Source organism: Diabrotica virgifera, chromosome 7 (genome assembly GCF_917563875.1).
Source record: "Diabrotica virgifera virgifera chromosome 7, PGI_DIABVI_V3a".
Taxonomy (NCBI): Eukaryota; Metazoa; Arthropoda; class Insecta; order Coleoptera; family Chrysomelidae; genus Diabrotica; species Diabrotica virgifera.
The window spans coordinates 47,901,729-47,973,817 of record NC_065449.1 but is presented as its reverse complement, the minus strand read 5'-3'; the positions used below and the strand labels follow the sequence as shown (position 1 = coordinate 47,973,817).

General features: G+C 32.4%; 1 protein-coding gene across 1 annotated transcript; it reads left to right on the top strand.

The window, feature by feature from the left end:
- Positions 1-31,123: 31,123 nt before the first annotated feature.
- LOC126888801 (uncharacterized) lies at positions 31,124-41,180 on the top strand. The gene is made up of 3 exons (XM_050657178.1): positions 31,124-31,205; positions 31,336-32,334; positions 35,912-41,180. Exon 3 carries the CDS (start codon positions 36,135-36,137, stop codon positions 40,008-40,010), a length of 3,876 nt encoding a protein of 1,291 aa, XP_050513135.1. The 5' UTR covers positions 31,124-31,205; positions 31,336-32,334; positions 35,912-36,134; the 3' UTR covers positions 40,011-41,180.
- The last annotated feature ends 30,909 nt before the right edge of the window (positions 41,181-72,089 follow it).

Here is a 72,089-nt window from a genome sequence, read left to right as displayed (position 1 = left end):
AACTGTACAAACAATAAATATTTAGAGAATTAGCGAAATGCATTTTGGAGAATATTTTAGTGTCAATCTGAAGTTAACAAATCTCGGAAAAAAGTTAAATCGGAAATAGGTGGGATTGATGAAAAATACCATTTACTTATTTTTATTGTTTGTAGATACGCTGGAAAATCATTACCGATAATTTCAAAAGGTGGACATGATCTGGCAAAATTAACCAAATGCCTGATGGGACGTGTTCTGAACCGTATATTAAATAATCGAAAATTGGGGTAAATTATACCTACATATATATTCTCTTCTTGAGGTAGCCTGACTCCAGTTCTTGACTGGAAAACTAAAGTTTAGGTTTTTATGAAGCCCATAACCAAATGGCATGTAACAATTTCAAAAACTCCAAATGGTTTTGCAGTTGGGCGTGAGAGTTTCTATTAAAACAATCTCGGTACTAATAAAGCTTTGCTTAGAGGGGTCAGAAATTGCACATGCGATCTGCAGCGGGGAAACTGGAATCTTTGACGAGAATCCTTCACCATCTATGTCAAAAGAAGGTACATGGATGCCAAGCATCACAAGATGCGTTAAGGGAAGAGAAAGCAGACAACTAAACTGAAAAATTCTGTTTGAAAGAACACTTACATTTCGATATTGAAATGTTTTGTATTTTTTTTCATATTTTAGGTAAGAGTATATCCATAACACATGTATTTTTGTTTAATAGAATGAATTAAAAAATATATCGAACATTAAAAGTTTTCCGATTCCTAAGAAATAATTTGTGATAAAACCTAAAACCGAACATGCAACACCCCAGATGTCAAAATTTAAATTTCAATAAAAAAACTCAGATGCAGTAGATGTATGGAAACCAATTAGGTGTAGAAATAGCAAAACAAAAATATTTTTCTCATTTACTTATAATTTGTTTTAATGGACCTGTCAGATTTTGAATATAGACGACTAAAATATGAACTGTGGGATAATTAATGTCAAGAAATCAATACTTACATTGGTGAAAAAATAGAGAAGCTTGTGAAAATTAGTGAATATTTTGTACATTGTATTTAATAGCGTGATACCCCTGTAGTTAGTGCATTTCGTCTTGTCGTCTTTTTTAGGGATTGGTGTAATCAGACCGCAATTCCAATCGTTCAGCCTGCGTTTTTCTTCCCATATTCGTTCTATTAGCTTATGGATTCTGTGGGCTAGTTCTTCTCCCCCTTTCTTGAAGAACTCCTTTATAATGTCGTCTGGTCCTGCTGCTTTCTTTGTCTTTAATCTGTTTATGGTCGCCAATACTTTGTTTTATGAAGATGGCTCCGATTGTTCTTCATTCCTATTTTCTGTTTGTTCTTCATTTTCTGCATTTTCAGCATCGTTTTTCTTTTTGAACAATTCTCTATAGTGTGTTTTCCATTCCTTTTTTCCAATATGTGCCGGTGTATTTTTCTTATTCTGTGCTTTTACGTTGTTATAAAGTCTGCAACACTTTTTGGTTCTGCAACATTTGTCTGACTCTTTCTTCTTATTTTTATAGTGTAGAAGATCTTCTTGTTTTGCTGTGGCCAACCATATGTGTCTTGCTTTGTCCTTATCTTTACTAGATTGCTCGCATTCTTCATCGTACCAATCTTTTCTTTCATTGTTTTCCATTAGTCCTATCGTCGCCTCTGCTGTTGTTAAGATACTATATTTTATGTCTTCCCATGTTTCATCTATATCCGATGATTTTAGGACTAGTAGTTTTTCTTCCAACTTAGGGCAGAATTTTCTGTTTGCATTATCTGTATTTAGTTTTGACCGATTTCACCTCTTTCTTTTCTTTCTGTCATTTTTGTCTTTAAGTATCTTTAATTTCATGTCGCCTATCACCAAAATGTGATCCGAATCAGCATTGGCTCCCCTGTGGGACCTTACATTCTGTAGAATTGTTCTCCATTTTTTTTAGATTAGAATGTGGTCTATTTGATTTCAGTCTGTTGTTCCAGGTATTAGCCACGTTACTTTGTGCTCTTTTTTGTGCTTGAATTGGGTGCTGATAATAAAAGTATTAGTTGCTGCTGCTAGATTACATATTACATATTCTTCTGCCATTGTTATTGGTATTTTGATGGATCGTTTCTTTTCCTACGATTTCTCTGTTCATGTCTTCTTTCCCTATCTTTGCGTTGAAGTCTCCTAACAGGATTAGTATGTCGTTCTTTGGTATTTCTTCGTAATATTCTCCAAGTTTCTCATAGAGTTCATTATTTTCTTCTTCGGGAGCATTCTCTGTAGAATTATATGAATAAATGTTAAATTTGCTTGTTTATTTTTCATTCTTATATATAATATTCTTCCATCAACCGCTGTAAAGTTATCAATCTTGTCTCTGACGTTATTACTAACTAGAAAGGCGGCTCCATTGCGACCCTGTTTTCTTTCTCCTGCGTAGTACATTGTGTAGTTTCTCCTAGCGATCATGTCTTCTCCTGTCCACCTTATTTCTTGTAGCGCTAGTATTCCCATCCTGTATTTTGTTATTTCTTTTGCCAACTCTTCCATTTTGCCTGGTCTTAGAAGTGTTTTGATATTCCACGTTCCTATTACTATTTTTCTGTTTTTGTTTTTTATTTTAATTTTTTTTTGTTTTGTTTTTGCGTCTTTTCGTACAAAACATTTTCATGTCAGTATTCATTGCCAACTCCTTTATACTGTCGCCGTCTTTTGTTATATTTTCTGTTTTTTGACGCAATTTTTATCAATTTTCCTCGTGGATCTATATTATCAGATAGGGGAGATCTGTCGTTTGTTGTCCTAGCGTTAGCCTTGTTCTCTTCAGGTATTTTCCAGTCATTTATATCCATGCCTTCTAGTTGCTCCGGTGAGAACATTTCACCATTTATCCATAATTTGTTGTATTTTAATGCGGCTGTGTGTCCTTCATGGCGTACCGTTTACATGTGCTGGAGAAGATGCTTCCGTTCTTGTATTATTTTTTTCGGGAAGTCCTCATTGATATATATTTTAGTTCCTCTTAGGTTTTTATCAACCTTCAGAATTTCCATTCTTGTAGCTTCCTTTTTCATCTCTAATATGATGGGTCTAGGTACATTTTGGGCATCACCTTGTCTGCCTATTCTTCTCATCTCTACCAATTCTTCATCTAGGTTTGTTTGTACGCCGATTTTTTCCATTATCCCCTTTATCTTATTTATCATCTCTTGTTCGCTTTCTTTTTGGTTTTATTCGACCCCCTGTATTATTATGTTTTTTCTTCTAGCTTGTCTTTCCAGTATTTCGATTCTAACTTCTTGTTCCGTGATTTTAGTTGTCATTGCTTTGTTATCTGCTTTCAACTGCTGCTATAAAAGACAGAAACATACAGGGTAAAATAGCCATATCCATGATGAACAGAATTTTGTGGGACTAAACAATATCTACCTAGTCTGCAAAGATTAGTCCACAGATTTAACATAAGAGAAAAAGAATTCAATATGACAATTTCATCTCAAAAAACTAAAACTTTAGTAATCAGTAAAGAACCAATCAGATGCAAAATAGAAATTGATGGTATCAGTATTGAACAAGTAATGGAAGTAAAATACCTTGGAATTACATTGTCAAGTTACGGAGACCTAGACAAAGAAGTGAGAAATCAAGTACAAAAGGCAAATAGATTGGCAGGATGCCTTAATAACACTATATGGCGAAACCGACATATTAACACTGAGATGAAGTCAAGAATTTATAAAGCCAGTGTAAGACCAATAATGACATATGCATCAGAAACAAGACCCGATACAGCCACAACACAAAGACTACTGGAAACGGCAGAGATGAGAGTACTGAGAAGAATTACAGGAAATACACTGAGAGATCGAAAGAGGAACGAAGATATTAGAAGACAATGTAACGTACAGTGTATAAACGAATGGACACTAAATAGAAAAAAGAATGGAACAACCATATAACCAGAATGGGGGAGACACGTGTGGTCAAAATAGCACGAGATAAATCACCAATCGGCAGAAGAAGTATCGGCCGACCGCGCAAAAGATGGAGCGACAACCTTCCATAGAGGTATCAATTCGCCAATGAACAAGCAGAATTGCTTATAAAGAGGAAGAAGAAGAAGAAGAAACAATATCTAAAGTGAACAAACAGCTCATATAAAATACCATAGTTAAAAGTATACTCACATCTGGCAGTAAGGTTTGGCCACTGAAACAAAGAACAGAGAAAATGTTACTAGTAACAGAAATAGACCTCTGGAGAAGAGCAGCAGACAAATCAAGAAGAGATCGGATACCAAATGAGAGAATACGGGAAATGATGGGAGTCACACGTACAATAAGTGATGACATAAAAACAAAACAACTTATAGGGTACCTCCATGTAGAGAGAATGCCATGACAGGATCCCTAAACAGATTTTGGCGTGGACACCACAAGGGAGAAGGAAAAGAGGAAGGCCGAGAAGAAGCTGGAGGGAGGGAATTGAAAAATAACCAGAAGAAAAAAATCCCTTCAGGTCTATGGCTAAAGAGAGAGGAATGGCGGTTAGGAGTCGGAAGGCGTCGTAGAATGCTGTAAACCGATAGTAGTAGTAGTAAAATTAGAGTTTGTTATTAATATTCCGAGCTTACTAAATGTAAGACTAAATATTTACCATGTTGAGACAGTATCAGGAGTTTTTTTGTGTTTTTTTCTCGTGATTTACTATAGAATCACTAACACGAGAATTTGATTCCCATAATTGCATGTGGCTGTCTGTTTAAAAACAAATCACATGTTGTTTTGATTTTGTTGACGGCCATTTATAAGTCAACATTATTTAGTTTTGCAATAAATTAATAAAAATTTCGGTTCTTTTATTCAAATCATAACATTAAACAATGATTCCATTTTGTTAGAATAAGTCGTCCTTTTTCAGGGGAGTATTTGTTTTCTATGTAAATTTTTGTGGGTGCGCATCTCGCCTAAAAAGGATAAATAAAATATAACAATTTTAGCTGTTATTGGTTAAACGAAACTTGTAATGTTAAATTAAAGCACAATATCTTTTAGGTCGCTGTAATAAAATTACTTAACGGCTGTACGGCCAAAGCACTTTTCCATTTTTATTAAAATGCCTTTCTCTCTGCTTGGCTATGAGATATAACCGCATAGAATTCCAAGTATGCAAGAATGAAGGAGCTGCTGACTTGCTATTCGGTTCAATCAGAAGCACTCCTTAACATAAATTTAATCAATATTACTCCCTTTATGGGTTAACTGGAATGAAAAATCGACATTCTGATTGATCCAAATAAACACAGTTGTTAAATATTACGAAATACTTTAATTTTATTATTTTATTTAGTGTATAATAACAATGTGTATAACGGAAATGTTCTACTTTTTGTTCCAGTACAGGATCCTTGAGGGATTAAAAAACGTTTCACAGTATATTCAGTTTTAATATTATAAAATAAGTTAAATCTTATACAGGGTGTTTCATTGGGAAATTAACATACGTTACTGTAGAAAGAGGACACTTAGGCGGTCTCAAAAATACCATACTTATTGGGTCATACTTCATTAATAATACAGAAACTGGGTGTTTTATCATCAAATATTTTGCCATTTTTTTATTTGGTTTATAAATTTTTAATCACACTGTATATTTATTTTATATTTAGCACGTAAATATTCTTTAAGGTGTACAATCAATTAATGTATTAACAATTGTAAAAAATCCAGGTCCGGATTAAAAAATATTGGAAAAATATTCCGACACAAAAACATCACCCTGTACATTAAATTTTTTTAAAATAGATTTTGCATTTGAAAAAGGATGAAAAACTAAATTTAGTGGTATACTTTGAAATGTTGGCAAAAGGATTTTTCTGGTAAAATTTTGAATTTGAATTCTGAAATTATGCGAGTTGCGAGAGTTTGAAGAAAAAATTAAAATGTGACTTAGCTTTAATAAATACCAATATTTAATTTGAATTTATAAAATGTTAACGTTTCACTATTTTTTTATTATGGAGACAAATAATTCATAACAAATATTTACCTTTAATTAATGAATAAATAATAAAGAGTCCACAAAAATACATAATTTTAATCAACGAACTATCTTAAAAATAAAAAAAAAAACAGAAAAATTTGTCCAAAACATAACTTATCACAACTGTAGTAATTGTTCAAAATGACCACCACCTTGTTGAAGCCAAAGTCTTGCCCTTTTTGTTATTTGTCTGAGTGACTTCCTAATCTCGACAGGGTTATTCTTCATTTCTTGGAAGGCATCTCGAATCCGGTCAAGAAGTTCGAAGTTATAAACTTATATTACTTATCTAAAATTTTAATTTAAGATTAAAGATTTTATTGGAAAAACCCGCATTTTCCGGGGAAAATTTTCGTCGAAGTAAATCGGGAAAAACTCATCTCTATGCATAATTTAATTATTGTGAATTTTTATTTGGGTGTTTTTAGTGTAAAGTTAAAATCTTTGGAGTTATAGAGCAAAAATTGAAAAAAACACGATTTTCGGGCGCCATTTTGTTATTATAAAAAAAGGAGCACACTATCTGCGAACTTGGCATACCTATATAATTAATATTAGGGGAGTGTATATAGATTTTCACTTCGGAAAAAATCAAACAAGATAGAACTTTTTGCAGTTTTATTAAGAAATGTATAATAAACAACATATTAAAAAGTTCTACTCGAGAAGTGGGTGCTTCATTTTTTATTAAACAAATGCGAAACTGCGAAATTAGATGTTTTTGTAAATACCTAACTCAGAAAATATAAATTGTAGAAAAAAACTGACTTGACTGTTGAAAAATTCAGAAAATTTTACAAAAAAATCCTCTATAAAGATTTTTCTAAAATTAAATCTGTAGCTTCTATAATTTTTTATTTATAACTCTTAAGTCACCCTTCTCACAAACATTGACGCACTGTAAACTAGCGTACGGCGAAGTGCACGGTTGAGTTATTTTAATGTAATTCTTTAACTAATGGATCAAATGAAATTATATAAATTGATAATGAAAGAAGAATAATTTAGCTATGTTACGGTTGTAATAAAAAGAAATAAAATGTATAAGCATAAGTATGCATATGGTGTTGGCGGAAAGTGAGACTTACATGAATTTGGTTTAAAAATTATTTAAAAATGTGTAACTAATATAATTTTTCTTATAAAACTCTTAATTTTACACAGCTTGCCTTTCAGACATCTTACTAAACGATATTTCTCTCAAAAAAAATCTCAAAAATTTAATTCAAATTATACGACGTCTCGAACAACGTAATTTTTGAAAACTTCGTAGTTTTGCAGAATTACCACCAATTTAAAACGGTATTACTCAAGTTTGAACAGATTTATAACAGTTTTATAGATGCTTTTTTAAAGCTAGGGATGTAATCTTCAAAATGCACTGAATTATTTTACTTTAGAAGTAAAATAAACGATTTCTTTTTGAGAAAATTAAGAAAGATAACAAAAATGTAATACAAAAACCGAAAATTACCAGTTAAAAAAATGTTTATACAAAGTGATCAAAACTTTTTTCTATAAAACTTACCTAAAATACATTTAATAATAAGCTTCAACAATAACAAATGTTCAACAAAGAAATTTTTTTTCTCTTATATAGTATGTCTGCGTAACTTGAAACCTATTGATAACTGTTTTATTATCAGTTTTACGAAAAAAAGTTATTCTTTATAAAATATTCTCCATCTTATATAATCTAAGATGCAACCATCAAATGTCAAATTTTATTAATTTTATACGAGGCATGTCAAAACATATGAATTTCACTCAAGAGTAAAGTACCTTTATATTTCACAATATCAAAAATTGTTATTAAGAAAAGTTGTTTGGAATTAAAAAATATGTTTCAGTGTTCAACTATATCCTTCTAGTTAAAATATTGTGAATAATAAAGGCACTTAACTCTTAAGTAAAATTCATATTTTTTACATACCTCGTATAAGATTGCAAAAAGTTTGATATCTGTTAGTTGTATCTTAAATTTTAGACCAGATAGAGCATTTTATGAAGAATAACTTTTTTACGTAAAATTGATAATAAACTAGTTATCATAGAAGCTAGTTATCATTACCTAATTGTAATAAAATGATGGGTAGGTATCCGTAATTTGAGAACAAATTTAAAAACATTTTGTTTTCGATAAGAATGATGTAATTTTATATTAAAGCATAGTTTTTAATTTCAAACAACTTTTCATAATATCAGTTTTTGGTATTCTGGAATATGAAGGTACTTTACCTACTTTTTAACAAAATTTATATTTTTGACATAACTCGTATCAAATTGATAAAATTTGATATATGACGGTTGAGTTTTAAATTTTTGACTATCCAGAGCATTTTATGAGGAATAACTTTTTTTCCTAAAATTGATAATAAAAAGTTTTGCATGTGGTTCCTAGCTACGCGGACATACTGTATAAGAGTTTCTGTATAAGAATTTTTAAATTGTAATGCCATATTCGGATTCAGCATAATCAAAAACAAAATAAAAACATATTTGATCAAAGTAAAATGATGAATTCAACGATATTTTTAAAATTATTTATACAAAACAATTGTTATTGTTTAAACAATCATTAAACAATTAGCGGCCAAATCTGCGAGTAGAACTTTTTACAATAATATGTATATACTTAAACTAACAAACAAAGTTTTAGAAAAATATAAGCTTGTTTGAATTTTTCCGAAACAATGCATGTTTTCGTTCTAATTGCATTCCTCTATATATTGTAATCATAAGATTCGATTTCAGCAATAAAATTGCTGGTAAATAACTTTTCCCAAAAATGGCCTATTCTCCGATAATCTGCCCAGACTATATCGGATACATCTTCATCACAAAATTCTACTTCAGGTTTAGTATCTGACAAATTCTGTTAACAACCCAATAGTTCCTGCTCAGTCAAATATCGACGAGACATGATAACAGCAGAAAAGAGAAAAACCACAATGAAAAATCAAAATACAGATTGAGCACGTACTTGCAAACAGTGTACTCAACCTACCTACAGAGTGTCAAAAATAGAAAGCGGTGAAAAAAATTACTGATATGGTGCTTCTAGTGTTAAAATATGTTTATTTGTTATTTTGATTTCCACTTCGGAACTAGTATCTCAAAATACAAAACATTAACTTGTTTATAATGTCTAACTCGTTTATAGTGGTTGTACCACTGTTGTGTTCTGATTGTAAAAAAGATTTTTTCTTTCCTTCGAATTTTGTCTTCACTTCCTCTTTAAACAATGTGGTTTTCGTTTTGGATATATTATGTTTGTTATGCTATAAGTATATATGTATAAAAATGTAAAAATGCTAAACAACAGATCAATATTCTATGCAATTCCTAATTCATTATTAGATTCGATACTTTCTAGTTACACTGTTTGTCCTGGGAATTGCAAGATTATAACCAACAGAGATAAATAAAATAAATCGTTATGTGTTTGTAAGTTATACCCCGTAATATTATTAGCTCAGTCACATGAAAGCTATCATTAACTTAAATCCGTAAACTAACTTTACCAAGCTATAAATTATATTTGTGCTTGTGATATGCGACAAATTTGTCTCTGTGGCGTAGCCAGCTTTCACATAGTAAGAAGCGCTTTGGCGCTTCATTAATTATGAAAAATATTTCAATTACGATATCTCCGTGCCCAATTAATCGTATGAATTGCTAAAATTGGAAGGGTCAAAACCAATAATAAAGTTTAATTAATTTGATCATCATCGATCCTATATACATTACAGTTTATGATTTCGACCATTAGATTCTGGTAACTGGTTTTTCTTTGCTTATTGATCTTCAGTTCTCATTTTAATTTATCATTTATCTGCGATTTTTTAAAGGATTAGACTTTTAATTTCTCTTCTGATTTTTCTTTCTATTTTCGTTTTTGTTATGCGTTGTCGTTCTAGACCTTATCTTCTAGATTTTCTTTTCTTACTCTTCCTGGCACTTGTCATTTCAATTATTTAAAATAATGGATGGAGTCAAGGACGTGGTAAGTTGAACCCACGCATGTTTTAAACAAGTCCTTTGCCATAAAAAATAATATGTCTGTCTATACTCTGGGCTAATTAGCAAAATGCAAGGAAAAGTTATTTACCAGCAATTTTACTGCTGAAATCGAATTATAAGATCCTATATTTTAATAATATAGATCTGCAAAGTCCGCAGATAGTGTGCTACTTTTTTTTATAAACAAAATGGCGCCGACATATCGTGTTTTTTTCAACTATTGATCTATAACTCCGAAGATTTTAACTTTATAACAAAAACACTCCCAGTTCTCGAGTAGAACTTTTTAATATGTTGTTTATTATACATTTCTTAATAAAACTGCAAAAAGTTCTATCTTGTTTGATTTTTTCCGAAGTGAAAATCTATATGCACTCCCCTAATATTAATGATATAGGTATGCCAAGTTCGCAGATAGTTTGCTCCTTTTTATAATAACAAAATGGCGCCCGAAAATCGTGTTTTTTTCAATTTTTGCTCTATAACTCCAAAGATTTTAACTTTACACTAAAAACACCCAAATAAAAATTCACCGCAATTAAATTCTGCATAGAGGAATTTTTTGCTCGATTTGTTTCGACTAAAATTTTCCTCGGAAAATGCGGGTTTTCCCAACAAAATCTCTAATTTTCAAATAAAGTTTTAGGTAAGTAATTATTTATCAATAATTAAATAACTTAGTGATATAAAAGCTTTCTTGGCATAGATTGTAATTCCAGAAGCCGGTGAAAATTAAACGAATATTTTAGCAACAATTCAATTGTTAATTAAAAATTTACGATCGCAATAATAACCAAAATGATCATGATACATTGATCAAACTTATAACGATTATAAAGATGAGATGCTTATTTAATATTTTATTGATAAAATATAAATTTTTCGTTTTTTTGCATAAACTGTAAATTTTGAAAAAAAATAGTTATAATAGTCTGGTCTAATTAGCAAAGTACAAAGAAAGGTTATGTACCAGCAATTTTATTGCTGGAATCGAATACGTTGATCCTATATATTAATAATATAGGTATTCCAAGTCCGCAGATAGTGTGCTACTTTTTTTATTAACAAAATGGCGCCCCCAAATCGTGTTTTTTTAATAATTGCTCTATAACTCCGAAGATTTTAACTTTACACCAAAAATACTCAAATAAAAATTCACCGCAATTTAATTGTACATAGAGGCATGTTTCTCCCGATTTGCTCAGACGAAAATTTTCCTGGGAAAATGTGTGTTTTCCCAAAAAAATCTCGAATTCCCAAATTAATTTTTTGGGCAAGTAATTATTTATCAATAATTAAATAACTTGGTGGAATAAAAGCTTTCTTGGTATAGATTAAAATTGCAGAACATGATGAAAATTAAACAAATGTTTTAGCAACAATTCAATTTGTTAATTAACAATTTACAGTCGCAATAACAACCAAAATAATCATGAGACATTAATCAAACTTAGAAAGATTATAAAGATGAGATGCCTATTTAATATTTTGTCGACAAAATATAAATTTTTGTTTTTTTTTTTGCATAACCTTTAAATGTTGAAAAAATAGTTATAAACAAATTAACATTTCTCTAAAATTTTTTATTATATTCTAATTTTAAAAAACACTTTTAAATTCGTATTTCAAAGGTTTTGAAAATGAATGCTTTAAAACTTTTTTCCAACCATTTGTAAAAAAGTTATGAAACAGCAAAATAAATATACGATTTCTCCCTTGTTTATAATTTGTTTTAATTGCTTCAAAGCTTGAATGTAACTCTGTGGTACAATATAATTACTCACAAAGAATATCAAATATTAGTTCAAGGGTTATATTTTAATCAAAGATTAAAAATATTTTTTTTGCAATTTTTAGCGCGAAAGTAGGCTTGATACAGAGCCGGAGCTAAAACGTTCACTCGAAGCGACTGACACGCAGCATACATAATAATATAATTAACTCTACGTCGCGCGGCGATCGTCGCTTCGAGTGAAAATTTTAGCTACAGTTCTGTATCGGTCTACGTTCGCGCGTGTAAATTACAAAAAAAATTTATTTATAATCTTTAATTAAAATATAACCATTGAACTAATAATCTATATTTTTTGTAAATAATTAGCTTGTACTTTAAACTCACTATTACGCTTTGAAAGAATTATAAAATATATTAACAACGTAGAAATCGTATGTTTATTTTGCTGTTTCGTAACTTTTTGCAAATGGTTGCAAAAAAGTTTTAAAGCATTCATTTTCAAGATCTCTGAAATATGCATTTTAACTAGGTATTTTTAAAATTAGAATATAATAAAAACTTTCTGAGAAACGTTAATTTGTTTATAACTATTTTTTTTAAACATTTAAAGATTATGCAAAAAAATAAAAAATTTATATTTTGTCGACAAAATATTAAATAGGCATCCCATCTTTATAAGAATTCAAAATTTTATCAGCGTATCATAATTATTTTGGTTATTATTGCGACCGTAACTTATTAATTAACAATTGAATTATTGCTAAAATATTTGTTTAATTTTCACAAGCTTTTGGAACTATAATCTAAACCAAAAGGGCTTTTAGTCACCAAATTATTTTATTATTGGTAGATAATTACTTATCTAAAACTTTATTTGAAAACTAAAGATTTTGTTGGGAAAACCCGCATTTTCCGAGGAAAATATTCGTCAGAGCAGATCTGGAAAAACCTATATCTATGCAGAATTTAATTGCGGTGAATTTTTATTTAATTGTTTTTGTTTTAAACTTAAAATCTTCGGAGTTATAGAGCAATAATTGAAAAAAAGACGATTTTCGGGCGCCATTTTGTTTATAAAAAAAAGAAGCACACTATCTGCGGACTTTGCATACCTATATTATTAATATATATAATCATAACCTTCGATTCCAGCAATAAAATTGCTGGTAAATAACTTTTACCAAAAATGGCCTATTCTCCGATAATCAGCCCAGACTATTATTTTAGTTATTTGACACGCTCCACACGCTATTTATGAGACCCTCAAATATAATAACTACACAGAAAAGTTTGTAAACAATTATCTACATAACAGGTAAAAATACGAATGTACCTGAAAAAAAAGATCAATAATTATAACTGTATTAAATCATAATTATTGAAATATAAGACGTCTCATCATACGGTACGTATAGTAATGCGCGCCGAACACTTCGTTTTATTACGTAGACCAGGGCAGATCTGTATTGAGGTGGACGTAAAAGGTGGCATTCGGATTTTTGCAGATGAAGTTAGGTGACAACTTCAATAATTATAATGGACTTATGCTCCTTCTCAAATATGACCGGAACATTAATAAAAAAAATTAAAATATTTAAAAATTTCGAAAAACATCGAATTTTTTCTAATTTCGCTGCATATAACTTTAAAACGATTCATTTGAAACAAAGTCGTAAGGAAATAAAATAAAGATAATTAAATTTGGTATGATATCTGACTGGTTAAAAATGTCTTAAATTAGTACCCCTTCTACAAAATAGCAATAAATAAAAAATAAGGGGGCAAAATAAGCCTGATTTTGTTCAATGTTTTTCAACCACTTTGGTTACATTTAGAACTTCCGTATATCGCATAAAAAAAACTTATTACATAGTTAAACCGTCCACCAAATTTCATTGAAATGGACCTAATAGATTTTGCATAATAATTTTGCAATCTATTTTTTTTTAAGTTCAACTTTTTTAAAAGCTTTCTGAACAAAAAATAGACTATTTATTTAAAAGTTTGCTAATTTTTTTACATTATAAAATGGCGCTCTACCTATCTAATACACCTTACAGAATTAAAATAGGACTATTTAATCAGCCTCAGCAATGTTTTAAAATTATAAACAATTTTTTGGCTTACAAACCAATTAGTGCTGTCGCCAGGGAGGAGGGCAACCCTCCTTCCCTTTTTGACCCTCAGAACAGGCTTTTAGTTCGATAAAGACATTAATAAATTTTAAACTATAATTAAAGATTCGCCGCTCGTTTTTTTTAATACTAAAATTAGCATAATATATAGTGCAGTTACTGAAGGCGGATATGAGCTATTACCTCCGATTTCGTTCAACCTTCATCGATTTGCATGAAAATTGGTGAGTGGTTAGAGGATATCTGAAGGAACAAAAGTGACATGGTGCCAACTTGCGCCTTTAGCCTGGGGGTGGATCCCACCCCTTCTCGGAATGAAAATTATTTTATTAAAAATAACCCCATAATTAGACAGGAGGAAAAATTTTAAGGAAAATTTTTTATATAAAGTTATTAAAATAAATCAAAACTTTTGAGTTATTAACCCTCGCAGGACCAACCTTTTAGTAGAAACAGAGAGGACCAAGGAGGGTCAATTTCCACACATAAATTAATCAAAATCCTGCTTCTTTATTTAAACTAATTTAAAAATTATACTTATATTATTCCTAGACGTTAATGGAATAGTTAAAATACACGAATTTATAATTTACCCGGAGTCTTCGGCTTCAGTGGAATTGGCATCTTCGTAGGATACAGAAACATTTGGGCTTCTTGCTGTGCTTACCGCATACATACTTGCATTTTTAATAAACTATGGTTGGTTTTGGCCACTTACTGGCCTGTTTTCTTTTAGATTTTGCTAATTTGACACATGAATGATATCGTCCCTTTCCATTTTGGGATGGTGTGGAAGGTATTTAAGGGGATTAGTTATAGTCCACTGTTAATTTTTTTTTTTTTTAAAGTATGAGGAAATAAATTAAATTATAGAAATGCTAATTATACCATCTAATAGGGCAGTAGTACGTCGACAACTACTAATTATTTGAGATTTTTAGGAACAAAGGTATTTAGAAAATCGGATGTAATGCAATGTTGTGGTTACTTTTAACCCCTTCTTGGTCTTTCTAGGGTTAAAGATTAAAAATTTTAATTTTTCGTGAGAAAAATGCACGCTTTTAACCAATATTTCATAAGTAACTCAAAAACTATAAGTTATTGCAAAAAAGTTATACATAATCACCAAAATTGAAGCTAATAAACAAAAAAATAAATTCCTTACTAAAAAAATCTTTTGGTATTAACTAAAAGTGAATTATAAGTAATTGAATGTATATTTTTTTCGGCGAGTATCCAAATCTAAAAATTAAAGCTTAATTTACGTGAAAATGATGCATTTTTTAACATAAACTTATAAAACATTTGTGAAAGTATTTAGAAATATCTATCAAATGAGATTCCGAATAAGTTGATAGCATTAAAATTTATGATGAAAAAATTTTTTAAACTTTATTTTTTAAAATTAAAAAAAAAATGTAATTTTTTTTATAACTTCGTTAGTTTTTACTATATCAAGTTCACCTAAAAACGATTTGAAAGATAATTCCAAAGGCTATTAAGACGCGTTGAATTTAATCTTAATAAACCCTTTACTTCTTTAAAAATCAAAGGTTAAATGGCCACGGCTACATGGTTCTCGCAGCAAAATTTAAGATTTAAACGTTTCTATCTTGGTTATTTTTCACCCTACAGAAATAGTAAAAAGAGGAAAATATTTTATATAGACAAAAATAAAATTTGGTTATATAAAATTTTTTACGTATATTTAGTATCTTTGGATTTATTATCAAAAGAAAATGAAAATGACGATAATTTTAAAAATTCTGATTTTTTTGAATTATATCAATCTTTTTTTTTTTCAGAAATATGCAAACTAAACCGGTGAAAATTGTTGAAATCATTACATATCCTAATACAAAGCAAGTTTTGTCAGGATTACTATAAATTTTAATTTTTGTGGAAATGGCGTAAGTTTTATTTTTCACTTTTTCCTAAAAAATTCGAAAGAGTTCACTTATTTTCATCATAACTTGCTTAATTTTGATGCTCATTTTATAACTTTTTCTGGAGCTCATTTGATTGGTATTCCGAAGTATTTTGACAAGTGTTTAGTAGGTATATTTAAAATGCATCGTTTTCCCGTTATGTAAGCTTGAATATTTAGATTTAAGTAATCGTCGAAAAAAATATACATTCAATTACCCATAACTCACTTTGAATTAACATTAGTGTAGTTCTTTAAGTAAAGAGTGTATTCAGTTTTTTATTATCGTCAGTTTTGGTAATAATACCTTTTTTGTATCAGCTTACAGTTTTTGAGTTATACGTGAAAAACAGCTTTAAAACATGCATTTTTTTACGAAAAAATAAAATCTTTGATCTTTAATAACTCAAAAAGTATTGATTTATGTTAATACCTTTATATAACAAATTTTGCTTAGAATTTGTCCCTCTATCCATTTATGGTATTATTTTTAATACATTAATTTTCACACCCGAAAAGGGGTGGCATCCACCCCCCAGGGTAAAAGGACAAGTTGGCATCATGTCACCTTTGTTCCTTGAGGTATCCTATAACTGTTCACCAATTTTCATGAAAATCTATGGAGGTTCAACTAAATCGAAGGTGAAAACCTTCAGTGACTGCACTAATATTATTCTTTCAAACAATGAATCAATATTAGGTTATAATAGTTATATGAAGCTGATACACTGTTTGATTACACGATGTACTAATTAATTACATGATATGGTACTGACAACCAGATACGTTAGACTTCAGTCAATTTGATTGACAAGGCCTTTGAGTATTGAATTTTGGAAAGAGTTTATCTATCTTTCCCGAAACCTGCGTAATATTCTACTTAATTGAAATTTCCGACTGGTTTTAGTGGATAATCGCTATAACCTTCATCTTTTTTGTAGATGTTTTAAAACGTTTTTATAGATATACTTCATTGTTCTTTGTCTGACTCTTTGTCACTGTGTCCGAGAAATCTTGTAACCGATTTTAAACATACTTCCCGCTGTCTGCAGATCTGAAATTTTCAGGATAGCTCAGAACTCAACAATGCAATATTCAACAGGTTTTGCATGGATGCATCAATTTTTATTATTCCAAAAAATCATAGTTATTTTAATACCGTTGCACTATAGAACTTACATGCTAAGAATTTATCTCAATACCCAACATCCAGTATGGTCTAGTGCAGTGTTCTTCAATCTTTGGGTCGCGACCCCCGGGGGGTCGCGAAGCCCTTCTCGGGGGTTCGCCGACTGAAAGAAAACGTTGAGGTTCTTAAAACACAATTTTAGTGCGTGTTTGTTTTTCAAAAGTTTATCTAATTGTGGTGATATTTTTGAAAGGTCAATAATCAAGTAATTTTCTAATTGAAGCGTTTATTTGAAAAACAACACTTGTCCAGAAATTAAAATTTTGGAAATAAAAAAAACTTCCCAGACATCTGTTGTTTTAATACAACTATCCAAATGTTGTATGTAGTTTACTCCGGACATCTGAGATTTTTACACATCTGAATGTGTCAGATGGATAAATAAACTACTATTCTATGAGAAGAATACAAAAAGTCGAATTTGCGAAAAACAGACATGTGTTGTTTTTCAAATAAACGCTTCAATTGCATTCTATTTCTCTTTTTAATTTTAATGTCTACCATTGAAGAAAATGTCAGTTCATACAAGTATGAAGTGGCGAATTGCACTAATAATTTAAGAGCTTCCCTTGCCAGCTCTGAACATTGGTGTTTTCTTTTCATCCAAAATACATCGTCACTTTGCGAATAAAATTCCATTTTAAGCATGCCATCAGCAGCTAAATCTAGAAGACATCTTTCATTTTTTTTGGTGACATCAGCCAGATCTATTGATTTGTCAAAAGAAAGGGTTTAAAATATATCTACGCCCATTGTCAGCTTCAGAGTGTAAGTCTAGAAAGTATGTCAAAAGTTACTCTTGTAAATTATGCAAGCTCTGCATGATGCAAGGAATGTGAGCCGATAATGCAAAACTTTGGTCAGTTGCATTATCTTTATCAATCTTCTGAACACATGAAAAATACTTAAACATTAAAAAAACGATAAAATCCTTTATAAAAGGTATATTTGTTAAAATCCCTAAAAAGGGCTACATCACAGAACAGAACTTGTTTTCGATCGGCTGACCGATCATGATCAGTGTTTCTTCTTCTTCTTAAGGTGCCGAGACCGCTTGTCGATCATTGGCTCTCATGTTGCTTAGCATATTAACAATCATTGTCTTATTTACAGCCGCACGAAATAGTTCAGAGCCAGTTTTCCCAAACCATTGGCGTAGGTTTTTAAGCCAAGAAGTTGTACGGCGGCCCACACTTTTTTTCCCATTATTTTACCTTGCATGACAAGGTGAAGTATGTCATATTTTTCTGGGTAACGCCTTATATGACCAAAGTATTCCAATTTGCGCCTTTTAACCGTGTTCACTACTTCGCAACTTTTATTCAAATGTTGCAAAACCCTTTCGTTTGTGACTCTTTCTACCCAACTGATCTTCAGAATACGGCGGTAGACCCACATTTCAAATGCTTCTAGGTTTTTTAAAAGCGATTCTGTCAGTGTCCATGCTTCAACCCCGTAAAGTAGTACTGGGAATATATAATATCGGACCATTCTTATGCGAAGTTCCAAATTTAGATCATGACTGCACAGGATTTTCTTAAATTTCATAAAACTTGTTCTTGCTTTGGCAATTCTACTTTTTATTTCTGTACTAGGGTTCCAGCTTTCATTAATATGAGTACCCAGATATACAAGATTACTTACTCGTTCAATTGAGTCATTACCGATTGTTACGTTATAGTTATTATTATTTACGGCTGCCTGTTTACTAATAACCATAAACTTTGTTTTTCTTGCGTTGAGTTTGAGTCCATATATAGCGCAGAATGCCACCATTCGGTTCAATAACGCTTGAAGATGTTCAATTGATCCAGTCAGCAACAAGGTGTCATCTGCGTATCTGATATTGTTCATAAGCATACCATTAATGAGTATTCCCTCTTTTGCGTTTTCCAACACTTCATTTAAGATTGTTTCAGCGTAAAGATTAAACAACATTGGTGACAATATACAGCCTTGTCGAACTCCGCGCTTGATTTTTACTTCTTCAGAGCACTGATTCGCAACCCTAATACATGCAGCCTGGCCCCAATACAAATTTGCGATTATTCTAATATCCCTACCGTCCAGACCGGTAGTTTTAAGAATATGTAGCATTTTTTCATGGCGAACTTTATCAAAGGCCTTTTCAAAATCAATCGCGCACATGAAAACGTCATGATTTACATCTCTGCATCTTTAAATTAAAACTTGGGTTGCGAATAGTGCATCACGCGTTCCAAGGCCACAGCGAAAACCAAATTGAGTACTTGAGATTCTTTCCTCAATTTTTCTATATGTTCTTTGATGAATTATTCTGAGAAACGTTTTCAATACATGACTCATTAGGCTGATGGTGCGATAGTCGCTGCATTTTGTGGCTTTGTGTTTTTTTGGTAGTACAACAGATGAGGATTTAAGCCAATCTTTGCCCTCGGCACCTAAAAGTTTTAGTGTTTCTACGTAAATCCCATCTGGTCCGATCGCCTTGCCGTTTTTTGCGTTCTTTATAGCGTATTGCACTTCTTCCTTAGTTATTGGAGGACCGCTTATGTCATTTAGCGTTTCTAGTTCGCTTCTTTCATCATCGAATAATTCCTTTATATATTCTGTCCATCGTATTGGTTGACCTTCGATATCGATTTTAATTTTTCCGTTTTTATCTTCGATTAGTGGAGGATTATATTTTTTATTCAGTCCTGCAACTTCTTTCAGTTTTTTGTGCATATTGAATGCGTCATGGATACGCTCGTAGTTCTCAATTTCTTTACATTGTTGTTTATGCCACTCTGATTTAGCTGATCTTATTTTTATTCGAATCATACTGTTTAGCTTTTTGTATTCTGTCAGATTAGCATTCTTATATTTTCTTCTTGTATCCATTAAATTCAATATCTCTTCTGTCATCCAGTGTGGCTTATTCCTACGCTGATTTTCCATTAGATGGTCTTCTTGGACTTTTCCAATGTTTCTTTGCATGATTCCCATAATTGTTCTTCTGAATTTTTATTTCCCAATTTCTGAAACTGATCAGTGTTTACGTGAATCTAACATGCTAACCACCAAAATAAAAAATATGTGGGTAAAAACCCTTTACAATTGATTCGTCATAGGAACATAGATGAAAAATGTGCAATTAAACATGGATGTTTAATATATCCAATGTTATATGCTCTAGGTACCATTTAGCTCGAATTTGATTTGTAGCGATGGCGCTAAAGCTATGACAGGCAAAAATAACGATACATTTTTTCCCAATCAATTGTAGTCACAAGTGCTTTCTAAAAACATATCGTACAAATGCTGGCCAGTAGTGTTTGCAGGAATTACTTTTCAAAATAAGATTTCTTCCATGATACTGTCATCTGCTTCAAAGCGCACAAATACTACAAACTGTGCACAGTTGGAAACATCTGTAGATTCGTCAAACTGCAAAGCAAAATGTTAGCTGTTCTTTAGTTATTGTTGGCCCACGTGAATAAAAGATAAAATTTACCAAAATAGGAAAAAACTATTACTTAACGTATGTACTTGGTTTTATTATTTCTTTGGCTTTCTATGACACCAGGGGGTCGCCAGAATATTTCAACCTGTAAAGGGGTCGCGAAATCAAACAGAATGAAAAACACTGGTCTAGTGGCTAGGATATCTGACTTTCATCTAGGAGGCTCGAGTTCGTTTCCCGGCATCGGAAATCCTTTTTGTTTTTAAAATTGATATTTTTATTTTAAAAATAATTGTTTTTGTAATATTTTTTTTATATTGTGTCCTATAAATAAAAAAATCGTATTATTATAAAGAGTTCTTTTGATACCGATCAAGAATTTAACATTACATTGTTTTCTGCGGTGGAGCAGAATGAATAGTTGTACAATTATAAATTATATGCTGGAGAAGTACTCGAATTAGTCCTGTCGCCAGGGGGGGTACAACGGCCTCCTGTATTCAGATGGACTTATCCAAGTTATTTTTATGTATTTTGACCTGTAGAACACGAATTTTTTGGGTAACAGTTGATCCGGATGTCGATAAGATTGTTATAAACCAAGAAGTTGAGGAATCACATAACAGCGATTTCTTGCAAAAGAAAACATTTTTTTGTATTTTTTGGGCCATTCTAACCAAAAAACGTTCCTACAAATTTTTTCGTAGGATGCATAGTTTTCGAGATATACGCGGTTGAACTTTAAAAAAATCGAAAAATTGCAATTTTTGAACCAGAATAACTTTTGATGAAAAAATAAAATAGCAATTCTGCTTACCGCATTTGAAAGTTCAGGTCAAATTATATCGGTTTTAATTATTTGTATTGCTAAAAATTTATTATTTTATTGTTAAAACAAAGCTATAAACACCTAGTGCTTGAGTGATGTTTTCAATGATTTCTCATTTAAAATCGAATGAGTGGGTAGAGAAGGTAACAGTGCAAGCGGGGCTATTTCTACGTAGCATTCATTAAAACGCATGTATTAGGCACGGTAAACACTATGTGTTTATAGCTTTTTTTAGCAATCAAAAAATAAATTTGTAGCAATGCAAATATTCAAAACAGATAAAATTTGACTTAAACTTTTAAAGGCGGTAAGCAGAATTGCTATTTTATTTTTTATTCAAAGGTTCAAAGGGTTCAAAAATTGCAATTTTTCGATAAGTTCAACCGCGTTTATCTCGAAAACTATGCATCCTACGAAAAAACTTGTAGGAACATTTTTTGGTTAGAATGACCCAAGAAATACAAAAAATTGTTTTGTTTTGCGAGAAATCGCTGTTATGTAATTCCTTAACTTCTTTGTTTATAACAATCTTATCGACATCCGGATCAACTGTTACCCAAAAAATTCGTGTTCTACGGGCCAAAATACATAAAAAAAACTTGGGTAAGTCCATCTGAATTAAGGAGGCCGTTGTACCCCCCTGGCGACAGGACTAAATAGGCAATACCAAGAAAATAATTTTTTTTCTTTAAGATAGGACCCACAATAGAACATACTGTTGTAAATGTTTATATACTCTTCTATAAAAGTATACCTTTTATAAAAGGAAAGAAATTCGGCAAAATAACGAATATGTACTATGCAAACTCTAGTATTTTGCTACCAAATATGTACTAGGTTTATGATTTATGTCACTGTATAGATGCATTCAATAATGCCGTTTTCTTTTGGTTGGTTTTTGGACAGTAATATAATAGAATAGAATAGAAATATGCTTTATTGTCACTGAAAATTTTTACAATTTTATGGACAAAGCTTACATACAGTCAAAAGAAAAATAATATCAACAACAAATAACAAATAACAACTACAATTTAATAAAATTAGATAAATCGTCAATATACAGTAAATAAGATATAAAACCAAAGACAAAAACAATTAGGTACTTAATTGCAAAAATTTATATACATTGCAAATTGAAAATTGAACATACTTACAACAAATAAAATACAACATTAGGAATTGACAGTTTAAGCTACTGCGTATGAAACCCAATTTTCTTAGTTATTCATTAAGAAATTCTTCTATTGAATAATATGGTCTTTTAGATAGATAGGCTTTTGTCAGTTTACGGAATTTTGGGAAAGATATTGTAGATTTAAGTTGTAAAGGCAGATAGTTGTAAAGTTTTTTTGCGGAATATAATATAGATTTCTATACTAACTCAGTGGATGGGATCGGTAAATAAATATCAAGGATTGAATTTCCGGTGAAGTAAAGATGATTGGGCCTTGCTGTAAAGGTATGAAGGTGTTTACGAATTAAACAAACCGTTTCTAGAATATATAAAGAATGAAGTTTTAAAATTCCGTGATTACTGAAGTAACTTCTGCAATGTATAGATCTTCTGAGGCCAAACAAATACCTTATTGCTCTTTTTTGCAATTTAAAAATAACATCAAATTGAGCAGCTGTACTAAAACCCAAAAAAGGAAGACCATATCGAAGATGAGACTCGAATAACGAAAAATATGTTATTTTAGAACATGCTAAATTGAGTTCCCTTGAGACAGATCTTATTGAATAGCAAGCTGAGGCAAGTTTCTTACTAAACGAATCGATATGAAAGGACCATTTGAGGTGGCTGTCTAAAAAAGTACCAAGAAATTTTATAGAATCAACGGTACTGATCTGGTTGTTATTAAGAGGCAAATGTTGAAGAGCTCCTTTATAGGAAAATGGTACTGTTTTATCTACATTAAAAGAGAGTAAATTAGAGTCAGACCAGGTCTTTATCGTCAGTATAGTTTCATGAAGAGATGCTATAGTTGGGTTGCTCCAAGTGATACTGGTATCATCAGCAAAAAGAAACATTTTCCCATCGATTTTTAAATTAGTGATGTCATTTATATAGATAAGGAACAGAAGAGGACTCAATACTAAACCTTGCGGTACTCCACATACAATGTTTTTGAGACTAGAGTCAGTATCATTTGCTCTAACTAGTTGTTTCCTATTATTCAAGTAGGATTGGAACCAATTCAAAGAAATACCTCTAATTCCATAGAAATTTAGTTTTTTAATTAAGATGTCATGATTTACACAATCAAAAGCTTTGGCATAGTCACAGAAAACAGTGGCAGTATAAAGATTATTGTTTAGTGCTTGATAAACCTCATGTAGTACAGAAAACATGGCATCAGTGGTACATTTATTAGCTAAAAAGCCGAATTGATTTTGAGATAAAATGTTGTTATCAACGATAAAGGACATAAGTCGAGTTTTAATGAGTCTCTCAATAATTTTGGAGAGTACCGGTAGTAAGGTAATAGGTCTATAGTTGCAGGCATTAGATTTTTCGCCACACTTATGAAGAGGAATAATAATGGCTGTCTTTAGGCACTCTGGAAATTTACCTTGTTCGAAGGAACCATTAATTAGTGAGACGAGGATTTCCAACACATTTTCTGTGAGATTAGAGAAAATTTTTATAGATAGTCCATCAGTAATATATGCTGATTTGCTTTTGATACTATTGATTGTTTGGGTCAGTTCAGAGTTATCGACGGTTATCGGTTTTAAAAAGAATGAATTCGAGACATTTCTTGAATTAGGGAGATAGGAAATGGGATCTTTTTGCGGCAAAATATTGGATGTTATATTTTTACTCACATTAACGAAGTAATCGTTTAGACTCTCAGGATTTGGAAGGGAAAATGATTGAGCTGTGTGAGTTTTATTTCCAAGATCGTTTATTATAGACCAGGTTTATTTTGCAACACTTTTAGAGCTTCCCAGACGATTTTGATAATAGGATTTTTTAGCTGATTTGACAAGTTTTAGATATGTTGTCCTGTACTTCGTGATATATTCAGTGACAGAAACATTGGTAGTAAATTTCTTGATGTATAGAAGTGAACGCATATTCTTGGCTGATATGCGGATACCTTTCGTAACCCAAGGATTTCGATGTTTTGGCTTAATAAGAATTAAAGGAAATGCCTTATTGAAGATGCGCATAAGCTTATCTAGAAAAACACTGAAATTATAGTCCATGTCCATAGAAGAAAAGTGCGTTCAGAATTTAAGCATAAATTTTGGAATTTACGAAAATTCTGGGCGGAAAAAATCCTACCTAAACGTCTGGGTTTTGAGGAGGGTTTGCTGAAAATGTTAAACTTCGTATACACTGCTTCATGATCAGATAGTCCCGCATTAATAACTGTAGAGCAGACATCAAGGGGTGAGAAATCTGAGGCAATATAATCGATTATGGTAGAGGTAGTTTTTGTAATCCTTGTAGGAGAATTAACGTGCATTGAGAGACCATACGATTCAAATATGTTGACCAGGGACACTTGGGAAGCACAAGCAGCAGCATAATTAATGTTAAAGTCACCGCATAGAATTTTTCTGCTTTTATGAGGCAGGTCATCTAACAAATTTAGTAGGTTCTGAAAAAATAGTTCCACGGTAGAAACATGTGATCTATAAATGCAAATAATATAAATATTAAGATTTTTATAAATAAAAAGTCACGAGAGCAACTACCTCGTCATCATTACTTTCCATTGTTGATTATTAATAATTAATTAAAAATGAATAACCATTTTCAATTTCGTTGCAAAACGAAAACACAGCCGAACCATATTCCAGTCCAATCAGAGAGTGCTGCAAGCACCTCTACCGATTTCGAAACTTATTAGTCTCTCATCAGGAGGCACATATGCTGCTCTCCCCGATCCAACCAAAACAAACCCCAGCGTGCAGTCCCGAATTGCAACGAACGAAATGGCATAGATGCCCTAGCGGCAACTGCTAGCAAAAAGACTAAGTTTTCACTCTAGTGGCACATAGAACATCCCACCAGAATGAAAACAATGGGAACCTTAATAATTAATTGTTTTATTGAAAAATATTTTTTTATTACAATGTCTTTGCCATTAATAGTGCAACTATCTCCTACATTTTGGTCCATATAGCTATCAAATTGAACAAGTAATATACAGAGTGGCCCAAAGGAAATAGTCCACCCCGATATTTGGCAGTATTTATTAGATTTTAAGGAAATGACGAAACAGGTTGATTTTTGATCTAAGGTAAACACATTTTTACGGTACATACATCTGTCATTTGTCAACCCCCACCCTTCCACTTCCCCCACCCTTTATTTTTAAATAGAGAATAGGGGTCGTATGCAAGCTCATTTGAAAGGTTATTAAATTTTCTATTCAGTAATATAAACATTGACATAATTATTTATACATGGTGTCCAAGAAAAAAAAATTAAATAAATTAACTAACACAAAAAGAAGAATGTATGTAATTTGTTTAATTCACAATACATTCTACTGCTGTCACAAAACAGAAAAAAATGTTTGTTGATAAATAAACATTGCTTTTTCGCTTAATTTCAGTGTTCAAGCTGCCACCCATCACCCATCTGCTTCTTGGTAGGTTGAATATTAAATTTAAGCAACAAACAATGTTTATCTATCAAATAAGAACTTTTTTCTGTTTTCGGTCAGCAGTAGAATGTATTTAGAGTTAAATAAATTACACACATTCTTTTTTTTTGTGTCAATTAATTTATTCCAAAATTATTTTTCTTGAACACCCTGTATAAAGAATTATGTCAATATTAATATTACTGAATAGAGAATTGAATAACATTTCAAATGAGCTAGCAGACGACCCTTATTCCCTATTTAAAAATAAAGTGTGGGGGAAGGGGAAGGGAGGGGGTTGACAAATGATAGATGTATGTATGTACCGTAAAAATGTGTCTCCCTTGGATCAAAAATTGACCTGTTTCGTCATTTCCTTAAAATCTAATAAATACTGCCAAATATCGAGGTGGACTGTTTTCTTTGGCCCACTCTGTATATAAATGCAGTATTTCAATGAATAATTAAAGTTTATTATTAGAGAACATCGGAGTTTTTATTTCATAAGAATTGGTAAATAACCAATGAGTAAACTGAAAATAAAAATAATTGGTCCATGTTACCCAAAATTACCTTTAAAAGGTGCAGTATATTACGATACGCTATATAATTTCTTATCATACACGGTGAGCTTAAAACACGTTATTATCTAATTTAATATAGCTTCAACTTTTTTTGTTGGAATATCTTCTAAAACTCAAAAATAGACAATACAAGACAAAATTTAAATCCGCTAAGCGTCCCTTTCTGAAAAAATCGATTTTTTCTAAAAAAATATAAGTTTCTGAAAAGTAACATTTTACATAAATATTTTGCAATAACTATCGTTGTAATCATTTGAAAAATGAAAGAAACGTTTATTCAAACCTCTATATTAATAGTACATGAACACAGCAATATATAAATATAAAGTGGGCCAGAGAAAAGAGTCCATGTCGATATTTGGCAGTAGTTATTCGATTTTAAAAAAATGCCGAAAGAGGTCGACTTTTATTTTTATATTGCAATTTTTTCGCATATATTTCTTACTAGTGACGTCATCCATCAGAGCGTGATGCCGTAATCGATGATTTTTTTAAATAGGGATGGGGTCGTGTGGCAGCTCATTTGAAAGGGTGTTCAATTCTCTATTCAGTAATATAAACACTGATATCATTATTTATACAGGGTGAGCAAAAAATATTTTTTGAATTAATTAATTGACGCAAAAAGAAGAATGTACTTTTAATTTATTTAACTCAAAATACATTGTACTGCTGTCAGAAAATAGAAAAAAATGTTTATTTCACTAATAAACATTTTTTTTTCCTTAAATTGAATCACAAACAGTCTCCCATTTACCTCTTTTGACAGTTTTAACATTTAATTTAAGCGAACAGCAATGTTTATTTGCCAATAAACATCTTTTTTTTATTTTCCGTCAGTAATAAAATGTATTTTGAGTTAAATAAATTACATACATTCTTCTTTTTGCGGTAATTAGTTTAATTCAAATTTTTTTGTCACCATGTACAAATAATGATATTATTGTTTATATTACTAAATGGAGAATTGAACACCCTTTCAATTGAGCTACCACATGACCCCTATTCCCATTTAAAAAATCATCGATTACGCCATCACGCCCAGACAGATGACGTCACTAGTATGAAATATGTACATACCAAAAAATTGTAATTCAAAAATAAAAATCTTTGTGAATCAGCATTTCCTTAAAATCTAATAAGTACTGCTAAATATCGAAGTCGACTCTTTTCTTTGGCCCACCCTGTATAAACAAATACATACCTAATTTTTTTCTTTTATCCACTAGCTTGCAAATTAAAAAAAATGCAGCGGGTGGAGGATATGCGGCAGGGTTCAAGAAATTCTTCAAACATTTAAGAAATTTATATATTTTTTAGAAAAAATCGTTTTTTTCTCAAAAAGAGACGCTTAGCGGAGCAGAGTGTGGGTCGGTTGGGCATGGGAAAATTTTGACAGCGTGGGAAAAATTTTATCTGCCACGCCCCACGCCACGCCCACCACAAAGCCACGCCCACCACAAAGCCACGCCCACCGCAAGCCACGCCCACCACAAAGCCACGCCCACCACAAAGCCACGCCCACCACAAAGCCACGCCCACAGACCAATGGTTGCCCACCGGCCAATGATTGCCCACCGACCAATGAGAAGGAAGCCTCGCCCACCCACAGCATCGCCCATGGACCAATGAGATCAAAGTCCAGCGACCAATGAGAACTTAGCCCCAATCACCGACCAATGAGAACGAAGCCCCGCCCAACGACCAATGGGAACACAGCCAGGCCCACCTACGTCACAAACCCTCGCCTTCCAAGATGGCCTCCTCTTTATTTCGTTTATCGCAAAATATACAGGGTGTAGTCAGAAAGCCAAATAAGACACTTATCCATGAAGCACCTATCTGCCATCTGCGTTGTTATTGGTTCGTTTATTACATGTAAGACATTAAACGAAAGAGGAGCAATCACAAAGACATTAGCAAAAGAGCATTAGAGCATGTCTCCGACCTGACTGATCATATATTGTTGGAAAGAGGAAGGCATGTTACCATATAAACAAAGATGTCAGCAATGACAAAACGGCACTATATCATATCTTCGTGTCTATTGGTCCAATTCGTGTGAATATGGTCTCGTTGGGAAAAAGAGGGGATATTGAATATGTTAACATAAAAAACAAAGATGTCAGCAATGCCAAAACGACACTATATCTTCGTTGCTATTAATTTTAGCGCAACAGACATCGAAGGGAAGGAGAAACATGGCAACACTGCCAAAACGGTGATATATTAGTCCTATCACAGTTCTTCATCTTATCATGCCACCTGTCGGCTGCAACATGTAACTATGCCCAAACCATCTAGAAGAACGTATACCAGTCTTACAGTATGACCAAACCATCAAACATCCTATCACAGTTCTTCATCTTATCCTGCCACCTGTCGGCTGCAACATGTAACTATGTCCAAACCCTCTATAAGAACATATACCATTCTTACGCTGTGGTCAATTCTTCATCTTATCATGCCACCTGTCGGCTGCAACATGTAACTATGCCCAAGCCCTCTAGAAGAACGTATACCATTCTTACAGTACGACCATCAAACATCCTATCACAGTTCTTCATCTTATCATGCCACCTGTCGGCTGCAACACGTAACTAATTGACATTGCCAAAACGGCATTACAACATATCTTCTTTGCTAATGATCCGATTTTGACGTATGGGATATCAAATGAAAGCGGTGGCGACACAGATGGCAACTGTCAATTCTTCTTCTGTCAACGTTCAACATTAATTGCCAATTCTTCTTCTTCTTTTCCGTATAGTGCCTAACAGAACGTGACAGTGCCTAACAGAACGTGACGTGCATAACGTCACGTGAATCACGCGACGTAAATAACGTGAGCTGATGGTTTCTAATGGCCTCTAATGGTCTCTGCTACACTCTATTCCCTAATGGTATAGACTATTTATCTTTAAACCATCCTAACAGTGTACCTCTTTAACGTGATATTTTACCGTGAATGACGTAACGTGAATGACGTGACGTGAATAAGACATTGCCAAAACGGCACTATATCGTATCTTCGTTTCAATCATACATTCCTACAATGAACATATACCATTCTTACAGTATGACCAACAAACATCCTCGATCTCCCTCCAAGCATACATTCCTACAATGAACATATACCATTCTTACGCTGTGGCCAAACCAGCAAACATCTCACGTACAAGTCTTTTCTACGGAAAGTTGGGTAGTATCATGAAAATCACCAAACAAAAAAAATGGTATTGCGATTCGCATACTGTATTTTATCTACTGCAAGGAGGGTAATATTATGTAAGTTGGTATTTTACTTTTATAGTTAAATAATCGTCTATTCAATATATAGGAGACTACATTTGCCATCTAGTTTTTATGTTTATTATTAGCTCTAATCCTTCCGTAAACGGAACATAATAATGTATACAACGTTTATGATATATAAACCTTCGGTGTAGAATACTATGACGTTCCCCCACTCATGGAAAATTCACAGATACACGATAGAATACTATGACGTTCCCCCCACTCCTTCAAAATTCACAGATACATGATAGAATGAATAAAGCAAAAATCAGTATCATTCAATCATTCGATGAAGCAAGATGGAAAAAATTGAGTTGTTCAGAGGTCCGAACGCAGTCAGAAAAATTAAGCAGTTAAATGTAGATGATATACTTATTGATCAATGGATGACAAACACAAAAGTTACCTGCTACATCCTTTATGTCAGCGGAGTACCAGCATCATTTGTACTCTTATCGAAACGTGACTTTGATCCACTTGGACAACATGATGTACCAAGAGTATTAGAATACGTATACACTTTACCTAATCATCGGAGAAGAGGATATGCATGCAAACTTATACATCACATAAAGAAAAATAATGAATTCACTGCGTTCTGCTCCAACGAAGAATCTGAACGGCTTTTTTTAAAAAGCAAATGTATTAATCACGGCTTAATGAATTATAATGTAATGTTTAGATATCCATAATAAATTTATATAAAATATATCTTGTCTTATTTCTTACACGTTTAATATACTTGTAAATAATAGATGGTGTAGCTTACAATGACAATACATAAAGATGCATGAAACTGCCATGGTTATTAATCCTATTTGATATCGCCCAATAGAAATATGGGGTATAATAAAATGAATGAAGAGATAAAGAAATGATAAAAATAAAACTTTTTTCATTTATCCACTCACTTATGCGGTTAAAAAAAACCTTAAAAAGGAAAAGGTATCTGCTGTTGCCATGCAACGCAGCAGTAGCACACACATTAAAAAACACATCCATCCTTGTTTGCATACAACAATACACTGATCCATAATATAAGAATCAATTTATAAATAATCACATAAAGCATATGATAGAGTGCCAAAGAGGCCTTATACATAACAGGTTGTTAAAACAAACATCTTAACGTAATTTGTCATTCAAAATCCTGTAATTTGAGGTGCTACATGATAAGATTCGACATATCAGGCAAATAATAAACGATAATGTGTCAAAAAGGCGTTATACATGACATGTTGTTAAAACCGACATCACAACGTAATTTGTCATTCAAAACCCTGTAATTTGAGGTGCTACATGATAAGATTCGACATATCAGGCAAATAATATAAGATAGAGGGTCAAAAAGGCGTTATATGTGACATGTTGTTAAAACCGACATCACAACGTAATTTGTCATTCAAAACCCTGTAATTTGAGGTGCTACATGATAAGATTCGACATATCAGGCAAATAATAAACGATAATGTGTCAAAAAGGCGTTATACATGACATGTTGTTAAAACCGACATCACAACGTAATTTGTCATTCAAAACCCTGTAATTTGAGGTGCTACATGATAAGATTCGACATATCAGGCAAATAATAAACGATAATGTGTCCAAAGGGCGTTATACATGACATGGCGTTAAAACAGACACCGCAACGTAATTCATCATTCAAAATCCTTTAATTTGATGGGTCACACATTGATTTCTGATTATCCGTTCCGAAGATACATGGTACATTGCCATAACGGCCTAAGGGATAACTTGGTTGAGCTGTAAATGCTTATTTATTGTTATTGACGTTAAAACAAAGCCATTAGCATAGAAAAATCTCGTATCGCAGTTTGATCTCTAGCAAATCCTAATTCGCTCAATTTTGCACCAAGTGCTCCGTGCAATATATCATTAGAAAGGTCTTTTCATACATATTAAGAAAATCACTGACCAAGTGTGTTACGGTCATTATTTATGGCTGAAAACGACAAAAAACTACAAATTCTCAATGTACTATATTGACACAAAATGTACTTATATGGTACAAAAAAAAGGCCTTATACAGAACATTGTGTTAAAACAGACATCACAACGTAATTCGTCATTCAAAATCCTTTAATTTGATGGGTCATACATTGATTTCTGATTATCCGTTCCAAAGATACAAATATTTGTACAAAATTATGAAAAATCGAATAATTTGAAATATTTACAAAAATATTTTAAGTTGTTTGTTAACATGCCGGGTGTGTATGGTTGATAAGAAAAGAGTGCAGACGTTATTTTTGTTAATATTAACCTCCAAAGATATGACAAGCCACAATGCTAAAAGTCCGGATGTAGTCGGATGAGAACATGTAACCGCAGTTGTTATTTGTGTAAATGTTATCACATATTTTTAAAACTATAAGGTCTTGTTTTTGCAAAACACATTCAAACATTTGATCACGTTCATGCTGTGTGAATTTCGCCTATAAATACTGAAACAGACGAGCATATACCACAGTCGACATCTGACAGTTTCTACAGTATAGTTGCAGTGTTCAGTGGAAAATATTCAATTAAGGTAAGAGATTTTGCTGTTTATTTTACATATGGTTTTTATGAATTTATTGGTTTGCTATTTTTGTTAAATAATTTGGATGTACATGTGTTTCCTTTCATCTATGGGTAATACTGGTTTTAATTCTCTCTTCCCAACTTGTTTGCAGGTCTTCTAAGTATTTATGATTCTTGTATCTATATATACTTCTCTTACAATAAAATGTGTGTACTATAGGTGATTTTATTCTTATATTCAATGTGATTTATTATAGTAATTTTATTACTTGTTTTTATCATATCGTAGGATGTATCTGTCGCTAATATTTTTAACTGATTTTACGTTTTATCCCTAAAATAATAATAGCTGTTTATGACTCATTTCTACTGTACTTTTTCATCTTTTAATATTTCCTTGTTACATAAATAAATGAGGTAGGTTTTTACATTAAGATAATCATATTTTACTATTTAGTTCTAAGTGGTCACTTTCATGCACCAGAATCGCCATGTGGCTCAGAATCGGTATGCCGATACGGGGGCCACTTTCATGCACCAAAATCGCCATGTGGTCCCGAATCGGTGGTATGCCGACTCCCGGGCACTCAAGAATAGTAACTTTTTATGATACATTTAGCGCGGTACTCCGTCTTCTTTTAGCACATATTTCTTGTTATCTGCATCAGGATAATAGTATTTTACCGTTTAGTTCTTATTTTCTAATTTGATTTATAAATTTGTTTTATTTCATGTTTTTCAGGCATGTATGATGCAACACCCGTCCGTATATTTCTGAACAATTTTATGATTTATTTCAGTATCTTTTTATGCCGCATTCTACCGTACTTTTGTTTTTCAACAATATACAATGAAGCGTAGCTGTCATTTATATTTTATATACGACCAAGCGTAGCTGGTATTTATTTTTAACAGTGTGATAATAATCGTGTTGCATTTTCTATTTTATGTACGACTCAACTTATTTTTATTTTTAAAAATATATTGACACTCTTTGTAATGCATTGGGTTAGTAAATAAGAGACAATATGAGTCATTTTATTATTTTATTTAAATTTTTTTATGCTAGTACATTATTACAGTTTTTAATTAAAAACTAAATGCCCTAGTCGATTTATTTTAACATTTTTATCCAGAGGTCCAACGACATAATGGTTAAACGATGATGTCTCGTAATCTATGCTTGTGCGCTGTTTAAATTGTCGGTCAGAGCGTTCAACACTCTTACGATGTTTTTTCTCAGTTTTCCGAACATTTTCACAGGGGCTTCGACGCATGTTTGAGTTATTTTTAAACAAAGGTTTTATGATCTTATTAAATTTATCCGGGAATGCTTGATGTCTCAAATATCCTCGGGAATCTCTATGAACACCTGTGACTTCTAATATTTTTTTTTTATAGTTTAGGCTATCATTTGGTGTAAAGTCTTGAGGATACATATAAAATTATAACAGTATATAGCCCACAAGTAGCCTTGTACTTGCTATCGTTAATCAGTATATTCTTAGGAGCAAATTTGATTTCCATATCACCCATTAGCCATTTATCAGTTTTCCAAACATAGTGTGGACCATAAGCTCTATCAAGGTCTGGTGAATGATGCCAATATTTTTGAAGGTGTTCATCTTCTTCTTCATCTGTGCTTTCTTCATCCTTCTGGCGCATATTTCTCAAACGATTGTTTTGGTGTCCGCTGGTCTCTTCATGCTTCTCTGTCTGATGTGAAGTTTTCAGATAATTGTTTAGTTCTCCAAGAGGTTCAGTACTAGGTGTTAAAACTGTTTTGAGTTGTTGTTCACGTTGCGTTATTATTTTGAGTGAATTATACTTTTTCTAATAACTTAGCAAGCTGCTTGACACGATGTTCACCGTTAATTTTCTTGTATCTGAATGCCGTTTCTCTAGTTAACACCTTTATCTATATCCGCTGACTCGCATCTGACATATAGCTAACATGCATCTGGCATACATCTGACTTGCATCTGACTAACATCTGACTTGCATCTGACTTGGCGCTAACCGTTAAATTATCGCTGTATAACCTCAGACATAACGCTGAATCATAGTTTACTTCATGCAGTAATCACGTGACACAGAACGTCACAGTAACTAACAGAACGTGACAGTAACTAACAGAGCGTTACGTGAATGACGTAAATCACGTGACAGTACTCAACAGAACGTGACAGAACGTGACAGAACGTGACAGAACGTGACGTAAAATAACGTGACAGAACGTGTCAGCACCTAACTCTCTCTATCTCTCTCTCTCTCTCTTTCTCTGCTATCACACTTTCTTTGCGCTCAACAACCTTTTTGCTACAAGCATCAATGACGTACTTCCTATTAACAAGTGATATATTGTTTGTAACAATATAACCTAATTCTTTAATTATTTGTTTTATAGCTAAGTAGGTCATTGTCAATAACTGAGTTGTATATAAAAAACAATTACTTCAAAAATTTATTTATTTTTTCCTAAGTATCTTTGCTACAGTAATAAAAATATTTTTTCGTATTTCCAGCAGACCTGCAGGAGCCTCTTTAAAATAGGCAGTCGTCGATTTGCTTTTCTGAAAATCATAATAAATATTCTACATTTTTATGTCTTCGCCGCTTTTACACATAACATTCCTTTTTTCATCGTAAATTCTATTTGATGAGGTAGATGATGTTTTGTAATTGCATCTGTTGGGTCGTATACTAGTTCGTATGTTCATTCCAGAAATGAGGCGTAATTACAATTCCATTTGAGTAGAACTTTGCACCTACTACCACCTCTGTCTTATCCCATACTGGCTGGCAACTTCATGAAATATTAAACTAGCCGGTAAACACACGCCTGCGTAGCTGGCTCGAATAAATTCTTGCTCGTTACATGTCTTAATCAAGTTTAACTGAATGTGCTGTTTCATACTGGAGCAACTGCTGTGCCTGCTTTGACGGTTATTCGAAGAATGAAAACTTATTGTGTTATCGAGTGTGTTAGTGATGAAAGTGGCGGGAGTTTTCTCGCCGAAATGTTATGCAAATCTAACTGAACAGTTTTCAATGTCGTGTTTATTCATCATATCTCGATATATGTATATCGGTTCTCTTCATACATTTTCCACATCTTTCGCTAAGTAGCTGACATCTATCATAATTATGTTGCCCATTTTTCAAATATTTTCGTAACTAGACCAGGAAGAAGAATTATATGAAACCCACTTTCAATTCCTAACCATGAATCCTTCTTGTGATAGAATGATGAAGAATTAACTATGAATGAGTCGACTTATAATTTTATGTGCCTGCTCCAATCTAATCATCACAAAGTATCTTTTACTTTCTGGTAATATTTGTTCTAAGTTGGCCGTACTGCTTCTTTTTATGTTGGTAGTACTGATACTTCCTTGAAAAATTAACCAAGTTTAATAAATGTCTTAAATGCAGCATTTTTACATTGATTCTTATGGAAGAACAAGCACAAATTCACACATTTCAGGGGCCTTCTGAGCATAACATAATACCATTTAGTTTTCCGTCCGACTAGAAGTATATTTAATACCTTACATTACGGCATTTTCTTCATTCTGTTTCAGATATTCCTAGCGTTCAGACGTGTGCTCTGGTGAGTTTTATATAGTTCAGAAGTGTGCTTTGGTGAGTGATATATTTTAAAAAATTTTTGATTTTTTGAAAATTTGTGGTTTTTATCACAATTTGTAGTTTTTTTTTTTCTGAAAATTTATTTTTGAGTTTTTTTGTTAATTCTCTAGTTTTACGAAAATTTTACATTTTAATTTAGCTTTGAATTTGCTTAAAATGTCTTTAATTGCTGATTTAATTGTTAAAATCGCATCCATCTTGGGATTAATCCCAAACAATTATAATGATGAAAAGATACGAGAAGGCCTCATGAAATGTAATAAGGCAATCAAAAATATCAGGGACTCTATGAGATATGCTAAGACAATGGGGGAGAAACAGCATTTGGAAGCCCAGATGCGGCAAGTGAAAACGCTACGAAATCAGTTAAAGGTCGAACAAAAGAAGGGGGCGGGACTGACACCTACAAAGGAGACTGCAAAGCATAGGGTACAATGGGATGACTCTTTATCTGCGTTCAACTCACGAATTCGGACTGGGGTCATCTCAAACCTTAAACACAAGGACCCTGGCAGTTTTCTAGTGGATTGCAAAGCCCTGTTCAAGCGGCGAATTCAGAACGCACTAAAGAAAGAGGCGGCCGTTAAGGTGAATATAGCATTTGGTGGAGAATTCGAGATTGCTCAAGGCGATAAGATGATCAATGAAACGAAGTACTTTACTACTTCAAACTCAGCCATATATCGGGACACGAATCTTGATGAATGGTTCGAGAAAAAAGTAGTGGAGCCCATCAGCCGAGACTTGGAAGAATTCCAAGAACGTGATTCCGGATGGGCTCTAAAGGCAGTTGTTAACCTGGGGGTGAATATAAACAAATTTACACCGCAACTTGGCTCCTCCTACATTGAACTTCCTCCTCAGATTAAGAGAAAAAAAGCATGCGTAAATGTCAAAAATGATGATGAGGCATGCTTTGCATGGGCAATTGTATCGGCGTTATATCCTGCTACCAAAGATGCTCAAAGAGTTTTCAAATATCCACACTATTCTGATGTATTGAAATTAAAAGGTATTCAGTTTCCAATGACCATCAAACAAATTCCTAACTTTGAAAAACAAAACAATATATCCATTAACGCATATAATTTGAAAAAGGAGAAGAAGAACTATACGACCCTCCCAATCTTGCTAACAAAGAACAGAAAGGATAAACATATAAATCTTCTTCTGATTCAAGATAATTATGACGAGCCGCCTACTCAGTACCATTACGTTTGGATTAAAAATTTATCCCGCCTCCTTTCCAAGCAGCTTAGCACCGAAGATGGAACAAAATATTTCTGTGATGCCTGCCTGCATTACTTTCGATCACAGGAACAGTTAAATGCTCATAAGACATGCTGCAAAGGTCGATCAGATGTTATCTGTGATAGGTGCTTACAACCGTTTTCATCATCAAAACAGCTTGAAGCGCACACCACCGATTGCGTAAGAATTAATGAAACAGCCATCAAACTGCCAGACGAGAGTAGAAAAATGCTAAGATTTAAGAATTATAGGAATAAGATTAAAGCCCCCTTCGCCGTATATGCAGATCTCGAAAGTGCATTGAAACGTACGGGAGATCCTAAGAAGTATCAGGAACATATTCCTGTAGCAGTTGGGTATTTCTTCAAATGCTCATATGATGATACTCTCTCTTTTTATAACTCTTATCGAGGAAAGGACTGCATGAAATGGTTTGCAGATGAACTTAATCAGCTTGCTGAGAATGTATCTACAGTGTTTATGTGCCCCTATGATATAAATATGACATCTCAGCAGGAAAGAGATTTTCATGCTGCCACTCATTGTCATATCTGCGAGCAGCGCTTCTCCCCCAGTGATAAGAAAGTCCGAGACCACGATCACATGATTCCTGAACATAACTACAGAGGGGCGGCCCACGAAGGGTGTAACATTAATTACAAAGATGCTCACACTATCCCAGTGATATTTCATAACCTTAGCGGGTATGACGCGCACTTCATTGTTAACGATATTGCTACGCATATCAAAGGTCCAGTAGATCTTCTTCCTATTACTAAGGAGAAATATATCTCTTTTACGAAACATATCGATCATGCTCGAATTAAATTCCGTTTTATCGATAGTTTTCGATTTATGGCTTCTTCTCTCGATAAGCTCTCTTCGTATTTGACAGAATATCCTAATCTCAACTCTCAATTTTTATCACTATCTGAGGAGAATTTCAATCTTCTAACTAAGAAAGGTATTATGCCATATGATTATATCGATTCATTCCAAAAATTCAATGAAACATGTCTACCGCCCCAGGAAGCATTTTACAATAAACTTGAGGATAAACCATGTCCTCGTCGGCATTATCGTAGAGCCCAAGATGTCTGGTCTTCATTCTCCTGCTCCAATCTCGGGGATTATATCGATTTATACATGAAAACGGATATTCTCCTTCTTGCGGACGTCTTTGAGCAATTTCGATCCAGTTGTCTTAAAACATATAATCTTGACCCAGCTCATTACTTTACTCTTCCCGGCTTCACATGGGATGCAATGCTTAAGCATACAAAACAGGAACTGGAGCTTTTAACAGATCCAGATATGTTTTTGTTTGTGGAGCGTGGTATTCGTGGTGGTTTGAGTCAAGTATGCTCGAAACGTCGCGTCCACGCTAATAACAAGTATATGGAATCTTACGATCCATCAAAGCCCGACTCCTATCTCATGTATTTCGACGTTAATAATCAATATGGCTGGGCAATGTCGCAATTCCTTCCGTATGGAGGGTTCGAGTGGGTTGATGCTAACATCGATGTTCTGTCCACACCTGACGATGCTTCTGAAGGGTACTTCCTCGAGGTCGATCTGGAGTACCCCCAACATATTCACGATCGTCATAAGGATCTTCCGTTTTGCCCCCAATCATTGAACCCTAAAACTATGCTTCCTCCTAAACGACCGCGAGAGCAAACCAAATTAATGGCTACCCTTCATGATAAAGAAAGATACGTAATTCATTACAGAACTTTGAAGCAAGCGCTAGCACACGGATTGGTGCTCAAAAAGATTCACCGAGTCCTAAAATTTAAGCAGAGTCCTTGGTTAAAATCATACATTGACTTGAATACAAATCTCCGAAAGGCAGCGAAAAATGAATTTGAGAAAAATCTCTTCAAGCTGATGAACAACGCTGTGTTCGGCAAGACCATGGAGAATGTGCGCAAGCGCGTTGACATTAAATTGCTTACTGAATGGGAGGGTCGTTACGGAGCAGAAGCTAGAATAAGTAGTCCCCTATTTAAGAATGCTACTATTTTTAATGAAAACTTGGTAGCTGTCGAGATGCATAGAGCGGAAATATGGTTGGATAAACCAATATACGTGGGCATGAGTATATTGGATTTGGCTAAAACCACGATCTATGATTTTCACTATGGGTATTTAGATAGAAGGTTTGGTGAGAACTTTACGACCTGCTATACAGATACCGATTGTGAGATCGTAGAGATACGGGAAAAAGATCCCTATGAAGCTGTGAAAACAGACTGCCACAAGTATTTCGATACATCTGACTATCCTAAAGACAATATGTATGGCATCCCCCAGGTTAATAAAAAAGTACTTGGACTGATGAAGGATGAGAATAATGGATGCATTATGACAGACTACATAGGGCTCAGATCTAAATTATATACAACAAAAGTAGCTATCACAGATAATGATATAATGAAACTGAGGGGAAAGTTAATAGATCAGGAGTATGAGGACGATGAGATTGAAATACTTATTAAAAATTATGGTGTGACAAAGAAGGCGAAGGGGGTTAAAAAATCTGTTGTAAAGACTAAAATTACCTTCGAAGACTATGTCGAGTGTTTGGATACCTTTACAACTAAGACAGCCTCGCAGAATCTTATACGCTCTGATAAACACCACGTATATACAATTACACAAAGCAAGATTGCTCTTAGTCCCACTGACGATAAACGATATCACCTTCCGGAGTCTTATGATACGCTACCGTGGGGACACTATCTAGTTGATAATCTTAAGATGGATGTTGATTAGATTTAACACAAATCAGGATTACAATAAGCCAGCCATATTTTATCATTTATCCTTGATGATCTGATTGCCTTTAAGATTGATGTTGATTGAATATAGTCATTTTTTAAACTTTATTACAACCACAATATACATCTGAATCAAACAATTTTTTTATTATATTCCTCTTATCATCCTTTAATATCACTCATTATTTTAATGTCATTAAATATTATTTAGTTGATTGAATATAGTCATTTATCAAACTTTATTATTACAGCTAACATAATGCTATATATATCTGAAGCAGGCCCTTTTATTATATTCCTTTGCTCAGCCTTTCCTACATTCATCGTTTTTATATAATATGATAATTGTACTAGATCATAGTTATGCATCTCAAAATTAAGTAAAATTATTAAGATTAGCACATATAAAAAAAAAGATGTTTAGTTATGACCACTAAAAAGATATCTGATATGGACCAAAATAACTGGCAAATTAATGAGCCGTTCTGGTTAACTCTAGAACCGTTGCTCGTGTAGCCTCCAAGTTAAGACGATCGATAACTTAATGGTCTTCTTTTTCCCCGATTTAGTTTTAAGTCTTCGATAGCCTGTCACAAAACAGGAGTCGGAAAAATACCTAGTTTTAAGATTAGATAACCTAGAGCTACCGCATTTACCCTCAATAATTCATTTTGAATACTATAGTATCTAATGAATTAGAATTAACACCAAAGTTTCGATGTTTTAACATTAATATGAATAAAAGATGTCCAACAGATCAATAAAAAGATGTCTACTAAACCAAGTTAGATAATAATGTGCTTATCTTAGTATGTAAGTTAAGTATATGGCTATCATTAAATATATTGTCATATAATGTAAAATAATTCATTCCTACTAACCATCAACTCTACTAACATGGCGGTCGATGTAGTCGTACCTTCACGTTGGTGACTGCTGTTAAGAACATATTTTTGTTTTTTTTTTTTTAACAAATTTATGTTCGACCGAATTGACTACTTTTCATTCATTGCATGCTAACATCATTTTTATATGTCAAATCTTATCATGTAGCACCTCAAATTATAGGATTTAGAATGTCAAATTACGTTGTGATGTCTGTTTTAACACCATGTCATGTATAACGCCCTTTTGACACATTATCGTTTATTATTTGCCTGATATGTCGAATCTCATCGTATGACACCTCAAATTACAGGATTTTGAATGACAAATTACGTTAAGATGTCTGTTTTAACACCATGTTATGTATAAGGCCTCTTTGGCACTCTATCATATGCTTTATGTGATTATTTATAAATTGATTCTTATATTATGGATCAGTGTATTGTTGTATGCAAACAAGGATGGATGTGTTTTTTAATGTGTGTGCTACTGCTGCGTTGCATGGCAACAGCAGATACCTTTTCCTTTTTAAGGTTTTTTTAACCGCATAAGTGAGTGGATAAATGAAAAAAGTTTTATTTTTATCATTTCTTTATCTCTTCATTCATTTTATTATACCCCATATTTCTATTGGGCGATATCAAAATAGGATTAATAACCATGGCAGTTTCATGCATCTTTATGTATTGTCATTGTAAGCTACACCATCTATTATTTACAAGTACATTAAACGTGTAAGAAATAAGACAAGATATATTTTATATAAATTTATTATGGATATCTAAACATTACATTATAATTCATTAAGCCGTGATTAATACATTTGCTTTTTAAAAAAAGCCGTTCAGATTCTTCGTTGGAGCAGAACGCAGTGAATTCATTATTTTTCTTTATGTGATGTATAAGTTTGCATGCATATCCTCTTCTCCGATGATTAGGTAAAGTGTATACGTATTCTAATACTCTTGGTACATCATGTTGTCCAAGTGGATCAAAGTCACGTTTCGATAAGAGTACAAATGATGCTGGTACTCCGCTGACATAAAAGATGTAGCAGGTAACTTTTGTGTTTGTCATCCATTGATCAATAAGTATATCATCTACATTTAACTGCTTAATTTTTCTGACTGCGTTCGGACCTCTGAACAACTCAATTTTTTCCATCTTGCTTCATCGATTGATTGAATGATACTGATTTTTGCTTTATTCATTCTATCATGTATCTGTGAATTTTGAAGGAGTGGGGGAACGTCATAGTATTCTATCGCGTATCTGTGAATTTTCCATGAGTGGGGGAACGTCATAGTATTCTACACCGAAGGTTTATATATCATATAAACGTTGTATACATTATTATGTTCCGTTTACGGAAGGATTAGAGTTAATAATAAACATAAAAACTAGATGGCAAATGTAGTCTCCTATATATTGAATAGACGATTATTTAACTATAAAAGTAAAATACCAACCTACATAATATTACCCTCCTTGCCGTAGATAAAATACAGTATGCGAATCGCAATACCATTTTTTTTTTTTGTTTGGTGATTTTCATGATACTACCCAACTTTCCGTAGAAAAGACTTGTACATGAGATGTTTGCTGGTTTGGCCACAGCGTATGAATGGTATATGTTCATTGTAGGAATGTATGATTGGAGGGAGATCGAGGATGTTTGTTGGTCATACTGTAAGTATGGTATACGTTGTTCTAGATGGCTTGGGCATAGTTACATGTTGCAGCCGACAGGTGGCGATTTGTATGACGAGATTATCAACTGTGATAGGATGTTTGATGGATTGGTCATACTGTAAGTATGGTATACGTTCTTCTAGATGGCTTGGGCATAGTTACATGCTGCAGCCGACAGGTGGTGATTTGTATGACGAGATTATCAACTGTGATAGGATGTTTGATGATTTGGTCATACTGTAAGAATGGTATACGTTCTTCTAGATGGCTTGGGCATAGTTACATGTTGCAGCCGACAGGTGGCATGATTAGGCGAAGAACTGTAATAGACGTGGAATCCCCATTAAGTTGACAGGTCAAAATATCTCCAATAGCAACAAATATATCACCGTTTTGGCAATGTTGCCATGTTTCTCCTTTCCTTCAACGTCTGTTGCGTTAAAATCAATAGCAACGAAGATATAGTGCTGTTTTGTCATTGCTGACATCTTTGTTTTTATGTTAACATATTCAATATCCCCTCTTTTTCCAACAAGACCTTATTCACAAAAATTGAACTAATAGACACGAAGATACGATATAGTGCCGTTTTGGCAATGTCTTTGCGTTTGTTTTTCATGTTAACATATTCCTTGAACCTTCCACTTTCCAACAAGACCTCATACACGATGATCGAGCTAGTAGAAACGAAGATACGATATAGTGCCGTTTTGTCATTGCTGACATCTTTGTTTATATGGTAACATGCCTTCCTCTTTCCAACAATATATGATCAGTCAGGTCGGAGACATGCTCTAATGCTCTTTTGCTAATGTCTTTGTGATTGCTCCTCTTTCGTTTAATGTCTTACATGTAATAAACGAACCAATAACAGCGCAGATGGCAGATAGGTGCTTCATGGATAAGTGTCAGGTCGGAGACATGCTCTAATGCTCTTTTGCTAATGTCTTTGTGATTGCTCCTCTTTCGTTTAATGTCTTACATGTAATAAACGAACCAATAACAGCGCAGATGGCAGATAGGTGCTTCATGGATAAGTGTCTTATTTGGCTTTCTGACTACACCCTGTATATTTTGCGATAAACGAAATAAAGAGGAGGCCATCTTGGAAGGCGAGGGTTTGTGACGTAGGTGGGCCTGGCTGTGTTCCCATTGGTCGGTGCCTGATCATTGGTCGGTGATTGGGGCTAAGTTCTCATTGGTCGCTGGACTTTGATCTCATTGGTCTATGGGCGATGCTGTGGGTGGGCGAGGCTTCCTTCTCATTGGTCGGTGGGCGGGGCTAATTGCTCATTGGCCCGGCGGGCGTGGCTTTGTGGTGGGCGTGGCTTTGTGGTGGGCGTGGCTTTGTGGTGGGCATGGCTTTGTGGTGGGCGTGGCGTGGGGCGTGGCAGATAAAAATTTTCCCACGCTGTCAAAATTTTCCCACGCCCAACCGGCCCACACTCTACTTAGCGGATTTAAATTTTGTGTTGTATTTTCTACTTTTGTGTTGTAGAAGATATTCCGACTAAAATTGAAGCAATATTAAATTAGATAATACCGTGTTTAAAGCTCACCGTGCATAGTTGTGCGAGACCTTAGAAAAAGTACGTATTTCTTTAAAAATAATCACAATCAAGTACCTCGTTAAAATGGGTAATATACCCTCTCATTTTTGCACTTTTAATTTTTTATTTTATTTCCTAATAATTAGAAGTAAAGCTGAACTAATTTTATTTGCAACACAATTAAGTGGTAATTAACTAAAATCATTTTATGTTTATCTTTGAATTACGGCCTACATATATTTTATGATTATTTTAGAGCCAAAAATTTGTTTGAATTGTCGCCAACTATGGATTTTCATGTTAGCTGGCTGAAATTAGTTAGTTTAAAGAGACAAGCTTTAGGGTAATACAGAATGCATTTATTTGTTTAACGTATAACTTATTTATGATACTTTTATATAAATTTATTATACAAGTACTAAACTTACACAAAGTAGATAGGTACTCCAAATGCAAGAATACTATAACAAGAAAAAATTATTTATGATTTGTAGGGGAGGAAAGTATGCTAAATGTGCAGTCACTCGAGCGCTTTAGGGACCTACTGGTTTGTGAAGGGTAGATTCTAAAACTAAAAAAAGTTAAGTAAAGTTTTCCATTTTATTGAGGCTTTCCATTTTTAATTTAATTTTCCATTCCCAACAATCGTTTTTTACGATTATAGCGTCATTTATCCGTAATTCGAAAAATGTTTCAAATAAAAGTTACTTAATTTTATGTAAGGAATCCGAATCTGCAATAAAAAATGGGGGCTCCTATTTAAAATTTTAAACTAACCCCCACCCCACCTCCGTGGGAAGTCGTGTTTGGTGCCATTCGATAGATTTTTAAAACATATTGAATAAGTGTATTTTTTTAGTTTTTCGATCTGATGTTCATGTTGCGAAATATCACGGGATTCGTATTTAAAATTTTAGATTTACCTTCCACCCCTCATCGTGGGGAGTCGTGTTTGGTATCATTCGATAGATTTGTGTAAAATATTGAGCACATATTTTTTAGTTTTTAGATCTATCGTTCATTTCGCGAAATATTGGCTTTTTTCTTGTTAAACTTTGTGACACCCATTTCCTTACGCCCCGCTCAAATCGTCAGATTTTTGAAATAAATACTGTTTTGCATGTACTTAACTTACCTTTTCTTAATCTGCCGATTTCGAGTTTTTCTAAGGATACATTTTTTTTCGGCCCCCCTTAACGAACTCCCCTGTGTTTAGAGCCAATATATGGTAGAGGTACATCTACAGGGTACCAGGTTTCTCTCCATATGATAATCTGACGCGCTCGAGTTACTGCAAAAATCCCCGTTTAGGCTCCCCTACCATAATAAATGCGGGCTTTGTTTAATAATCTGATTTTATATAACGTTATTTATGTCATCTAATTGAAGTTTTTTAAGTGACGCTTATGCTCACCCTAACAACTGTATAACCTATACCTAAAGTATACCTACTTTATCTCTAGGGTAGTATGGGACTTCAGACTTTTGCGAAGTGTGCCAATCTGACTTTACCCACTAACTACCTCATAATTCTCTTTGCCTTATCCCTATGCGGGGTCGGCTTCTTTAATTGCATTTCTCCACACAATTCTATCGTGGGTCATATCAATGTTAATCTCCTTTACCAACATCTGCCTTATCGTCTCCCCAGGTCTTCTGTGGTCTTCCTTTCCTACTCCTTATAGGAATATGCACTTCAGCTAGTCTTCGTATTGGGTGATTAACTTCGAGTATCTCGCTCCTGTATCTGTCCTATTTATTCAGTTCCTCTTGTTATTTTACTTTTGCCTATTTTATAATATCCTCTCATATTCGACTTTTTTATATAATTTTTGTGCTAGTCCTGAGAGTTAGGTTAAAGTTATTCTTTGCTAGCTATGGCTTTTTTATTATGTTTTTTTCCTATTTTTAATGAACTCTTTTCTCTCCTGGCTGAATTGATTGCATGCCAAAACGTGATGTTATATGATATCTCTTGCCCCACAAATTTTTGCATTATTTGTAATTTGTATTGTTGTTTTATAACTGTAGATCCTAATAAATCCATGACCTATCAAAAGCTGTTTGAAACAAAAGTTGGTACGTCTTATTTTGCAGTTTATTCAGATATCTATATTGGGAATAAGTATAAGTATTCTCGTCCAATTTTCTTCAGTTGTTTGTTGGACCACTCTCTCTGTATATTATTTTTTACGCTTTCCTTCCTGATCTTCTTTATATCCACTTTCTTTTATTGTACTAGGTCACCCTCGCCTTTACCATTAACTGTATTGGTACAACGCCTTCTATCAATTTTCTGTCTGAGTAGGCTGGGTTTTGTATATGTGTTTTCCTTTCTACGTTGACGTACTTTTCTGATATCTGACTAATTTGGTGTTCGTTTGATCACCTTGTGTAATATTGTTAGCGCATCTCAATGGTTTCTTGCATCTGAATAAGTCAGGATACGATTTAAGCAGAATATACCTTTTCTATAAAAGATTATACAGGGTGTTTCATTAATAATTGTCCATATAGTAACTGAAGAAACCTTAGCACAAAATACGAAGATTTAACCTAAAACACTTAAATAAAATGTGGTTCCTTACTGAGTTACAGGGTGTTTTATCTAAAATATTAAAAATTATTTTTGCTCAGAATTTTAAAACTATTGGACGTATCCTTATCATACTTGGCAGAAAGTGTGAGTACTATACACACTACTAAATTATGATAAACAAACGTTTCTAGCTACTACCAGAGGCGTACGACAGGGAATTGTGAATGGTTGACCCTTCTCAAATTCTACGCCACTGGAGGAATTACTATTTTAGTGCCATTTTTAGATTCTCCAATACTTTCTACGTAAATAATATATTCTTCATTGGTAACGATAAAGTCATTAGTTTTCGAGATATTTGAAGTTAAATATGAAACGGCACAGTTATTGTGATTAATTTATGGTATGATTCATATTAGTGCAGTCACTGAAGGTTTTCACCTCCGATTTAGTTGAACCTCCATCGATTTTCATGAAAATTGGTGAGTAATTAGAGGATACCTCAAGGAACAAAGGTGACATGATGCCAACTTGCGCTTTTACCCTGGGGGTGGATGCCACCCCTTCTCGGGGGTGAAAATTATTTTATTAAAAATAATACTATAAGTCGATAGAGGGACAAATTATAAGCAAAAGTTGTTATATAAAGTTATTAAAATAAATCAACACTTTTGGAGTTATTAAAGACCAAAAATTTTATTTTTTCGTAAAAAAAAATGCATGATTTAAATCGGTTTTTCACGTATAAATCAAAAACTATAAGCTTTTACAAAAAAGTTATTATAACTAAAATTGAAGATAATAAAAAATTTAATGCATTTCTCATATAGAGAACTAAACTAATGTTAGTTCAAAGTGAGTTATTGGCAATTGAATGTGTATTTTTTTCGACGGGTACTCAAATCTAAGTATTCAAGCTTAAATAACGGGAAAACGATGCAATGTATAAAATATTCCTGCTTAACATTTGCCAAAGTACTTCGGAATACCTATCAAATGAGCTTCAGAACAAGGTAATAGCGTCAAAATTAAGCAAGTTATAATGAAAATAAGAGAACCGTTTCGAATTTTTTAGGAAAAAGTGAAAAATAAAACATACGCCATTTCCACAAAAATTTAAATTTATAGTAATCCTTACAAGAACTTCTTTATATTAGCATAAGTAATGTGTTCGATAATTTTGACCGGTTTAGAATGCATATTTTTTAAAAAATATGTAATTTAAAAAAATCATAATTTTTAAAATTATTGTAATTCTCATATTCTTTTGATAATAACTCCAAAAATACTCAATGTACGTAAAAAATTATATATAACCAAATTTTAGTTTTTTCTGTGCCAAATATTTTACCTGTTTTACTATTTCTATAGGGTAAAAATAACCGAGATAGAAACGTTTAAATCTTAAATTTTGCTTTGGGAACCATGCAACCGGGGTCATTTAACCTTTAATTTTTAAAAAAGTAAGGGGTTTAAAAGATTAGATTCAACGTTCTTAAATAGCACTTGGAATTAACTTTCAAACAGTTTTTATATGGACCTGATATAGTAAACACGAACGGAGTTATTAAAAAAAAACAATAACATTTTTTGGAAAAATTTTTAAAAGATAAAATTTTGAAAAAATTTTGGAGCATAAATTTTGAAAAAATTTTGGAGCATAAGTTTTAACGCTATCAACATGCTCGGGGCTCATTTAATAGATATTTTTAAGTACTTTGACAAATGTTTAATACGTTTATGTTATTAAATGCATCAATTTCCCGTTATTTCAGCTTGAATAATTAAGAGTTTTTTACTCGCCGAAAAAAATATACATTCAAGTACCTATAACTCACGTTTAGTTAACATTAAAAGGTTTTTGTAGTAAGGGGTTTATTTCATTTTTTATTAGCTTCAATTTTGATAATAATAACTTTTTTAAAAACTTGCCCTTTTTGAGTTATTGATGAAAAATTGGTTAAAAACATGCATTTTTCTCAAGAAAAATTAAAATATTTGACCTTTAATAACTCAAAAAGTTTTGATTTATCTTAATAACTTTATATAACAAATGTTGCTTGAAATTTGTCCCTCTATCGAATTATGGGGTTATTTTTAATAAAATAATTTTCACCCACGAGAAGGGGTGGCATCCACCCCCAGGGTAAAAGCGCAAGTTGGCACTATGTCACCTTTGTTCCTTGAGATATCCTCTAACTACTCACCATTTTTCATGCAAATCGATGGAGGTTCAACGAAATCGGAGGTAATAGTTCATATCCACCTTCAGTGACTCCACTATATGATAAAAATTAAAAAATTATTTGTACCCAGTACTTTCAAACTATTTGGCATATCCTTATCATACTTGGCAGAAAGTGTAGTAACTGTACACCCTACTAAATTAAGATAAATAAACGTTTCTAGATACTACCAGAGGCGTACGACAGGGGATAGTGTCTGGTTGACCCTTCCCAAATTCTACGCCACTGACAAAATTGCTATTTTAGTACAATTTTTTGATTTTGCAATACTTTTTATGTAAATAATATACTCATCATTCGTAACGATAAACTGATTAATTTTCGAGATATTTGAAAATAAAAATGAAGCGACACAATACATTAATCAAAATAACCGTGTCGTTTCATTTTTAACTTCAAAAATCTCGAAAACTAATGACTTTATCGTTACGAAAGAAGAGTATATTATTTTCATAGAAAGTATTGAAGAATCCAAAAATTGAACTAAAATAGCAATTTCGCCAGTGGCGTAGAATTTGGAAAGGGTCAACCATTCACTTTCCCCCGTCGTACGCCTCTGGTAATAGCCACAAACGTTTGTTTAACATAACTTAGTAGTTTGTATAGTACCTATACTTCCCGCCAAGTATGAAAAGGATACGTCGAACAGTTTTAAAATGCTGAGCAAAAATAATTTTTAAATTTTAAGATAAAACACCCTGTAACTCAGTAAGGAATAACATTTTATTTAAGTGTTTTAGGTTAAATCTTCGTATTTTGTGCTAAGGTTTCTTCAGTTACTATATGGACAATTATTAATGAAACACCCTGTATATTTCAACATGTACCTAATCTGTTTTGTGCTAGCTATCACATTTATTTCATGGATCACAGCTTAATTCAATTCAAACAAAAAATTACACAGAAACAACGAAAATGGAAAATTTCCCCAATATTAGTCCTAATATATTTTCAATCATCCAGGGTTCGAATCTGTTTTGCATATAACATTAGCAATATCTGTTAAAGAGCAATCCAAAGATATCTAAGTAGAAGGGGTTCTATGAGTTTTTGTTGCAATGTTGACTTAGTTTCTATCTGACTTATTTAGTATGCGTTTGATCACCTTGTATAATTATTAGTCCAGGAACCGAAGTTCTTCACCTCGCAATTTTTACAGAAAGGATCAAAATCCATATGATGTCGAAATGCGCTTTTACCATGGGGGCGGTTGTCACCCCATCTTGATGGTGGAAATTTTTTATGATATATTGACCGCAGAAGTTGATAAAAACATTCATCAGCAAACAACCTTCTATACTTTTTTTTCATAAAATTAACAGCTTTCGATTTCTTGGCTATCGAAAGTGTTAGTTTTATATCTAAAAAATGAATGTTTCTCGATGGTATATTCATTTAGGATTCACTCAAATTTTGCATTTGAAAAAATTTTTTTAAACCAAATTTTTGGGAATTAAATAATCTACAATCTCATATTTAAAAATCTAAACATCTCTCATGTTAGTCTTTCTATTCTGAAGAGAATATAATTTTTACCAAATTACAAAAATTCGTTATTCGCTTTCAACTCCAGTTTTTTAAGAACTAATCATTCTAAGCCAGTCAAATTTCTAGAATCTATTAGTAATACATAAATAAAGGAGAATGAATGAGGCCAATGACTAAAAATACCGCTAATTTACAATATTATGCTTCCAATTGGATTTCTCTTTTTTTTTTCAAAAAAATATATTGATTTTTTAACCCTAACTTATTAATTTTTTGTTTTAGAAAGTTTGGTAAAGAAGAATTTTGTGATTTTTTACAAGGTCTATAAGGCTATTAATATTAAATCCTTTTAAGATCCTCAGTCACAAAAAGAGGTGACATTGAAAGGGTTTGTAAAGGTGGTTTTTGTATGATATTACAAGTTTTAATTATTAATAGCTCACTCAATTTTTGCCAAAGAAAATTTTTTTTAAACCAAGTTCTTGAGAATTAAATAAGCTAAATATTTTTTCGTATCGCTGATGCTAATCTTCCTATTCTGAAGAAAAGGGCATTTTTTACCAAACTACAAAAACTCGTTATTTGTTTTTAACTCCATTTTTTTAAACATTAATCATTCTAAGTCGGTCAAACACAGTTCGATTGTAGCAGCGGAAGCGAATAGTTCTCTGTGTGATCGAAGTGCTAATTATTAGAGTTGTTGTTGTTTTTACCAAAAAATGGAATTAAATTCAGATGGCAGAGGAAATCCACCTGACAGAGGAAGGATTGACGATGTTGCTAGTAATATGGATTATGAAGTTAATGAAAAACAAAAACAGTCTGAGGAAATTATAAATATTAATATTAATACACAATCAAAACAGGTACCGATAACAAATCCAAAAAACTTTTTACCAGATTATCAGGTAAGCAATAAAACAAATAATAATATAGGCCAGTCCATAATGTCGGAGGTGAAAAATAAATACAGTCAAGGTGACCAAGGTCCTTATTTTGTTTTTATGCAGAATAAGGAAGGGAACATCGGCCGATTGCATCGTATCGCGACAGCTCGGTTAATTTTAGGTGCAGTACCTGCAATTAAAGATAATATTGTTAATATTAATATTATAGGAAAAAATAAAATTAAAATTGAATGTAACACATATAAAAGCGCTAATATTTTAGTGGAATGTAAAAAGTTAATAGAAAGAAATTACGATTTATATATTCCAAATTTTTTTACTCAAAAGAGTGGGGTAATTAAAGGGGTAGACAAAAATATTTCAGAAAACGAATTAAAAGGTATTATTGTTCCAAGATACGGCAATTTTAAAGTAATAAACGTTAAAAGAATAAAGCGAAAAGAAAATGATCAACTGGTGGAGACGGGTACGATAGTGGTGTCTTTCAGAGGCCAAATGATTCCAAAACAAGTAATCATTGAGCGAATGATATACCAAGTGGAACCTTATGTTCCAAGAGTAATACAATGCCTTAATTGCATTAGGTACGGGCACGTTACGTCACAATGTCGTGGTAAGAAAAGATGCAGCAAGTGCGGACAGGAACATGATTCAGATGTATGTGATTTAACAGATCCCACTTGTATATTATGTTTTGGAAACCATTCAGCATTAGATCGAAACAAATGCGCTGAGTTTGAAAAACAAAAGGGTATTAAATATATAATGGCAAATGAAAATTTACCTTTTGAAGAAGCAAAATTAAAATACAGCAGTAGCTATAGAACAGTCCTAAATTCAACAAACACAGGAAATAGGTACACAGTGACAACCAAAAGAAAATGGAGCGAAGGAGCTCAAAATAAATCAGTTTATCCTTATTCAAAAGAACACGAAAATATACTGGACACTGCAAGCGCTTCTGCTTACCCGTCGCTACCAGTTATAAACAACCCATTATATCAAAATCAAACAAAAATAGTCCAACAAAACTCACTAACTAGTAAACAAATTACTGATAATATAGTAACAATATTTAAAAATTTCTTAGACAAAAACTTAATTCCAATAGCAAACAAACAAATTTTAGACGACATTAAAAGTAATATAGAAAAAGTTTTAAATGGCCCTAGTAAATAATAAGATTTTACAATGGAATTCACGATCAATAGTGAACAATAAAGGCCATTTTGAAAAGTACATTTTCGAAAATAAATTCTTAGCTATTCTTTTAAGTGAAACTTGGTTAAAACCAAATTCAAAGATAAGCTTTTCCCAATATAACATCTTCCGTGAAGATAGATCAGATGGTTATGCAGGAGTAGCGATATTATTAAGAAAAAATATCAATTTTCAGAACAATTTAAATTTTTATAAAATAAATAATGTCATGTGCGTTGCAGTACAGATTAAGATAAATAATAAAAACTTAAACTTATATTCCATTTATGCAAAACCCAAATTATGTGTGTCAAAAAACGAATGGGTTAAATTTTTCAGTAGTTTACACAAACCTTTTTTAATAGGGGGAGATTTCAACTGCCATAATAAAATGTGGGGGTGTGATGTCACCGATCAAGAAGGTATTTATCTTTTTGAGGCTATGGAGCAATGTGGACTTAATTTCCTAAATGATGGGTCAGAAACATTAATTCGTAAACCTATGCATTTAAATAGATCTGCTATAGACTTAACAATTTGCTCTAGGGATATTTATTACAAATTTGATTGGCACACAGAAACTTTGAGTCTGGGTTCTGATCACTACCCAATAGTAATAGAATTTAACCATAATACTGATAGTAACGTTACTAATAGTAATGCTGTCATTGACACTAATGATATATCTAGATCTAGAATTACATGGGATATTAAAAAGGCAGACTGGGCTTTCTTTACCTATCTCTTAAACAATGAAAAGAATAATAATATATCAGATGGTTCAGAGCAAGAATATTCCACATTTTGTGACTCAATCAATTTAGCTAGTAAAAGCTCTATTCCAGAGAGGAAGAGAGGACCCAATGCAAAATTTAATAAACCATGGTGGAATGATGATTGTAGGGACGCTATAAGACAACAAAAAGAAGCTTTTTTGCAGTTTAAAAGACTATCTAATTACGATAATTACTTAAAATATCAACAAACAGAAGCTTATAAAAAAAGGCAGCAATTTAGGCAGCAAAAGAGCTTCTTGGAAAAACTTTTGTAGTAGTTTAAATAAAAATACACCTATTAGCAAAATATGGAATGAAATCAGAAAATTAAAAAACGTTTATAATCCTCCCAATAATCCGATAGTTGAAAATGAGTGGACAGATATATTTTTTAATAAAATTGCTAGACCTTGGGTTATAGAAGGAGAAATTAATCACAGGAACCCAACGGATAATAGACATGACAATGACGAAGCAAACGAAGACAACATGTTTCTCACTGAAGCATTTAGTCTGGAAGAAATAAAGAACTGCCTAAAAAGACATAATAATTCAGCTCCAGGATTAGATGGTACACACTATAGTATGTTGTATAATTTACCCATACATAAGAAAGTTCAACTACTAAACGTAATAAACAATATCTGGATGAGTATGGATATACCACGTGCATGGAAAGAGTACATCATAGTTCCAATTCTTAAGCCACACAAATCACCAAACTGTCCGGATTCGTATAGAGGCATTTCACTATCATCATGTGTGTTAAAAACAATGGAAAGAATGATTAAATGTAGACTAGAATTATGGTTAGAAAAAAATTCTAAAATACCTGCAACACAATTCGGCTTTAGAAAATCATGTTCTACGATGGAAAATTTAACGCACTTAATACTGGATATATATAACTCATTTTCCGCCAACAAGTCGGTATTTGCTACATTCATAGACATAGAAAACGCATATGACAATGTGAACCTACAACTTCTATACCACAAAATGAAGGAAATAGGACTGCCAGATACACTCTGCTGGAAACTTCATCAACTTTACATCAATAGAACTCTTTACCTTCAAATCAATAACAAACTAATAGGACCCAGAGTTTCAAACATCGGGTTACCCCAAGGGAGCATCTTAAGTCCAATATTATACACTATTTATACAGCGCATATAGGTCAAAGCATAATTACTAGCAAACAAGGTAAAATATTACAATTCGCAGATGATATATGCATATATGTAGACCAATTGGAAATAGAACAAGGCAGTAGAAAAATAAATACAGTATTTAAACATCTACAAGAAGACCTAGATCAAATAGCATTAAACATATCAACAAAAAAAACACAAGCTTGTATATTCTCCCGAAAACGAAACATTCCAGAAGTAGTGGAGTTGCAAAATGTCTCGTTTAAAGTTCAACCTAAAGTTAAATATTTGGGTATTATACTGGATAGGAAAATGATTTGGAAAGATCATATTGAGTATATCGTAGCAAGAGCTGACAAAGGGTACAATGCGTTACGAGCAGTAAACTATACAACCTGGGGAGCAGATCCCAACATAGCATTACTAATGTATAGGTCATATATAAGGTCAATATTAGATTACGGATGTTACTTTTACAATCAAGCCGCCAAAACCCATCTTCAAAAAATAGACATCCTTTCAAATAAATGTCTCAGATTATGTATAGGAGCTTTGATGAGTACTCCAATATCAAACCTAAGCGTAGAATGTAATGAACCACCGTTATGGTTAAGAAGGAAAATTCTGTGTGAAAAATTTATAACTAAAATGATAACTAAAGAAAGCATAATATGTAACAACTGCCACAAACTTTGTATAAATGACCTAACCACAGAATACTGGAGGAAAAAGACAACATTACTACTTGCTGAAAGTTACAATAGATTAAGACAATTTAAAAATAAACTACATACATCAACTCTGCCATCTATGTTCCAGATAAATCTAAACAATATACCAAACATACAACCAACCTACATGAGAGATTACTCGAAATTTCCAGTGTACTTAAGGAATGCCATGTTTAATGTGGATATAGAAACTTTATTTCCGGGACATTACCAAATTTATACCGATGCCTCAAAAATGAATTCGAGGGTGGCCGCTGCCGTGTGGGACCCTAGGACAAGGTATAAAGAGGCAAGGTACGACTTAATGAAAATTTTACAACATTTTCAGCAGAACTTATTGCAATACTGAGAGCATTGCAGTATATAAGCAGTATAAACAATAATGAAGAGAAATTCCTAATCCTTACAGACAGCAAAAGTGCTTTACTTAAACTGGAAAGTTTGAAGGACATATCAAACTACATATATATTGATATTATTAAGGCATATATCGCACTTAAGGATAAGGGCAAACAAATATCATTTTGTTGGGTAAAAGCCCACTCTAACCTTAAACACAATGAAATAGTAGATACTTTAGCTAAGAAGGCTACCGAACAAGAAATTGAAAGTGAATATAAATTAACATTAAATGATATTTACGCTAATATTACTAGCAATAAAACCAAAACCTGGCAACAATGGTATAACAACTCAACAAAAGGGCTATTCTATAAAAACATACAATTAAATATTCCAGCTAAATCCTGGTTTAATCATTATCACGGCGAAAAAATCGTTGTTTCATATATATGCAGACTTAGATTTGGACACTGTCTAATTCCAGAACACAAATTTAAAATAGGTCTTAGTGATAGTAATCTTTGTGAATGTGGTGAGTTAGGATCTGCAGAACACATGATACTAAACTGTAGACTAAAGATAATCGAAATAAATCATTTCATGAATCAAGTATATAGAGAAACCAATATTACAAGACCTTTTAATCTAATAACAATATTATCTAGTTTAGACGAACGTGTATATGAGATCCTAATTAAACACATACTTAGTATAAAATTAAAATTGTAAACTATAATACCTGTGTTTATCCCATTTGTCTACCTACCTTTCCGTGGTCTAGTCTTGTGTGTGTGCATTGCTCTGAAAGACCCCTGAGCAGAAGTACTCCTTGTTGACATTCCTTATAATACAATTAAAAAAAAAAACAAAAAAAAATAATAATAAAAAAAAAGAAAAAAAAAAGAAAGAAAAAAAAAAGAAAGAAAAAAAAGAAAGAAAAAAAATATATATAAAAATAAATAAAAAAAAAAAAATAATAATAATAAAAAAAAACATAATAAAGAATAATATTGAATAATACTAGAATATATTTATGATATAGATATACGTATATAAATGTGTAATATTGTATGATTGTAGCTAAAGATTAAACTATCCATTTATTGTTATAGAATCTAGGTATATCTTTAAAATACAAAATCTTATTTTAATAGTAATATGTGAGATAAATATCTGTAGAGCAAAAATAAGTTCGGCTAATGGATTAAGTCCACAGTCAGGAAATTCGATGACACACACACAAGTCGGTCAAACTTCTAGAAGCTATTAATAATACATAAATAAAGAAGACCAAATCACGTCAATGACTAATTTTAATTAGGGTGGTGATTAGGGGGATGTTTCTGATCACTTTTTGCTGAAAAAAAATAGGGAACTGGAATTCTTTTCATTATAATTCACTTAATTTTTAAGCTAGAGTTTTTTTCTATTTCTGGAGATAGATATTTTTAAATACTTTAAATTAGTTTGAACAAGTTTTCCTCGAAAAAAATGCATAGTTTTCTCGTCTTTTGTCTTTGAAACTACATTAGCATTTGACGAAGAAGAGCTAACATATAATAAAGTATAGCTCGATTACTATTGGTCTTAAAGAAAATGAAACAAAAACGGTTTTGTGTATTTTTTCAAAAGGTACATTTTTGTTAAGTAAAGTTGTTTTGATAAAACGAAAACTTTTTGAGTTATTAGCAGAAAACCGATTAAAAACATTGATTTTTTTTTATATAAAACTAACACTTTCGATAGCGAATAAATCGAAAACTATTGATTTTATCAAAAATATGTATAGAAAGTTTTTTGCTTCTAATGAATGATTTTAGCAACTTTTGCGATCAAAATATAATAAAAAATTTCCACCCCCGAGATGGGGTGGCAACCACTCCATCATATAGATTTTGATACTTGGGCTAGCCACTACTTATTCTCAAATTTTCAAGCAAATCCATGCATTCTGTAATAATTGCGAGCTTTTATCCTATTTTAAACTTCACTTGGGCTAAATGTTATTAGAATCTCAATAGTATCTTTTATCTGAATCAAAAGGATACTGTTTAAGCAGAATATACTTTTCCATAAAACTCTATGTGGTTCTACATGTACTACCTACATGGTACACCTAATATCCTGGGCATACTGGGAAAATCCACTGACTCCATTTTTTTTTTTAAATTTTGATATTTTAATACCATTAAATCCACAATCATCAATATGTTAACAGGAAAAACCGTATATCTCCAAATTCGTCATCCACGGTACCTAAATCTTAACCATGATTTAATTAATTCCACTAGCGGATTTTTTATAATGATAAAAATAGAATATAAAAATAAAAATTCAATAGAAATACATTAAGTGCACTTATTTAATCCTCTTTTACAAAAAATTACAAAGCCGTTATATTAAATAAGTACATTTAATGACAAGGAAAATCAACTAACTTAATCTCTTTCACAGTTTTCACGAATAAAAAAATGTTTCAAAATATTTTTACATGCATGTGCACACCACCTAGTGTGGTTAACATCCTTCAAAATCATATTCAGGTACCAAAACTGGAACAGCCAGTATAACCGTTTGTTCATCATCATTCTCTTTGCCTTATCCCTATGCGGGGTCGGCTTCCCTAATTGCATTTCTCCACACAATTCTATCTTGGGTCATATCAATGTTAATCACCTTTACCAACATGTCCTGCCTTATCGTCTCCCCCAGGTTTTCTTTGGTCTTCCTCTCCTATTCCTTCCAGGATTCTGCACTTCAGCTATTCTTCGTATTGGGTGATTAACGTCTCGATGTTGAACATGACCAAACCATCTTAATCTATGCTCTCTCATTTTGGCATCAATTGGTGCCACACCTAGACTTCCCCTAATATACTCATTTCTAATTTTATCCTTCTTTGTCACTCCACTCATCCATCTAAGCGTTCTCATTTCCGCCACATGCATTCGTTTTTCCTCTTTCTTTTTCACTGCCCAACATTCAGTTTTGTGCATCATAGCCGGTCTTATAGCTGTTTTATTGAATTGTCCCTTCAGCTTCATTGGAATTTTTCTGTCACACAACACACCACTCGCTTCTTTCCACTTCATCCATCCAGCCCTAATTCTACTGCATGCATCTCCATCTATTTCTCCATTACTCTGTAATACCGATCCTAGATACTTAAAACTATTGCTTTTCACAATCATTTCACCATACAAAGATACCATTTGATTTGTAGTAACTCCATCTTTAAATGAACATTCCAAATACTCTGTTTTTGTCCTACTAAGTTTTAAACCTTTTTCCTCCAGAGCTTGTCTCCACTGTTCCAGTTTTTGTTCTAAGTCTCTTTCACTATTTCCTATTAACACTACATCATCAGCATACATTAGACACCATGGAATACTACCCTGTAGTTTCGCTGTTATCTGGTCCAAAGCTAATGAGAATAAATAAGGACTAAGCACCGAGCCTTGGTGCAATTCTACTTTCCAGTATAACCGTTTGTTAAGAGGTATAATAATAAAAAGACTAAAATGGTTATTCATTTTTTTAAGTATAATAATGTTTAAAACTGTGTTTTTCTCAAAATTCAACTTTTGTGAGTTAGTGCATTTCCCTGCGATATGTATAATGCTCACGATATTTATGTTTTGTGTAAACTGTCACATTCATTCCAGGGATCAGAACTTAATGCAATTGGTCTCCTCTTTGAGACAACGAATTCAAACAAAAAATTACGCAGAAACAATAAAAATGGAAAAAATTTCCAAAATTAGTCCCAATATTTTTTCAATCATCCAGGGTTCGAATCTGTTTTGCATATAACTTCAGCAATATATGTCGAAGAACAATCCAGAGATATTTGAGTAGGCGGGGTTTCCTGTGTTTTCCTGCCAATGTTGACGTACTTTCTGATATCTGATTGGTTCTGTGTTCGTTTGATCACCTTGTATAATTAGTTGAAGCAATAAAGCACTGAACCTCAAAAAAAAAAAACCGACAAGACGGATCTTAATAATTCTTCTTGCATTCGATTCGTGAATGTACCAGGAAACTTTGTGACCCCTAGTCATGAGATAATATTGAAAAACTGCATACAAAAAATGCATTCTTAAAGCGCATCTCAAACAGACAATAAAAAAATTCAGAACTCATAAATTATTGTCGGCGAAAATGAGTTCACTTTGTTACTCGGGAGTTTTTGGGATCGCTTAAAACGAATATGACGTCGTAATTGATCTCCAGAGTACCTGGTGCCCAGGGTACCTACTGTTTACCTCGTCTTGTTGAGTTTTCGGAAAATGCAGTATAAACTTAGTCAAAAATCATTACTCGGGGGGTTTTGGTGTCGCTAACGACGAATATGACATCGAAAGTGGTTTTCGGAGTACCTGGTGCACAGGGTACCTACTGTTTGCCTCGTCTTCTGGAGTTTTTGGTAAACTCATTAAACAATTAGTCAAAATTCATTACTCGGTAAGTTTTTCGCGTCTCTGACGACGATATGACATTGGAAGTGACCTCCGGAGAACCTTGTGCCCAGGGTACCTGCTGTTTATCTCGTCTTCTGGAGTTTTCGGCAAATTCATTAAAAAATTAGTCAAAAATCATTACCCGGGGGGTTTTTGTGGTTGCTGACAACGAATATGACATCGAAAGTGATTTTTGGAGTATCTGGTGTCCAGGGTACCTACTGTTTATGTCGTGACTAATGATTTTTGACTAATTTTTTAAAGAATTTGCCGAAAACTCCACAAGACGAGGTAAACCATAGGTACCCTGGGCACCAGGTACGCCAGAGGTCACTTACGACGTCATATTCGTTTTTAGCGAATCCCCGAGTAACAAAATTAAACTTATTTCCGCCGATAATTGAGGAGATCTGAATTTTTTTATTGTCTGTTTGAGAAGCACTTTGAGAATGCATTTTTTGCATGCAGTTTTTCAATATTATCTCATAGCTAGGAGTCACAAAATTTCCTGGTTCATTCACGAATCAAATGTAAAAAAGAATTATTAAGATCCGTCTTGTCCTTTTTTTTCGGAGGTAAGGCCGATTTTAGTGCTTTATTGCTTCGCTTAAATATCGTCTACATTTTAATAGTATCTTGTATCTGAATTAGGCAGAGAATACTGCTTAAACAGAATACACTTTTCTATAAAACATTATTATGTGGTTAAACATGTACCTAATCTGGTTTGTGTAAGCTGTCACATTTATTTCATGGATCACAGCTTAATTCAATTGATCTCCCCTTTGAGACAGCCAATTCAAACAAAAAATTACACAGAAACAATGAAAATGGAAAATTTCCCCAACATTAGTCCCAATATATTTTCAATCATCCAGGGTTCGAATCTGTTTTGCATATAACTTCAGCAATATCTGTCAAAGAGCAATCCAGAGATATCTGAGTAGGCGGGGTTCTGTTGCTAAGCAGCGTGGCTGAGGGGTAGCATAAACTGACTCGGCATAGTCAGTGTCTCTAAAGCTTTCATCGCGGTTGGCGCGCAAAGCTCGAACTTTCGAATGTTTTTGGTGACGTTTCGTGTTGCTTCGATTCCATATGGAGCGAAAAATGTCCTGTAGGATAAAGGTAGGATATTGTGTTTGTTAGCGAGGTGATGACGCGAAAAGTTTGCCAGAAGTTTGTTGGGAAGTTTGTAAACAAAATGATGCTTAGTTTGATGGAAGTTTTTATATACTTTTATGAGTTTGATTCTTGTGATTGGCTTTAACTTAACGTGAAACATAATAAATATAAAAATGGGCTTTGAGAAGTATTGGTTGAAACTTTGTTGTTCAAGAACATCATTATTTATAATGATTTCCATTCTTTCTAAAAAATTAGTTAAACTTATTTTTAAAATTATTTTAATTACATATGTGGGAAACATATTCACTAGAGCTAAGAAGATATTTTTGTTGTAAAATTTAAGTAAAAGAATGATCCTGACTACAGTCTATAATAGTAAATAGGTCATTTTTCAAATATAGCTAAAACAAACTGGTTTTAATGTCTAATTGTCAGTCATGAGGTGCCATTTTTGCGTCGCATTTTGGAATTAATCATACTTATTCTGAACATGGATATAGTTGCTTTTACAAGTACGTTTTATTCTCACGAGGTAGTAGTAATATATTATCGTCTTGAACACTGTCGGTTTCTGGTATTTTTGTTTTAATTATCAATCGTAATAGATCATAATTAATGATTTTATTAGGTGACGAAAATAGGTGTTTTTTTTAAATTATAAATTATGTTTTCTAAATTGTTTCCTTCACGTGTTTTATTGCATATATACAAAACCTATTCAATATTTTATGAATCCACAAGGAAAAGTTCCTGTAGCTGGCTGTATACCATTAATTACAAGTAAAATTTAATAAAAAATGATTGTCTTGGTAAAAGGTATATTAGTTAAAAATGCCCCTATATGGCTACAAACATAGAAACACAACGTTTTCGCTTTGTAACAAGAGCATCATCAGTGTTACAAGAACATGGTGAGTCAACCAAAAAAATACAAAATCAAAATCTTTCAACGACAGACTAAAAGTCTCATATAAATGCAAACATGACAAAATCCAAAGGATGGATATAATTCCTATGGATACGGCCCTAGGGCAACATATGACTCCCGCACGTGGTAAGTGGGTCAATAGGTAACAATTAGGTCATTATGTTACAAGAGTTGACAGGCAACTGTTGCCTGTCATTTGCCTGTCACCTTTTGTAACATAATGACCTAATTGATACCTATTGACCCACTTACTACGTGTGGGAGTCATATGTTGCCCTAGGGTCGTATCCATAGGAATTATATCCATCCTTTGGATTTTGTCATGTTTGCATTTATATGAGAATTTTAATCTGTTTTTGAAAGGTTTTGACCTTTGTTCTTGTTTGGTTGGCTCACCATGTTCTTGTAACACTGATGATGCTCTTGTTACAGAGCGAAACCGTTTTATTTCTATGTTTGTAGCCCTATAGGGGCTTTTTAAACTAATACACCTTTTACCAAGACAAATTTTTTTTTAATTTTACCAATATTTTATGGTTTTTATACTTTTTCTTCTTTTGGAATCATAACCTTGGATCGCTCTTTGGGGTTCGAACTAGGTTATCTACGTCTTTCAACCATCTTATTTTGGGTTTTTCTTTATCTTAGCTTCCTCTAATATCTTGTAAACAAAATGATGCTTATTTGATGGAAGTTTTTATATACTTTTATGAGTTTGATTCTTGTGATTGGCTTTAACTTAACGTGAAACATAATAAACATAAAAATGGGCTTTGAGAAGTATTGGTTGAAACTTTGTTGTTCAAGAACATCATTATTTATAATGATTCCAGTCTTTCTAAAAAAATTAGTTAAACTTATTTTTAAAATTATTTTAATTACATATGTGAGAAATATATTCACTAGAGCTAAGAAGATATTTTTGTTGTAAAATTTAAGTAAAAGAATGATCCTGACTACAGTCTATAATAGTAAATAGGTCATTTTTCAAATATAGCTAAAACAAACTGGTTTTAGTGTCTAATTGTCAGTCATGAGGTGCCATTTTTGCGTCGCATTTTGGAATTAATCATACTTATTCTGAACATGGATATAGTTCCTTTTACAAGTACGTTTTATTCTCACGAGGTAGTAGTAATATATTATCGTCTTGAACACTGTCGGTTTCTGGTATTTTTGTTTTAAATATCAATCGTAATAGATCATAATTAATGATTTTATTAGGTGACGAAAGTAGGTGTTTTTTTTTTAAATTATAAATTATATTTCCTAAATTGTTTCCTTCACGTGTTTTATTGCATATATACAAAACCTATTCAATATTTTATGAATCCACAAGGAAAAGTTCCTGTAGCTGGCTGTATACCATTAATTACAAGTAAAATTTAATAAAAAATTTTTGTATTGGTAAAAGGTATATTAGTTAAAAATGCCCCTAGATGGCTACAAACATATAAACACAACGTTTTCGCTTTGTAACAAGAGCATCATCAGTGTTACAAGAACATGGTGAGTCAACCAAAAAAATACAAAAGTCAAAATCTTTCAACGACAGACTAAAAGTCTCATATAAATGCAAACATGACAAAATCCAAAGGATCGATATAATTCCTATGGATACGGTCCTAGGGCAACATATGACTCACACACGTGGTAAGTGGGTCAATAGGTAACAATTAGGTCATTATGTTACAAGAGGTGAAAGGCAACTGTTGCCTGTTCTTTTTATTTCTCTACTTATATCTAGATCTTCTAGTAGATTCATTTTCGTATATAGTTATTATTAGGTATGCTATGTAGGATCCTACTATCTCTTTGGGGACTAAAGCTGTTTCGATGCATGCCAATGATGACCAAAGCTAGATTTATCGATCTTTGACAGATGTTCTTTGATACAAGTATCCAACGGCCGCATCGTTCTACCAACGTAGGTCACAGGACAGTGACCACATGACAATTTATAAATGTCATATTGGCATATGATTTTTTGACATATTATGTATCATACTGGTGACGTCATCGACTATTCTTTAAATGATAATATGGGTCGCGCACTAGCTCATTTGAAAGGTTATTCAAATATGTATTCAGTAATATAAACTTTAAGATACTTATTTATACAGGGTGCCAAAAAATTTTTTTTAAACTAAATTAATTGACACAAAAAGAAGAATGTATGTAGATTATTTAATTCAACATACATTCTACTGCTGTCAGAAAACGAAATAAATGGCTATTGAACAGATAAACAATATTTTTCACTTAAATTCAATGTTCAAGGTGTCACCCATCTGTCTCTTGGCAGTTTGAACATCGAATTTTAGCAAAAAGCAATGTTTATTTGTGCAATAAACTTTTATTTCTGTTTTCTAACAGCAGTAAAAGATATTTTGAATTAAATAAATTACAAACATTCTTCTGTATGTGTCAATTAATTTAAACACATTTTTTTTGACACCCTCTATAAATAATTATCTTAACCTTTATACTACTGAATAGAGAATTGGATAAACTTTCAAATGAGCTAGCACACGACCCCTATTCTCATTAAAAAAATAGTCGATTACGTCATCACGCCCATATGGATGACGTCACCAGTTTGATACGTACGAAAAAAAATTGTAACTTGAAACTCGAATAACTTTTGTATTAAAAGAAAACACAGTAAAATCCTTTATAAAAGGTATATATTTAAAATCCCTAAAAAAGGGCTACATCACGAATCACGATCACATAACTAGTTTTCGACTGGTTTACCAATCGTAATCAGTGCTTACCTAAAGTGAATATACCCTGGTAAAATAATGCAAAGATTTTGAAATTTTGATTACGGTTTAGAAAAGTTGTACGTTACACTAACGTGAAATTTACATGTTAACCACCAAGATATAATTTTATAAAAATATGTGGGTTAAAGCCCTGTACAAGTAGTCCGTCAAGGAAACATCGTTTAAATGTTTAAACTATTTTACTAATATGCCCCAGGTAACATCTGATCTGTGGTTTGACTTTTTCACATGGTGAAAATATGGCAGCAAGTAACAATGAAATGGATAGAGACTTCCATGCTTTGCTTAAGTTAGCATTTTCAACCCCTGTTTCCTTGACGGATTACTTGTACAAAGCTTTGACCCACATATTTTTATAAAATTATATATTGGTGGTTAGCATGTAAATTTCACAAGCACTGATGATGATTGGTAAACCAATCAAAAACTAGTTATGTGATCGTGATGTAGCCCTTGTTTAGGGATTTTAAATATATACCTTTTATAAAGGATTTTCCAGTAGTTTGTATTACATGGTATACAGCCAACTACAGGAAATCTGTTTCTTTGTGGATTTTGTATTTTACATTTTTTTTCTAATTCTGTAAATAAAGCAGTTTACAGGGGGTCAAAATATGGTGAATAATCCTGTATAAGGTAAGATATTTTTCGTTTTTTAATATTGTCTAGAAGTTCACGATCTCTATTTGTACCTTTTAAAACTTTTTCATTTCTAATACGGTTAGTCCATATTTTTTTTAGAATTCGGCAAAATATCCACATCTAAAAGTTTTTTGGCGTCGTAACGAGGTAATTGTCAACATCCAGGCTTCCATGCCATGTATTAGGATACCGTGTATATAGTTCATTATCATGCGATATTGTAACGTTAAGCCAAGATTTTACTTCTGGTTCTAAGCCTAAGGTTTCATATCCAGCATTATCTTTTTAAAATGTAAAGCAATAGAAAGAAAAATAACATTAGAACTCTTCAGAATCGCTGCAAATAGAGTAAAATGGGTCATGTTGATAGTCAATGTCCATAAAGGATGAGACACACGAACAAAAACAGGCACTTCCTTACGATATAAGGTCTTTCGCGGAAAATAAAGAATTAAAATAAAAATTATAACATTTATGGCTTAAATAATATACACATTTAACACTTAAGATATTTTATTCTAAAGATATTTTAGCCTTCCTTTTTCCAATGACCCGCTTTTGTACTGCCTTTTGTTTGTCTATCAGTCTTGACACATCCTCTGCACTCGATTCTTTAGCGAGGATTTCCCTGGTGTTTATGGCTCTTCGTGTGGCTTGGTGGAAGTAGTATATTGCCCTATTGTCAGCCACTTCCCTCAGTGGGGTATACTTGAATATTTCTCTGATTATTGAACTTGATACTCTATCTTCCCATGTCGACTTGTCGATTAGTCTCTAGCCTTCTGTCTGCGTTTTTCCAATTTCCTTCAGTTGGTCTCTGCTGTTAAACTCTATACTGGGACTGCATATAATACGACCTGTCGCAGGCCTGATACAACTGGAATTTCTTGGATTCTTGGAAGGTAGAGGATGACCTCTTTGTTAGAAGACTGCTCCTGAAAATGTAAGGTTGATTTCTCTTTTTGCTATATTCGCCTTTACCTTGATTTTTCACGTGTGCTTTTGGAAATAAGTCTTCAGTGAGGTGGACTCCCAAGTACTTGATGAATGCTGATGAATTGAATTAAGTTTCCTCTCATCGTGAATTCCACTACTGGTGACTTTTTACGCTGCGCAAAAATCGTAAACTGCAGGTTTTACTGATCTGGGGGACACACTTCCGTGGCATGTTTAATTTTCACAAAAGCAAAACGGGCCGAAATTAAAAATTTTGGCATTATAACATAATCTATGTAAAATCTATCATCACCTCTTCACTAATAGTCCAGAGAGCATCTGTTTTAAGATGGACGTTGAGAGGTGACTCAATTTTTTTTTGCAGAAATTGCTTAAGAATAACTCAAGTAATAATATTTGAGTTATCCTTCCACTCAGAATGGTCCGGAACATTGTTTAAATAATCAAAATATCAAAATATGAAGGAAAAATTCGATTATTTTATTGGTTTTTTGATTATAACTTTAAAACTATTCATTTCTGAGAAAAGTTGTACTGACATAAAAGTTGTGTAATTAAATTTACTACAATATAGAGTAGGTTAAAAATTTAAAAAATAGTCACCTTTGTTTCAAAATAGCAATAATTGCGAAAAATACCATACAAGAACAAATATTCGCATTTTACGTTTTTCAACAATTTATACTACAATTAGGACCTTCATATTTTACCCAGAAAAATTTTTAGGATATAGTAAAACAACACTCTAAACATTAAGATCGGTGTAATAGATTTTGCAAAATATTTTTTGAAAGCCAGCTATTGCAAAAAAAATTCATTTTTTAAAATGTTGCAGGACTGAAAATAAAGCAGAGAGCAAGTTGAACTTTTTTTTGCTTATAGAAGTGTACTGTACCTTTCATTTGCAATTTGCAGATTTAAAATCGATTAATTACCATGACGTCAGGAAATTTTTTAAATACACATTAATTTTTGGTGCTACGCGCAGGACAGCGGTGTTCGATTCACATAAGTTGATTTCCACCAAAATTTCTTTCAATCTTTATCTAATATATTAATTTCTTACTCTATATTTTGTTGTATTTTAATATATTAATTCCACAAAAATCAAACTAAATTTATTATTGTTTATGAAATAGTGTTTAAACAATTGCATATGTTTAAAAATAACAAACTTTTATTCTCTAAGTTAAAATATATGAACAAAGAAAGTTTTTGCTAAAAAAAGTGTTATTTCAAAGGATAAAGTATGAGTTTTTATTTTGCAATAAACAAATTTATCTATTTATATCGAAATCTAATAAAAATTAAAATGTATCAATCATTATCAAAGGTCATTGGAATGCCCAATCAGAGCAAACTATCCGCTGTCCTGCGCGTAGGACCAATAATTCATGTTTATTTAAAAAATTCCTGACGCCGTGCTAGTTAATATATTTTAATTTTACAAGTTGCAAATGAAACGTACAGAACACCTCTATACGCAAAAAAAATTTTTAACTTGCTATCTGCTTTATTTTTATTCCTGTAACATTTTGAAAAAATGATTTTTTCTGCGAAAGCTGGATTGCAAAATTTATTTTGCCAAATATGTTAAACCGACCTTATTGAAATTTACACAATTTTTTTACTGTATCATAAAGTTTTTCTAAGTGAAATATAAAGGTCCTAAGTGTAGCATAAATGGTTGAAAAACGTAAAATGCGAATACTTGTTTTTGTATGGTTTTTTCGCAATTAATGCTATTTTGTAACAAGGCTGACTCTTCTATAAATTTTTAACTAATTCTTTATTGTAGTAAATTTAATTAAGCAACTTTTATGTTAGTACAACTTTTCTCGGAAATTAATACTTTTAAAGTTATAATCAAAAAACGAAGAAAAAAATCGAGTTTTTCCTTCATTTTTTGAAATTTTGATTATTTAAACAATGTTCCGGACCTTTCTGAGAAGGAGGAAATTTCAAATATTATTATTTGAGTTATTTTCAAGCAATTTCTGCAAAAAAATTTGAGTCATCTCTCGACGTCCAAATGTACTAATATTTTTACAGATGCGCTCTAGTCTATAACCACAACACAAATAATATGAAACTCACAAATAAGAAATCAGTTTTCATGGCTATAAGCTATTAACAGCTGGAAATGATTTACTTTGTCATTTTGCAGATATGCCAACTTACAAATCTAAATTTAAGTATATAAAAATATATATGGGAATAGGCTTTTTTGATCGAAACAGCATTGCCACACTTGTTGGGCAGTGTAATCCGACACAGTACAAAAAAAAATAACTTTCAAGTTAGTTTAGATAATAATTAATAATCAACAAAAACATAATTACTATTGAGTGTATGATTACAAAGAGGTGAATTTAATCAGATTTTGTTTAAATTAAACAAATAATTTACCCAAACTGCTGACAAAGTGGTAGTTTAAATTGCAGATGATCGTGTGCTTTTTATCTTGTACAAATACCAATAAAACGTAGTTAAAATTGCTCGTCATCAAAAAGCGGGACAGTCTACATTAAAATTTCTGTTTATAGTTTGTCGATTCCCTATATCTGTATCCAACACGAGGCTGGGGATGTTTCAGTAATAATTTTTGAGTAAATTGGATTTTATATTACCGCTATGTGGACGTGGACGTTAAACGAGATTAATTTTTTTGCTTTTTTATATTCTGTATCAAATTACATGTTTATGTACTAAATTAGTATTGAAAATAAAATAAGTCGGACAATGACAACACTCACAAACTGCAAGAAAAGAAACAAGAATATTGAACTATTAGGTCATATATATTTATAAATTGCCAGATGATCATAAATCAAAAACTAGAAACTACTAAAGAAAATGGGTAGGGCCAAAACGTAGAACAATTATAGAACTACTTCAAAGAGATAATAATAAATACAGCGAGAGAAATATATGTGGAACAAGTAAGAAGAGCAATAAAAGAATGCATATTCTGCATGGTGGAATTAAGAAATAAAAAACAAATTAAAAGAAAGAAAGTTGCTTGGAAAATATTCAAAACAAAACACCAGAAAAATATGACCAATATAAAAAAACACAAGAGATTAATAAAAGAATTTGATACAAAAACAAAAAGAACAACTGGACAGAATTTAGACAAGAGAAATGGAAACAAACAGTAAAGAGAATCGGAAACTGTTTTAAGGAGTTTTAAAATCAATGAGAAAAGAAAAAATTCAAGACATAGAAAACATAAAGAATAAAAGTAGCGAAATTCTCACAAGAGAAAATTAAATAATGAACAGATGGAGAAAATATTTTCAACACATGCTACAAATTCACTGCTGTCACGAAGAAAAAAACGTGGGGAACCAAAGAATAGAAGATGATAATATATAATCTATAACCATAAATGAACTGTAAGAAGCTATTACAGATATGAAAAACGGAAAAGCACCAGGGTATGACAAAATAACCAATGCAATGATGAAAACAATGGGACAAAATTCAACAGAATCATTACTAAAAATATTATATGATATGCAGGTTTTCCAGAAACTCTACCGACAAACGAAGACAGGAGATTCTTTAGGTAATTTTAAGATAATTTAACCCAATTCACTTAGTTCGAAAATGCTTCCTAAGGGAGCTAGAGCTCTTTGAAGATGGCGTCTTGTAATTAGTTTTTTGAAGATATTCTTCTTTAGCGGCGAATCGATTAAGGGCAAAATTTGATTGATCCGCGCGCATGCGCACACCGACAGTATGGTATTAGTTGTTATACGGGCTCTGATTGGGTGTTGAAATTTTGAAACGATCTTTCAATAATTGTTCAATATGGAGGTTATCGGTAAAAAAAATATTGTATAATATTAGTTTTTATTGATGTGTGGACAGAAATAAAATTAAATTTATAATTATAGTGACTTTTTAAATAGTTTTGAAAAGCTGCAGTTACGTAATTCTAAATGTTTCAGTTGGAAATACCTAATAGTTTCAATACCAATCTATTTGGAAAATGTAAACAAAATAATGTAGTTACTTATTAGTAGGCAATGCTTTAATTTACATAATCTGATTACGAACAAACTTTCTACAAATCTTCATCTCATATATCGTTTTCTTACTCTATATTTAGTTGTATTTTATTTCGACAAAAATCAAACTAATAATTTTATTAAATTCATCTAAATTTATGGTGTAAACGTTTAGTTTGTGTATATTCCCACATGACGTATACGAGAGTTTGGTGCAGTTTGAAATGGCGTCAACTTTCGTACGGTGCGGTAGACGTGAAGTGGGTTCAAGCCCCAAGCGAGTTATTATTTTTTTATTTTTTTTTATAGATTTTATGATTGTAAGTATATTATTATATAATTTTTGAAGATATTCTTCTTTTTTGAAAGTGGTAGATAAGAAAGTTAGTTTGATTTTTAAATAAAATAAGTACAAATAACCTTTTAAGTATATTTACTTTGTTAAAATTACCTATTATATAATAGAAGAATATCTTCTTACGTGCGTACAAAGTACACAAACATTCTTTTCTTAAATACCCCCAGAATGCTTCTATTAAAAAATACAAAAATTGGTACGCGTATTTATCTTCAAGATATAAATCTAATCCATCTATTGCAAATTTCTAGTACCGATCAGAGGCGTCCGTTTTGGGTGGGGCAACGGTTATTTTATCGCATAATTTTTTTATCTTTAACTTTTATGCATTCCTGACACTGAATTATTAAATTGTAAAGTATTCTAGTACTAAAAGATACTCTTGTTTTAAATCGGTAGGACACACCGTTTTCTAGAAAAATCGATTTGAACATTTTTCGCTTTTTGAATAAAACAAAAAATCAAAAAATCTGTTTAGAAAGACGAAAACTGGTACATTTATTTATATTCCAGAAATAAATCGATTTCATTAATTGTGAATTTCTAGTACTGGTCATATGCGTCCGTTTTGGGTAGGTCAACAGTTATTTTATAGCATAACTTTTTGCCTTGAATTTTTGAGCATTTTTCACACTAGGTTATTAAATTATGAGGTATTCGAGTACTAAAAGTTACTTTTACTTTATGTTGGTAAAATACTTCGTTTTTTGTTGAAAAGTTCTTTCAATTTTTTTTCAAATTCCAAAAATGAAAAACTTTCAAATCGATTTTTCTAAAAAGCGGTGTGTCCTATTGAATTAAAGCAAGAGTACCTTTTAGTACTAGAATACCTCACAATTTAATAATCCGGTGTCAAAAATGCATAAAAGTGAAGGACAAAAAAGTTATGCGATAAAATACCCGTTGCTCTACCCAAAACGGACGCCTATGACCAGTACTAGAAATTTTCAATGGATGGAATCGATTCATCTCTGAAAATTAAATGTGCATACCAATTTTCGTTTTTCTAAATAGAGTGTTTTGGAAGTATTTAAGAAAAACTAATTTCATGACGCCATCTTCAAAGAGCTCTAGCTCCCTTAAGAAGCATTTTCGGACTAGGTGAATTGGGTTAAATTGTCTTAAAATTATCTGAGGAGTCTCCTGTCTTCGTTTGTCGGTAGAGTTTCTGGACACCCTGTTTATGAAGAGAAGAACAGATACCGATAGACTGGCAGTAGGCTCAGGCAGGACCTATTAAAAAAAGGCAATAGGACGGATTGAAATAACTACAGAAGAATAACACTCTGA

Coding starts and splice junctions, on each gene's coding strand:
- LOC126888801 (XM_050657178.1), top strand. CDS start 36,135: ATGTCTTTAATTGCTGATTTAATTGTTAAAATCGCATCCATCTTGGGA.